At 40.3% G+C, this 72,089-nt stretch overlaps 1 protein-coding gene and 1 long non-coding RNA gene across 4 annotated transcripts; one reads left to right on the top strand and one right to left on the bottom strand.

The window, feature by feature from the left end:
- Positions 1-21,777: 21,777 nt before the first annotated feature.
- Positions 21,778-25,116, bottom strand: LOC144304636 (uncharacterized). Its single transcript, XR_013371561.1, has 3 exons — positions 24,715-25,116; positions 23,647-23,769; positions 21,778-22,620 (listed from the first exon to the last, which is right to left on the bottom strand). It is a non-coding gene; the product is annotated as an uncharacterized LOC144304636 (long non-coding RNA).
- Positions 25,117-27,113: 1,997 nt separating this feature from the next.
- On the top strand, positions 27,114-58,316 carry LOC144304624 (uncharacterized). Of its 3 annotated transcripts, none has more exons than XM_077883134.1 (3): positions 27,114-27,422; positions 50,124-50,211; positions 58,164-58,316. In XM_077883134.1, exons 1-3 carry the CDS (start codon positions 27,200-27,202, stop codon positions 58,180-58,182), a joined length of 330 nt encoding a protein of 109 aa, XP_077739260.1. In that variant the 5' UTR covers positions 27,114-27,199; the 3' UTR covers positions 58,183-58,316. The 3 variants fall into 3 exon arrangements, 2 of the variants coding, with proteins under 2 accessions (XP_077739260.1, XP_077739259.1); XM_077883133.1 differs by lacking the exon at positions 58,164-58,316 and adding an exon at positions 52,487-52,891 and having other exon boundaries at positions 27,146-27,422; XR_013371551.1 differs by lacking the exons at positions 27,114-27,422; positions 58,164-58,316 and adding exons at positions 34,489-34,674; positions 52,487-52,891.
- The last annotated feature ends 13,773 nt before the right edge of the window (positions 58,317-72,089 follow it).

Here is a 72,089-nt window from a genome sequence, read left to right as displayed (position 1 = left end):
GTTAACTGACAGCACATAACGCGGTGTATTCATCACCTATACTACCTGCAATGGAATATGGATTTTTCTCCAAAATTCCTAATTCATTTGTTGGTCAGATACATTCATCCTCTCTTATACCCCCACCAGGTCCCAATCCCCACAAGAATCACAGTGTAACATCACCGACATTAACTTGTAAAACCCACACTCATTATGGGGAACAATAATACTATTAATAAGGGTTTAATATTCTGCTTTTCTGTAGACATGGAGAATATGTAAAAAGAAGCATTTTTTTTCTTTAATGCTTTTAACTTCAACTTCTAAAAATCCCCCTCCCCACTTAAAAGGAAAGACAAAATACTCTCATTTTATTGTTTTCTTATAGGCTCATAAAATTTTAGCTTTGTGTTACTTTTTCAAAGACTCTATTAAACTTGATACATGAGACTGGTAGGCTGCCACAAACTCATAAAAATCTTTTCAAAGAATTGCTGCCTAGCAGTGGAAATTGAATGGCAATTTCTAAGAATCAAGCTAATGGCTTAAACTATAGAAAATGTGAAGCCCACTAATAGATAATTTAGGATTTCCCCTCTCCTCCCCCCCCCCCCACCACTGGAGAGAACAGAACATGAGCTTGAATAAAATTGCACCAAGATCTTATTAATCTTCAGTCTGTAAAAGCTCAATTTTCTTAAGCAATGGGCTGTGGTATACATACTACAGTAAAATCTATGCTTAAAATGTTCTCCATATTTTGGAGCTAAAAGTTCTGCACCTTTTGACTATGTGGACACTTGTATTATTGTCAGTTTCAAGAGTTAAATATTCCAGCAGGAATTTGTTACTACACAGCGGTACATAATGCCTGAAGCCCCCCTGCACCAATATTGCTCTCAAATTGGCAGCAAGTGAACAAGGGACATGAAGGATGCTTCAGCCCAGTAACCTATCCTTCCTTCTCTCCTGGGAGCCACTTGGCCAGCTTTCATCCTCATAATTATAATAAATTTGACATTTCATAGATAATATTGATTTCTGTATTTTAGCATTTCACCATAGGTGACAGTCTAGCGTCAAGAATGAAATTTCTATTGATCTCCTGCGCATTAATCTCTCATGTGTATGTGATCATTTTTATAAGACCTTTTACTGCACATAAATCAATATTTCATATTTCCAGCTATGCCAGAGGAGATGTCATATTTGTAAACTGTGAGTTGACACCTGCAATTCCTTCCTGTTCAGCTTCAACTGTTCAGTAACAGTCGATTCAGGGTTGGGAAAGGATCAAGCTCAAGAAACAAGGTAGATGAAAGGCATGAATGTAGACTACAGTAATTAGCTTAATGAACAAAGAAGCCAGGTAGTGAGATAAAGTGAAATTATGTTTCTTCTATAAAAACTGCTTCTGTGGATAGAGCATCTGAAAGACAGTTTGGCTTTCCATGCTTGCTAGGGAGCTGGTAATAGATTTAAATGTCTGTGTTAATAAGGAATGCCGAAGTAATTTTAAATAATTGCTTTAAAATAACTAACAAATCTTGTCAAATAAGAAAGTCACTACAATTTCATGAATGTTTGACACATAAGTACACAATTGTCTTACCCACAACTCCAATAAGGGGCCAATGCTGAGGTAGTAGTGTTCAGGACTGTGATCAGTTTCCTAATTTTGCAAGCATTTGAGAAAGGAAGTAAATCATTTTCATAGTTCCATATTTAATGGTTTTCATATTTCAAAAATCTGATCTTAGAATTATATATGAAGATTCTGATGAATCAAAATATAATAGTATTAAGGACAGAATGTGAGCTCTTTGTATGAATTTTAATGCAGAATGGAAACTAAAAGGTATTTTTAACAAGTAAATTCTTCACTCTAAAGAGCTACTGCTCTTATAACTACTTAGGGATCCAGCGAAGTATTTATTTTGCCAATTTCAATGGCAAGGAAAAAAATCACTGTGCATTTGTATATAATCTTGTTGAACCTGTCTAAGCTTTATTATTTTCAAAACTGTTTCATACCTATTACATAATTGGAGTTTGTCCATGACATATTTTAAGGGCTTTAGAAGTAAACCACTGGACAACAAGCTAATCTATGTGGATGTTTATGCTTCTAGTTATAAATTTTCCCTGCCTATTCCTACACTTGCCAATAGAGGTTATTAAATGCAAAAGTCAGTTTGGATATGGTCTAATATAAGTGAAAAAGTATTGAGAATAGAATGCTACCTTGTACAGCATTAACATTTATTCTTTTAAAAATTGCTGTTCCACATATTTAGAGAAGTTCTGAACTCCAAGCCTTGTACAATAAACATTTTCAGAATCTGATGGAGATGCTTTTCATTCTATAAAGCGTGTACTGGTTTTAAAAGAACTACTTTTCAAAAAATTTTTTAAGAAGAACTACTTTTTCCCAGATAAAAGTGGACTTGGAAATGTCCACTTTTGAGCAATTTCCTATAGTCACTATTGACACACTATTATTTTAAATTATATGTCGTTTCACTAGAAAGAAATGCTACTCTTGCTTATTTTTTAAAGGCCAATCCTTTTTGCTGGTTTCTGAAACATGTTCATGGCCATAAAATATGTCAGCAAATGACTGTTTTAACATGATGACAGACACATTATCGGAGTGTGACTGACTAGTGTATGAGTGACTGTATTTTGACAGTTGTGTCAGCTTTTGACTGAAGGAGCACAATTAAAAAAAAAAAAACACCTAGACTGAATGGTAAGGTATAACTGAAGAAGTCAGCAGGTGGAACGTATCTTTACAAATACTTTAGTTTCTCAAGTGTCAAAAGAATTAGTTGTGAGCTTTAGGCATTATAAAATTTATTTCATTTGAGAACCAATTAACATTACAAAGAGCTGGGCAGCCGAACTTTGTGTCCTCAAAACTTAAGAACTTTGACTTTTAATGTCCAACTTGACTGGATCTAATGCTCTCATTTTGTCTCAGTTAACTTTCACTGTACATTTTGGCATTTTATTTCTTTAAGGTGAAAATTTCTAGCCCTGAAATCCCAAGGCTGAAATGACCACCTACATTCCTTAGTAATATCTATTCCTTAAGCAAATTGAATAAAGAACTACAGATTCATTCTCTTAGGGAAAAATATTCCTCCAATTTTGTGAGCAGAAACTTCTGGCAATAATGGGGCATATGAGGTGATGCTCCCAAAATTACAGAGGACATTTTTAAAATGGTGTTTTAATTGGCACTGATGATTTGGCTACTTCTTTGTGTATCTTTCTTTCCTCACACTTGTCAGTTGCCTTTTATATTCCAGAATCCATCGAGATTTCTCCCCAACACAAAATATCATTACCTCTGTTCTCATGCCTTTCCCCTGCATCGCCTAAATCTAATATTTACTAATTTTTGGTAAGGCTGGAGTGCACATTTCCTCGATTTCTATAACTCCTATGGACATTTTGCCATTGTACTCAACTATACTATTATTTTAAGCATTTATATTTCTTTTCCACAAATTAAGAAATCTTTTCCTTTTTCCAGTCAATATTCCGATTGTCTTGTACATAATATATGTTTAGTATGTATCACTAGATGAATAAGCAAATCGTTATGAAATGAATTAATGAATGAGTAATACAATCAGTGGTGCATTTAAAATACAACGTTTTACAATGAGAGGGGTCATTAATTCAATGATCTGTATTACACAGAAGAATCTACTTTCTTATTTTAACAATACTATAAATTTAAGCTCCTTCATACCTTTTTTTTTTTAAGAATTCAAAGGGCACTTAGCCTCTGGTAGAAACTCAGTAAAAAACCTGCACAGTGTAGTAAGTTCTTAGCTTTTGGTTCATACAGAAATATTTTTTAATTTTTAGTTGCACAAAAAAGTCGTCCCATAGCTTCAGTATTTTAAAAATATGCATGCTGTTAGTGTTTTAATATGAGAAGAAATGAAGAGTCTAATAATTACATTTGGAGTAGATTTCTAAGATCTTTATAATAACAACAATTTTTTTCTAAATAGGATATGAAAAATTCTCTTTTCCTCATATTAACTTCCTAAACATAGATGTTGCCTGAACATTATACACTTTTAGGGAAAATTTGGCTTAATTTTTCAAATTAATTTTCCATTACTTAAAATATATCATTTATAAGACAAAATTTCAACTTCTAACTAAAAATTTTAAGAGGAACAATGCATACAGAAATTATTTGAAGTCATGTAAACCTCAAATTATGGTGAAATTTAGAAATGTCTAGAAAGTAAGCATTGATTACAGAATTTTAAAACTAGAATAATTTTGATTATTTGGAACCAATGTGTTGCTTCAGTATAAATTATACATTTGGAGTAACTGACAACAGACCAAAAGATCCAATTTTCAAAATAAATTTGATGTGCTAAAATTATGAATTTTCCAGTGACAACATAGGCACTGAGAGAAAGAATAATTCAAGCATGAAATCAGGAAGGATGGAATTAATATCATGGTAGGCTTCATAATATGTGAAAACAACTAAAGTATCTCAATGAAATTCAAGAATTTGATATGCTGCAGCAATAAAAACTCCCGGGATTAATATTAAAGGATAGATTCACACAAAAAGGAGTTTATTAAATATACCTAAGTTGAAATATTTGGAAATGTGCTGAATAAATAGTTTCACTAATGGATTCTTATGGGGTCCATTTACCCAAATATATCTTCATTGTTGAGTAATATCAACTACACATAGGAAATTAAATTCAGATTTCCATGAGTTTTTAAAAAATATTTTAAAATTAAAATGTTGGAGCATGTTAGGATTAAAAAAATACTTAAAGAGACAACCACATAAATTAAGAATTCAATGGATATATTTTTGTTGATGTTTTTACCAAGAATAATATGGAAATTTTTATAGTGCATAAAAATGGAGAAAAAGGAAATGATTCAGTTGCTTCAGTTGCTTCTTCAGAGCTAAAATTATAAGTAAAAGGAAGAGCATTTATTTTAATTATAATCAGAGCACAGTATGGAATATTTTTGTTCATGTCTTACTCATGGAATCTTTTAAGAAATTCTCGCGTTGATTCTGGTTTCCCAAAATTTAGAAGTTAAAAAGGAAAGGAAACCAAACATGGAGGATTTACCCATGAAAGGTTCAACTTAAAAAATACCAGGTCTAGAGAGAAACTGACAAAGTATGTATTGCTTTTTAAAATGTAAAAAGTGGTAGTCAAACCTAAAGAATAGAAGACTACCAAAAAGAATTATCATGTAATTAGACTTCCTTTCTTTAGCTTACCCTCCTTTTTACTTATAGTATTTTTTTTTTTTTTTTTACTTATACTATTTTCTTGGGAACATGTTAGTCATTGTTTCCCTTATAAAATCCTCTCTGCTAAACTTTTGAGTGAAGTCGGGGGTCTGTGGTGAAGAGGAAGGAAAGTTTTCCATTTTTATTTTTTCCTTTCTTGAAACATTTTAATTTTCTACACATATTCAACTACTTCTTTTATAATTTTTAAAGAAGAATTGATTATTTAAGCAAGATGATGATAGCTTTTCTTTTCCTTCCCTCTCAGAAAATCTGTGTCTAAAAGCTTTTTTAAAAAGCCAATATATGTTGGGGCACCCAGATGGCTCAGTGAGTTAAGCATCTGACTCTTGGTTTCATCTCAGGTCATGATCTCAGGATCATGGGGTGGAGCCCTATGTCAGGCTCTGTGCTCAGCAAAGAGTCATCTTTGTATTCTCTCTCTCTCTCTCTCTCTGCCCCTCTTCCTTGCATGTACATGTTCTCTTCCTCTCTCTAAAATAAATGAAATCCTAAAACTAAAGCTAATATATGCTATATACACACAAGATTAAATGAGAAACAAAAAGATCATATATATACACACAGAAACAAAAAGATCATATATATATATACACATATATATAATAAAACATTAAATTGAAGAAATCTTATGTATGTATGTATGATTTCATATGTGTGGGTGTGCATGCGTGTGTGTATATCCAATGTGTCTGGATCAACATGCACGAAAATGACAAAACACAGTCATCACAAAGTTCTCTATTTCTCCCACCAAAGAAGTGATTGTAATGACATATACTTTTTTATCCTGAGGCTCAAAATATGTCCACTTGTCTTTCAAGTTAATATATATTGAAGTTAACATATTTTCAAACCCCCATTACTCATATTGGAGAGACACAATAGAAATAGTGAGTTAAAAAAAGCAACTTCTGCCCCTTACTAGAGATGAGACTTCAGGCAAATCACTTAGCTTCTCAGTTGTTTTGGTTTCTCTTCTGTAAAGTGAAGAATATTTCCTACCTCTAGTTTTGGATGTTGTGAGGATACCATGAGTTAATATAAGTAAAGCCCTTAGAAGAGTAAACTGCTATACAAACATTAGCTAAGATTAGCATTCTCCCTCCAGATGTTCCCAAAGATTCCCAGGGTGGTTTGCTCAGTCCAGTTCAACCAGATTGTTATTATCTATGGAAAGTCTGGTCAGCCAGCTAAAAAAATGCATTTTCTCAGCTTTGCTGCTGTCACTATCACACAGTATCACCAACAAGTATGAGAGGTCTAGGCAATAGAAGAAAAATTCATTGATTTGATAAATATGTGTTGAGTGCTTTCTTTGTGCCAAGCATTCTCCTAAGCACTGAGAATACGATAGTGAACAAAACCAAGCCTCTGCTGTGGTGGGGTTCATATGTATTTTATTGACCTAGCTTATATTGAAACCTCCATAGTTTAGCAGTCTAAACCTGAGGTCACCAAATAAGTGGATTTTTCCCAAACTATTCTGAATTTTGAATGCTGTTGTAATGGGAAGCTAAACAGTTTTCTGAAAGTTCTTCCCCAACAATAATATTTTAAATTGCCTTAATGTGTATTGAAAATGCTTCATGTTGAGACGCCTGGGTGGCTCAGTGGTTGAGCGTCTGCTTTGGCTCAGGCCATGATCCTAGGGTTCTGAGATGGGGTTCCACATCCAGCTCCCCGCAGGGAGCCAGCTTCCCTCTCTGTCTATGCCTCCGCCTCTCTCTCTCTCTGTCTTTCATGAATAAATAAATAAAATCTTAAAAAAGACAAAGAAAGAAAATGCTTCATGTTACAAAACCAAAAAAAAGAATATTACATGTATAACTGTAATTTGCTTATGTGTAGATGAACAAGAGTGGGATCAGTGGTATATTTTAAATGAAATCACATCTGCAAGCAGCAAAGTGAAACAGACTTTCACTTAATTTGTCTTATTAGATTTAAACTTAAATCTTCAAATTCCAGATTTCTACTCACAGGAAACACCTTGAGAAACAAAAACACTTCAATGCATTCAGGTATCAATGGAAAATTTTAATCAAAGTAAATACTTTGTAATCGACACTAAAATCTTAAGCCTAAGTGCAAATATATACATATATAAGGTTTTTCCCCCAGGAAATGTAAACATATTGCACTCTTTGTCCATGGCAGCTATCCTTGAAAAACTGATTCTACATGCCTGGTGATGTAATTTCACAGAATTCAAGGAACAATGCTGATCAACAAACCTACCAATAAAATTCTAGCCCAGCCAAGTTGTTCCATAATTCCATCACCATGGAAAAAGGAAGAATACAGAATATCAGTGCATAGCTATCCTTAATCAAATTTACATTCCTTGGGAGGAAAAGATTCAGTTTTATAGGAGAAAATCCCAACCAATGGAAAAAGGAATATCTACCTATTTGCTAAACTGAAAATTCCTCATGAGCACAACCAGACGGAGATTACACACATGCTTATAGACTCCTGCAGTGTTTTCCCCAGTGAGATTACATTTCCCATTTGAAAAAGGGAGAAACATAGAACTGCATTCATCTGGAAAACGGTATGCTGTGATTCAGTACAACCTGCTGCCTCAAATGGAAGTTACTTCAGCATGCATTTGTTTATTCCACACATCTCAAAACAAGCCTTTCTCTTAATCCATACTCAATACTTTAGAAATCATTTGTTCTTATGGTGATAAATGTTAACAACTGAAAGTCAAATTCATGCAAGGTTTACTGTTTTTGAGCTCCACATTTATGTTTCTATATAATATATATTCTTTATACAAAATATACACTGATCACATGGTAGATAATACTATATAGCAGGGTATAAAACACATGTGAGCTTTATCCTCATGTAATCTGAAGTATTATAGGGTGGAAAGTAAATACACAACTAAATATCTAATTATAAACTCTGATGAATGCTTTGAAAATAAGGAAGAAGAAGGAGATCCACTCCAAACTGCGTAGTCAGGGCAATTTTCCAGAAAGAAGAGTGAAAATGAGACCAGAAAGATAAGAAGCTTTTTAGTGAACTGGGGACAGGAGCATGTGTGAAGGCTTTAACTAGGAAATTATTTGACTAATTTATGGAACTAAAAGAAACACAGTTAAAGCTTGGTAAGGAATGGGAAGAATAATTCCAGGAGAAAATGAAGAGAGAAGGAGGAGCCATCTGATGCAAATACCCAAGGCCAATTGTTTTAATTAAAGGAATGACATTTTCAGATTTATGGCATGAAACAATCATACCAGAGAGAGTTCTGAGGAAGGCAAGTATAGAAGAACAGAGACCAATGGAAACAAAGCCAGCAATGCACAAAAATGCTATGAAACAAGAGTGGGATGATGATAGCTTTTCTTTTCCTTCCCTCTCAGAAAATCTGTGGTTTTTTTCTGCTGACAACTTTAGACATCTGTCTTGGATTGGTTTCTCTACAATTAGTAGAAACAAAATTCACTTTCTTTTAAAACCTTGTTGTGAATTATTGTCAACAATAAACAAAAACCATTGTCTATCCATATTTCAAGCATGCTATGAGTTTATATGGGTTGTTATGGGAGATAACAGCGTGTAAAACACATGTGGGCCTTATCCTTCAGGACAGTTAAGAACTGACATCTGTAACACTTTCCATATGGGAGATGTGTCTCATGTGAATGCTGAGGATCAGTTAATGGGCATATGCTCCATTCCAGAGGGGAATCCACTCCTCAGCTCCACCTAATTTTTATTTTGTAAGAACTAGGGTTCAGTGTTGATAAATTTCTAGTTTTCCAAAATAAACTAGAAATCTGGATTTTGACGTGACACCTTCCAATGTTTTATGTTGGCTCAATTAAAAAAAAAATACATTTATCTTAACTCCCAGGCCTTGTGAACAATTGAGGCTTTGACCATTTTAAGGCTTGTCTGGCTTGTGTGATGAGGTGTAGATGATTTCACATATACAAGAAGCGAATCTGATTAAGAAACAAGATAATACACAAAGTATCTTTCTAAAAATAAATTAGTCTAAGGAGTCCTCAACGTTGAATAGTTTTCCCAAAATTTAAAAAAAAAAAAAAAGCCTTTTCTACAAGTGAATTCTATGAAAAATTTTGGCAAGCAAACATTCTCTAAAATGCCCACTGTACCCAATCCTTTAAAATAGAGATTAAATAATTTAAGATAATTGATCACTCAATCATTCAATAAATACAGGGGTCCAGCATTGTGTTTGGCACTGGCATGGATAGGACACAGAGATAAAACTCTTGTTCTCATAAAGCCCATAGTCTCGGGGGGGGGGAGGTAAGTAAATAAGTAGATCAACATATTGCAGTGTGTTGACTGCTTTAATACAGGAGAGTGCAGAATGACAACGAAATATATAAAAGGAGCACATAACCTACACTTGGAACTAGGAAGTGGGGGAATGGGCTAGAGAATGTTCCTCTTAGAAGTGCCTTATTGTAGAAGTGCCTTATAGCAGAAAGATAAGTATGCGTCACCTAGGTATGAGTAAAGAATGAGTATGTTTAAAGACCAAGCAACTGCAAAGACTAAACTACTTTCAACAAATTGTTGAATGGCAAACAGAAATTGGCCAACCATAAGAAAGAGGAATGTAGAGCACTAGTCACACACAAAAGTCTTAGCTTCAAGCAACAAGGCATTCGGTGAAATTTTGGAATGAGTAGCAGCACTAATACCCTAGAGAGAAATAGCCATGAGAAGCAGAGACTTCGAAACCAGCACTCTAGGCAACCACACATTTTAGTTAAAAGAGTGCACAACGGGTTCTTCAAAGATTCCTGAAACCAAGCACCAGCTTCTCATGTGTGCTGTGTAGTAAGGAATACCCACCTTTGCAGTGACACCTTGAAAAAAGCACAACATCTTCACTGGAAATAAACCAGAATTTACATCAGTGTGGAACAGCACTCGGTAATCCCCACCACCCCAAAGATACTCAGCGCCAGTAACCTACCATCCATCTTTTTTTTTTTTTTTTTTTTTTTAATTCATGAAAGACAGAGAGAGAGGCAGAGACACAGGCAGAGGGAGAAGCAGGCTCCACACAGGGAACCCAACGTGGAACTCGATCCGGGGTCTCCAGGATCAGGCCCTGGGCTGAAGGCAGCGCTAAACCGCTGAGCCACCCGGGCTGCCCCCTATCATCCATCCTTTTTTTTTTTTTTTTTTTTTTAAGATTTTATTTATTTATTCATAATAGTCGCACAGAGAGAGGCAGAGAGGCAGAGACACAGGCAGAGGGAGAAGCAGGCTCCATGCAGGGAGCCCGACGTGGGATTCGATCCCAGGTCTCCAAGATCTCGCCCCAGGCCAAAGGCAGGCGCCAAACCGCTGCGCCACCCAGGGATCCCTCATCCATCCTTTATTGCAGCTCTTGAGAACCTGGCTCTCCCCCACAGGAACTCCCATAACTACTGTAACCAGTTATACACTATTGTGCAATTTCTGTCTTCAAGTGTTCTAGGAAATTCTCTTCTAGTACTTACACTTGATTTCAGAGGGAAATGGCAGAAATAAATATTAAAAAGCTACTCATCCTTTGCTTATTTCTATTGGAGAGTGATGTCAGAAAAGTCAAGATACTATGGAGTATGGTTAGATACAGAATGAGAGGAGAACTGGGATCCCCCCTGCAGAACATTCTGGTGAGGCAGGGAATAAAGCAATGGCTAGCTAGCTCCTGGGGAAGACAGCCCAGGAATGCAATAAGTGGATAAACGAAGAGTAAGCCTACATAGAGCTGTGACATGAAGTTGATATATACACAGTGATTTCAATATCTACCAGGATGTATCCATTAAGAGTCTTTTTATTTATGAAACCCAATTTAAACTAGCTTACACAAAAATTATTTATTGGTTCATATAACTAAAAGGTCCAAGGAGTATGTTGGGCTTCAGATAGAGCAAGAGTTCAGAAGTTCAAATGATGTCATTGAAACCAGGTTTTTCTCTTTTCCCTGCCTTCTAGTTTGCTAGCTTCCATCACTAAGCACATGTTGACTTTTGACAGCTTCAGGTTTACCCTGGTGGTAACAAGGTGCTGAATTTGGTTTTCAATTTTATGCCTTTATTTTAGGACTTTATCATATGTTCTCATTTGACCTCTTTGCTTTCCAATTTTTGTATTGTGCTAAAATACACATAATATAAAATTTACCATTTGGACCGTTTTTAAGGGTACAGTTCAATGGTACTAAATACATTCATTATACTGTGCTACTGTCACCACCATCCACCTCCAAAACTCTTTTCATCTTATAAAACTGAAACTCTATACCCAATGAATATTAACTTCCCAATCCCTCCTTTCCCCCATCCCTGACAACCACCATTCTACTTTCTGTCTACATGATTTCAACTACTCTAAGTACCTCATATAACTAGAATCATACAGCCTTTGTTTTTCTGTGACTGGCTTATTTCACTTAGTGTAATGTCCTCAGTGTTCATTCATATTGTAGCAAATGTCAGAATTTCATTCATTTTAAGGCTAAATACTACTACATTGTATGCATATACCTCATTTTGCTTTATCCATTCATCCATCAATGGATACTTGGGCTGCTTCCACATTTTACTTCTTGTGAATAATGATGCAATGAACACAAGTATATAATTATATTTTCAAGACCTTGCTTTCAGTTCTCTTATATATATACCCAGAATCGGAAATGCTAGGTCAGAAGGTAATTCTATTTTGTTTTGTTTTGTTTGGGGGGGTTGGGTTTTTTCGTTTTTTAAGGAAATGCTCTACTCTTTTTCCACAGCAGCTGTACCATTTTATAATTTTACATTCCCACCAATGATGCACAAGAGTTCCAATTTTTCCACATTCTCACTGATACATTTTTTATTTGTTTGGTTTTGATAAAAGCCATCCTAAAGAGTGTTAGTTGGTATCTGACTGTAGTTTTGATATGAGCTTTTAATGATGAGTGATGTTGAGCCTTTTCATGTGCTTGTTGGCCACTTAAACAGCTTCCTTGAAAAATGTCTATTGAAGTCCTTTGCCCATTTTTGAATCAATTGTTTATTTTTGTTAAGTTTTAGGAGCTCCCTATATATTCTCAATATTAATCCCTTATCAGTGTGTGATTTGCAAATATTTTCCTCCATTCTATAGATTACCTTACCTTCTTACTCTGTTTATAGCATCATTTAATGCAATTTTTAAATTTTTCATGAAGTCCAGTTAGTCTCCTTTTTTCATTTTTTGTCTGTGCCTTTGGCATCACAAGATGTTTAATTGTGATTTTAAAAAAGGTAAGAGTCTCTTTTCCAGGATTTTCAAAAAAAAAAATTTCATTGTCTCCCTGACCCTGATTAGGTGCCACACACATACCTAAAGCAATCACTGTGACTAGACCTATGCTTAGAATGTATACAAAAATAAGAAGCATTAGGAAATGGAACATACTCGGGGAAAAGTTCTTTATCTGAAAAGTTCTGGAATGGCAATGCACAGTACGACCCACAAAACTTCACAAGCATATACCAGATCAGGAACTGTAAATATTTTAGCAAATGTTTAGCAAAAAGTCATCCCAAGAATGAAACCTTTCTCTGTAGTCACAATCCAAAACATACTCACTATGCTACATTTTGCTGAACAGATCAGTAGGCATCGAGAGGCACTGAAATAAAACATAAACACTTAAAAATAAGTTATATTGAATACTCTAGAATATTATCTTTTACCTCAAGAATAATGTTGTAGAACCAGAATAGTTTTGAAGACCCATTAATGCACAAATTGAAGTGGGAGAAGAAAAGATACCTATGGGTGGCTTATATGCAACAGAAATATATTTTTCACAATTTTAGAGGCTACAAATCCAAGATCAAGGTGCTGGCAGGTTAGGTGTATGGAGAGGCCCAGTTGTTGGTTCACAGATGGTCATCTTCTCCCCATGTCCTCACATGGCAGAAGCGGGAGGAAGCTCTCTGGGGTCTCTTTTAAAGGGATATTAGTCCCATTCATGAGGGCTCCACCTCTGTGACCCCATCACCTTACAAAGGCCCCACCTCCAAATACCATCACATTGGGATGGATTTCAACACATGAATTTGGGGAGCATACAAACATTCACTCTAAAGAAAAATCAAAGTAAAATAATTATACAATTTTTGTGTGGATAACAAGTAATTGAAAGAATGCTATAGTAAAACTTATTAACTCATTAAAGGTATAAAGCTATCAATTGAGTAAATAAAGTTTTAGTAGGTAGAAATCTTAGGATTTGTTGAAAAACAGCATCCATAGCATAAGAAAGGAGAAGTTATGAACAACCTTAACTTGAGAGATTTTGCATAATTCAGATATCAGGGATATCCATTGAAAATCAAGTCCATTAAATTTAGAGCAAACTAAAAAGAAATTGTACTTACTTCAGTAAATAATAAATATGAGGAACTCATTAGAAACTCAAGAAGTGGTAAATCTGAAAATCTAAATGAATCCAAAAATATTTTCTTTAATTATGAATTATAGAACCATTAAGTGAAGCTGGCATGAATAGAACTTTAAGGATTTCATAGATGGTAATTATATGCTCTCTTAATTTCATGTCCACCAATGTCTTGGTCATTATTTCACAAGGCAACATATTCCATTATAGAAAAATTCTTACTATTAGAAAGTCTTCTTTGATTTGAATTAAAGCTACTAGTTACTTCCATTCTACCTCAGAATCACTTAGGAGAAAAAAAATATTTATATTCTGAATTAAAATTGTTGATCTCTATGTGATTTGACTGATAAAAACTAGAACAGAAATATGGCCTCCTTTGTTCAGGACACATATACTCTATTAATGCCCCAAAATAAAAATTCATTAACTTTATTGACAATTTACTGTTACTAAATTCTGTGCTGTATATTGATTATTTTATAGCCAGATTTCATTTTCAGTTCCTTGTATGCTCTCCTCTATACTGCTGAATAATCCCCCTTCCACCCCTCACCCCCCTCACCTCCAGATATCCGGCTCCTAATCCCTGGACCCTGAGGGTGTTACCTAGTCTGACAACAGGGACCTTGCAGATGTTATTAAATTAAGAATACTGAGATGGGGAGATAATCCTGGATTATCCAGGTTGACCCTAAATGTAATTGTGCATGTCCTTATAAGAAGAAGGCAGAGGGATATTTGAAACACAAGAAGTCAGTATGATGAAAGGAAATAGGAAGAAGAGGGGCACCTGGGTGGCTCAGCGGTTGAGCATCTGCCTTTGGCTCAGGTCATGACCCTGGAGTCCTGGGATCAGGATCGAGTCCCGCATCAGGCTCCCTGTGGGGAATATCCCCGTGGGGATAAATGAAATCCTAAAAACAAAACAAACAAACAAACAAACAAAAAAGGAAACAGAAAGAGGAAAAAGGTAGTGTGATACAGGGCCATGAACCAAGGAACAGGGTTGCTGCCCAGAAGCTTGACAACAGTCAAGAAAATGGATCTGTCCCTAGAATCTCTGAAGGGAGTATGGCCCTCTCAATACTTTGATTTTGGCCCCACGAAACTCATGTCAGACTTCTGACTTCCAGAACTATGAAAGAATAATATATGTTGTTTTAAAGCACCAAGTGTGAGAGTCTGTTACATCCACAGGAAACAAAAACACCCTTTCTTTGTGAGGGGGCAATCACATGAAATTGGGACAAAGAAGGGAATCCAAGCCATCATTATCTTTCTAGCAGTAATATCCAGGCACAGAGGATTTGGCTGTGGCTTCCAGGACCTGCTCTATAGCTCAGCTTTTCATGCTGAAGGCAGTGAGGTCCATCGGCAGTGGACATCTGCAATTCCCACATATTTCTGATTTCCTGAAACCTAGCAACAGCTTTCCATGACTTCCACTACATCCTCAGCAGTCTCAAATGATTTTAGGCTCCTGAATTTAAACCCTTCCTAAAAATATAAAATAAAATAAATCCTTCCTGTTTGAAACACCTACAGTGTTCTTTTCCTGACCAAACCTTGACTAATAACATCCACGCTCTGAATGTCCTATAGCTTAATTAGAATAAACATAAAATACTTTGCTTCCAAAAATTTTCCAAGGTTCTTATTTCTATAATTAGCAGTCATGGGAACAGTTAAATATTTTCCGAAGCAATATAAATAAATGTGCATAAAGAGAAAAGTATAACATTTAATATTTACTTATTCCCTCATTCATTTGACAAATATTTATTGAGCACCAACCCTGTTGGAGATGCCATACACAATATTAGAGATGCAACGATGAGCAAGCTAGGTGTTCTTCCTACCAGCAGAGTTGATAGTGAGAGGAGAAAAAAGCGAATATATAGGTAATTGAGTAGAGAATAGCATTTCTGTGAAAAGGTAAGTACAAGGTGCTACCGAAGAATACAAACTTAGCAGGATCAAGGAATGCCTCTTGGATGAATTTACATCTAAGCCAAGATCAAAAGTGTAAAGGGCATTACGAAGTTGTGATGTAAATGGAAGAAGAAATAATCCTTCTCTTCCCAGCTTGCCACATCTGCCATTTGTGCCTCCTCCTCCATCTATGAATCTCCACAGAACACAAACCATCTTCCCACTTCTTTCCAACCACACTGACACTAGAAAATTATACAGCAAGTGAAAGAAGATATTATTGAAAGGCAATGAGGATATCCTCCAATTATGAGTTTCTGAAATAAAAAATCTAGAAAACAGGGAAATCGTTTGCAGGCAGTTTAGCAGAAAGGAGAGGACATCTCGAGTGTAGACAATGGCTCCCACAACTGCTGCTCCCTCCTGCTCCCATTCTGGTGACTTCTACAGTTATATTGATTTGATTATTGGCCAGCACAGGATTTTCAAAATTTCTGAACCAAATATCTTTATTCAGAATTCTCCAATTTACTGCAGTTGTATTACTTGGGTTGAGTACTCACACACCTATTTCACTTCCCATGTCTCTCCAAGCCTTTACTCATGAATCCTACTTTATTTTTTATTTTTTTTTAATTTATTTTTTATTGGTGTTCAATTTACTAACATACAGAATAACCCCCAGTGCCCGTCACCCATTCACTCCCACCCTGAATCCTACTTTAAAAAAAAATAAAAGTAAGTACATTGAAGTTAGTCAAACCTGGGTTTAGAGCTCACTTCGGCACTTACTCATGTGTAGTCTGGGGCAAACTACTTAAATCACCTAGTCAGTCTTCACGAATTTGTGAAGTGAATGCAGTGATATCTAACATTGCATAGAAATAATACCTGTGAAATGCCCAGCTCAATGGCTAACCTGCTCCTCGATGCTCTCCCTTCCCTTGATGTCCTCCCTACCTTCCTTCTTTCTTTTAAGATAGTGCAGCATGTAATCATATTGCAATAATTATGTATTAGCATCTTAGATATAAATTAAAGCATTTTTCCCAGCTTGGTGTCAGCTTATCATCAGCAAAGTCTCAAGGAAGTTTTCAAAGTTTAGATTTGAAACTGTCAAATGGATCAAATAGGTGGAGACACTCAGGCCCTGACTTGCCCTTCTTCCACCCTCAGAGGAATGTCTTAGTTAATGTGGTCGTCTTTTTTGAATTATTAATGGCAACAGAAAAAAAATGCTTCCTGGTTAGATCAGTAAATCCGATTTTCTAGTGCCCACTTTAAGCATTAAGTCAAGCTCCAAATAATGGTAGCATTATATCAAAGTAATGGACAAAATAGCCTCTATTATGCAAAATTAAAATGTGAATTAATTTCCAAAGAAAAAAATATTTTCAGTGGCATTAGTTCTTTCATTCTCATTGCCTACTGAGAATGAAGAGAACTGCTCCCAAATCATGTGATGGATTGGTCCCAGAACAAGCAGTAAGAACTAATTCACCAATTAAGTTTTAAAAAATCCAGGGAACTGAGCACATGTCTAATAAAAGGACAGGGATCCCTGAAGGGAAGAAGAAGAAAGAGAAGAAGGAGGAGGAAGAGCAGGAGCGGGAAGGCACTAGATCACAAAAACAAGGCTATGTGGTCTAATGAATGAAACATTGCATTGAGTACAGGAGGAAGTGCGCTCCGTTACAACGTGACATGGAAGCAACCATGTGCCGCTCATGCTCCAAGGTCTGAAAAGTATAATGGAATATAAATGACTCATCAAGAGATACTTGAGTACTCTGATATTTTGTTGATACTATAAAAATGGCACGATCTGTATTTTTTTAATCTACTTTGTTTTAGAAGGACTTACCATTATCACTCACAGATTATGAGAACCCAGCAGGCAAGAACTACCTCTTTGCCAATTCTTTGCCCTAACAAATTCCTAGAAAAATGTTTTAAATAAAGAGTACATATGTCACATGTGATGGAATCAAAAGCCAGAGACAATTTCATGACTCTTAGCATATCATTAAGTGATACAAGGTTTTGCCAATTGTCTATGTATCTGGACAATGTATTTGTTCAGGAAATGTTTTTAAGGCTGGAAAATATTTATTTTCTTTAAACAAGGTTACTAAGTAACAAAGAAGCAAAGTAGGTTCCATACTCTGGACTATGCAGGAGATCTGGGATAGGAAGTTGTTGTTGGCAAGTTGGAGGGGGCCACACGTCACCTAAGAAAGCCACAGAAAAGATGGGCTTTAGCCAATTGCCCTTGGAAATGGTGCATCTGGGCAGTGGAGGAGGGGAGGGCACAGTGCTGTGACGAGGGACGGTGAATGAGGAAAGATGCTGGAGGAGGGCCGTACTGTTGTTATGAAGAGCCACATGGAAACCACAAATGGCAGACGATATGATGAACATGAAATATAAACACTACAGCTCTTCAGTATTAGGAACATTTCCTCCCATGTTAGGCTGGGGAAACCAGCAACCTGTTGGATTCTTTAGAAGCCACTGTTCTATGCAGGTTACCATGAGACACTCATTTCCCAAAGTCAGCTAACAAGCCTGGATGAGCAATTAGCATCCTTCTCTCCACGTTAGTATCATTCAGTATTTCAGAGTCAGGAAAGGAGGTATATGTACCAGGTTTCAGACAAGTTTGAAAAAGGAACTATTTTTAAGATACATAAGAACACAGCCTTAGCTGGGAGTGGGGGTCATTTGGTTGTTTGGGTTTGGTTTAGTTTTTTATGCGACTATCTCCTTCACTATAGCAAGGAAGCCACTATACTTCCTCGAAAGTAGTGGCTTTGCTACTACTTTGTTTTTGCAGCTCTGACCATGGTACCTGGCGGATAGAAGAGATTCAATGTATGTGAGATGGGTGGGTGGGTAGGAAGATGAATGGATAAGTAAATATTCATGGATGAGTTGTAGCAATGACAAGTACTCAGAAATATCCTTTAATTAAGAGAAATTATGTACATTCTTAAGTTTCCAGGCAAGCTTGAAGCGTGGAAATTCCTAAGACATTTTCCCTATTGGAAGATGGAGAGATTTCTGATATCCAGAGTCAGCCACAGAATACCTTAGAGTCAGAGTATTAACCTAAATACCAGAACCTAAAGAAAGTGCTGAAATGAAGGGACTAGAATATAGTGAGTGTGTAGAATCTGTGAAAGTGAACTAAAAAACAGCAGAGTAGTTTTATCAAGGTTAAGTGCAAAGTAATTCAATTACAAATCCTAAGTATAAATAGAAAATGCTTCTTGTGCCCCTCCCATCACCAAGAGCCTTCAAGTCCTTCTCCCTCCCATGAGAAAACCGGACTATTTAGGTTTAGTAATTATCCTTACTTGGAAAATACATGGTTTCAGTTTCCTATCCTAAAAGATTTAGTCTCATTTCAGCTTGGAAAAATTCCTTGCTAAAAAAATAAAGTTAACGGGAAACTAAATGTTCAATGTCTCTTGTGAAAAGAGAAAAATATATAAATTCATTTGTTCCTTAATTCTGATTAATTGAAGGGGAATAACATTAAACTTTATGCTTTTTAAAGCTCAAAATCACCAAATTTCACGAAAGGGGAGACTGGGTCTTCACACACGCACATTTAAGTATTCACTGTCACGTGGTCACTACCCCTAACCACACTGCATGTGTCACTTAGATCCATCTTGCTTAACCCTGCCAACTAATTATGGTTACACACCAGAGACAATGAAGGAAAGAAATTATTCTAAAGAGCTAATCAAAATATAAAAGCCACATGTCATTAAAAATGCAAAATTAACACACAAATAGCTATTCTTAGAGGTGCAAAAAAATTGTTCTAAAATAGTCATTTGCTTCACATTTTAAAGAAATATTACCGTGACCATAGGAATGTCAGTAAAGGGAGGCCTGTGACTGCAACACAAAGCAAAACCATGCTTTTCTTAGATGTAATGAATTATGGATTAATCTGTAAGATAACTATTTGAATGGATTTATTCCTTGTCAACAGAAAGTGGCTCTTCTTCCTTTAGAATACTGCCATTCCGTCCAGAAACTTTTTCAGGAGCTCACCGTTGTTTGGGTTTTTACTTGTTTGTCACAGAGACACATTTTTAAGAATTATTTTCTCCTAATAGTGAGCATAATCATTTTTCCTCTTATTTCAATGGTTGAAATATGTTCTCCTGTTGGTAAATGTGGCTCAGGAAAATGACTGACCTTTTCAAACGAAATTTATAATTTTAGAAATGTAAAACTTAACATTCTTTAGCAATCCAATATTAAAATACAGTTAGGTTGATCTATAAAATGCTCTGATTTCAACTATTCTTTTTTTGAGTGTGCAATAGAGAAACATTAACAATGCGTGTGGTTTAGAAAAATTCACTTATATAGCTGTTTGCCATGTCATGATGTATTTTAAACAAAAGAGGTACAGACAAAGGTATTGATTTTAGGGACTTAACTAAATAAACAGTATGTAAATTGGGTCTTTTTCTATAAAATTAGATCAGGACACACATATTACACTGCCTTTTTCTATAAGAATGACAGCTATTGAATTTGGCAGACATTGGAATTTGGTTAAAGAGTTACAGACCTTTGATCTTTGGATTACAATTAAATGAAAGGATTGTAAAAGGACAGTGGTGGGCCAGCCAATTCCTCAAGCCCACCACAGCAGCCAGGAGGCGTTGCCGCTTAGTGCTGCCAAGACGGGGCCGGCACCCGGTTCTCAGCCCCATGCCTGCTGGTGGATGAGGAGGATGCCCACGGTATCCTCATCCGAACACACAGCAATACCTTGAGAACACAATTTGGTGTTTTTCCTCCTCTTCAGTTTCGACCTAGACTCATGCCATGAGCCAGTATTCTTCAGTAATGAGAGAAGACCCGGGGGACCAGTTGGCTCATTTATATATTTTTTTCTTAAGACTCTACATGGGGTTATATTCAGAGCGAGTAGAGAGAACCACAGAATCTCGGGTTCAAATGCACTGGAGTTTTAAGGAAAACGAACGCAGGTCATGAACTTAAGTTTAATGTTGCTCTCATTACTTCCTCATTTGTAGGCATGTGTGATCTGTTTTGGTTTTTTCCCTCTCTCTGTTCTTTTCTTTTTTTTCTTTCTTTTTTTTTTTTTTTTTAATAACACTTTCCTAATCAACCTGGCTGTTAATAAATTAACTTTCACAGTCATACCCAAGGGAGTCATTCTGTTCAGGTCTTTGCTTTTTAAGCTAAATTCTGCAAGTTTCAAATAATGCCATTAAGCCCTAATGACAACATTTGACCACCATTTTTAAAAAGAGATATATTAATAACCTTTTGAATAAGAGGAATGCTCTGTCCCCAAGTTCCCTATTAATTCACATTCTTCTTCTATAATTATTACTAATTCTAGTGAGAAGTACCCTAATACACTGACAATAAACAGTGACTTAGCAAGTTTCCTTAATCTGAAATTATATATTCATAGCAACAAATAGGCAAGTTAGCTCTCTCTTAGGTCTTTTTTATCCAGCCCACCAGATCTGTGTTCTCTTTTCTTTTTTTTTTTTTTTTTTTTAAACCTTCTTTGTTATGTCATTCCGCAGACAGAGCTCAGGCTGTTTCCTGTCACCCACTAGAGCAAACTGCTCAACAGAAAGCACAGTTGGACAGCCCTTAATTAGTGCTACTTGGGATAGTCAGTGTGTGAGCTTGTGTCAGCATCTCACTTAAACAGGAATAGAGCAGTGAGAATCAGCTGACAGTTTGAGATGCAAGACACCAGGTCTTCCACTTCCACCTACAGTCATACATTGCACGCTGCACGCCTGTGAGCGTTATGAAAAATGTTAGGAATAATGTTCTGTATGTAAATTGGAGTCAAATTATTCCATCACATTTTACAGGGTGTTTATTTCTTTAAGTTATCCGGTACATGTTCTCCAATCAAAATCTAAGATGCAAAAATAAATAAAATAAATTTTGAAGTCGCTTGCTGACGATTAATGTCTAAAAGTTAACCAGACAGACCTGGCACAATTTTTAATATTAAAAAAAAAAAAAACAGAGAATAGCACCTTATAACTAGTGAAACGGAGCGATAGATTGCAATTAACTTAAAAGCCACTGAACAATAGCCTTAGGATTTGTCTTTTATTTTGCATTAGTATCAGATGTGCTAAAATGATCATTGATTATTATGATATCATCTGTGTAACTTAAAGAGAAATCAAATTATATCCAAGTAGACCACATAACTAACATACATCTTCTTTATACATTTAAACTTTAAATACCTGTGAACATAAAGATTTACGGCTTGACGAACCTCTTGCAGGATAAAAACCCGAACACAGAACTCTACCATCCACTTGCACCCCTAAAGTTAAGATGACTAGCTATTCAGATATTTTATTACGGTTGCATCTCTACAGCCAAACCCAAAATTCAATACAGAATTTGGTGCAGTTCTGTGATGGTGGGAGCTCCTTTGTTGTAGAACGGACACCGTTTAGTCTGGGTGAAAAATGAGATCAATATATTCTAAACCTGTAACTTATTATAAACATAACTCCCCCCCAAAGTGTTTTAAATTAATATTTTTTTTCTAGTGGCTAATAGAGTCCCTTTAGGTTAAATGTGAAGGGAGTCCACCATGCATGTTTTCAGAGGGTAAACAGCCATTCCTTCCTTTTTCTTTTTTATTTTAATCTCTCTGCAAAGTAGCTATTGTACTTTACACGGTAGACATTTTTAGAAACTGTTTTTGCTCTTTGTTGTTGCAGTTCAGAGGTAGGATGGCGTTTCGGGGCCGGTGGCAGTACAGCCTTCTTTATAAGGATGAATGAAGATGAAAAGCAAGACAAATAGAAGCGAATGAGACACTGCTTTATGTGATTCATGATAGCTTGCCGTAAGCCTGTTAGCCTCTGCCTGGCTCTCCTCCCTGAGAAAATAATGGATAGTTACAATGTGTATGGTGACACTGTCAAACCATCAGGAATTGCTGATTATAGTGCTAAATATTGATCTCTGCTTCACATGTGTCAAAATTCTTTCTTCCCTTAATTAGAACTTCCCTAAGCACCATACAAGAACAAACTGAATATATCAGATCTCTGTGAAAGGGAGTGTGATACCAGCATATAATTGTGACCTCTTGTCTTCTCCTTTTCTCTTGAGTTCTGAGATGACTCCGGCTGTCTCTCCTGCCCTTCCCAGCCCATGTGATCATCATGCTCATTTTTCCCAATCTAACCATAGGAAGATTTCTCCCAGCCTCTGCTTTTCATCATTCTGAACCACTAGGGTAGTAGTCAGATGGCAGCGAGACTTAAAGTGCCAGAAGGTGCCTTTTTCTATTTGTTTGTTTCATGGTACACCGCACCAGGCAATGACCTGTGGCAACAATGTCATACAAAACGGAGACAGGTTCACCCAATCAAAGGGAGCTTTAAAATTAATACAGATCCCTTCATTTCTTCATGTGAGATCTAGGAAGGGCAATTTCAGGGTGCCATAGTCTTCCTGATTATCAGTCACATTCACTTTAAAAATATTTTTAAGAAACTTTTGTTATGGAAATAATCCCTTTTTAGCTCCAAATTCTGCCCTCAACTGAAGCAGGGTAAAGCTCCCTACTAATTTGATATTACTATTCCATCAACTTCCATATTCTGTACTCCAGCAGTAATGCAATATAATGAAAGGTTGTGATATATGGTTTCAATTTGCACTGCAAACTGAACACTTAACTCATTTATCTTAGTTTACCTGTAATATATTGTTATTTTTTAATCATGACACCATGGTACATTTGCCTTTAGTTTGATGTGCTTGATAAAATCAATATTTCATTAAAAGATTTTCAAAAATTGTTTGTTTCAAACGCAGAGCCAGACCAGTTTGGCAGCCAGTTTCTTGGAAGCCGCGTCCGGCCTGACTCTGCGAGCTCCACTTGCCCCACAAATACCTCGTGTGGAGGGCCTTCGTCTGCAGGTGCCTTCCTGCTAAGTTGGCAAGGTCCTTAGTCACCACATGTGCTGTACGGGGGCCGTAAATGGCAAGTTCCAATTTTGACTTTTTCCTGATAAACCTAGAAGAAGAGGACGATGAAGGGAAGATTATTGAGCCTCCCCACTTTTCTTCTTTAACAACTCAGACAGAAATCTCTGTCCCATACAGAGAAACCCCCAAGTGTCCCGCGTGAACGCAGGTCCCTTCCCACTGCTGCCCAAGTCACCTGGCTACTTCTCACGGCAGGTGCTCTGCGTCACCGGTAATGATCAGGTTAGCAAAGTGCAGGGAACTTAACTTTAAATTGGGCTGAAGAGCTCCAGCTGCAATGGAGAGGTGCCAGCATTTCCAGTATGCTGGTGCACAGCGATGACACCGAATGCTTGTTTTAATGGGGCATAGTTTGCAAGAAGAGCCACTTACATGAGAAATGTTAACTAATGGCAACTGTCGACTTTGTCTCCTTAGCTTAGGGATGTGGGAAGAAAAATGATCATTGGGCTGTCTGGTTAAAACACACATCACCCATTTTCTTGAAGCCATTCGGCTCACAGAAATCACACTTTTGCCTGTTTTCCCCTCCGCGTTACATATAAAATATAAATTTATCACTATAAATCAATATCCAGTTATCTTCACAGGCCGCATTTATGCCCTTCGGAGATAAATGCAGAATATGATAACTGAAGCCAATATAACATCTCTGAACAGATACTTGGCTATTCTATAAGTACAAGGAATGTGGCGAAATATAGGCTGATATTGGGAGATCTAAACAAGTTTGTCCCGTAAGATCAGAAAAGTAGAGAGCAGTCATTGATAAAAGTACGCATATTTGTTGAATTGTGCTCATTCTACTTGAAGGTGACAACCATCTTGTAAAGACCAAAAACTGAGGAGCACGTTGACAATTACACGTAGAGCCCTCCATCAGAAGCAATCACAGGTTGAAATGACTAAATCACCTTCTCCTTTGGCAATAATAGGATGGAACAGGATTTGCAAGGGCAGGTGTGCATAATACCTTACAGCCAATAGCATCTAAGGACGACCGGCTTTTCTTTAATATCATCACAACTGTGTATCACGCAAAATCTGGAATAAATTAGCCATCCTTCTATCAGCAAGAAATATTCATGACAATTCACAGCTGAGGCCGAGAGGAGACGGTCAATAAAGAGTCTACTAGTCTTTAGTACTCAGGTCCTTCCCGTGCATCTGAACTGAAAGAAGTAATAAATAAGTGGCACATACGAATAGTACCTTTAAATAAGCAAGTGAGCCTTCTTCAGCAACAAGCAACATTCTCTGGATATCAAAAATAATAACTGGTTTTGCAGCAATGCTGTATGGAAACACGAGGGGTATAAGATATACTGTACTTTAAGCTCTGTTTGATGAATCTGAGCACAGTTCCTGGGGGATAGATTACTTTAAACCATGCTCTTTTACTTTCTAATCCTGACTTGATTTGATTTGTACTTTAATACAGCTGCCTGGCAATTCAACAGCAAATAGAGACTATTTATGTAATCAGATTGTAAGTAGTGGGACAAGAAGAAACTCTCTAGAACCTTTTTGGAAAATAGTTTGTTGTACTTTTTATTTATTGAACAGCAGGGCTCCAGGCTTTCCAGTGCTCATTATAATTGGTTTTCTGCTTGAACTTTCAAAAACTGTCATGTCAATACTCAAACAGAATTTTTTTGCTTACTATATGGCTGTGGGCTCTGTTTTCTCATGTGCAACTTGACAAAGTTTCTTGTAATACCTTAGAGGCAAAGTTCTAGAGTTTCTTTTGCTATTTAAGAAAACTAGGTATCGGAGGGCTTTCGTGTTTTGCACACTTGGGTTCTTATTTTGCAATTAAATGCCTTAGTCTAGTATCTGCTGCCTCTCGTGTCTACCCCTGCCTATTCCCGCCTCTCCATTGTTCTGTAAAGGAGTCCCTCCGCCTTTTGTTTTGCCGCCGACAGTCAGCCCGGAGCCCTACCGCCTGGAGGCACCCCCACGTGCCAGTGGTGCCCTCACGTGTAGCTAAGGTTGTTTTTCCATTGATGTGTTCAGAATCACACTTCATAGGCTAATTGCCATCTGATAAAAAATTTGCCCTTTCCCTTAAGTGTCATTTCCTGTGCCACCACCAAAAGTGCAAATGAATTTTAGATTCCCCCAACCCGTTGCCTTTGGAAGCTCTATAAACTCACCCGACCACTTATGCACAACAAGAACCTCACACGAATTTCAGACGATAAAACATTTATCCAAATTGAACATGAAAAAAAAAAAAAATTGAACATGAATGTCTAAACTCCGTCCCTGGAAATAGGCTCTTCGTATAAATATGCACATGAATGTCTTCAGAGGCCGGCCCCATCACACTCCACGTCTTAACTAGCGTGAGGTCACCTGAGTATCTACAGCAACTCTTCGGGGCGGGCGGAGAGCAACGCAGGACCGGGGGCGGCGGGGCCCGGGGCCCGGGGCCCGCCCCCCGCTGCCCCCCGCCGCCCCCGCCGCCCCCGCCGCCCCCGCCGCGCCCACCCCCGCGGCGACGCGCAGGGCCTTTCTCCGCACGTGCAAACGCGGCCGCGACGTTCAAGACCCGAAGGCCCTTGAGTGAAGGCCCCCGGGAGGGGGACCTCGTGCCCGGAGCTGGAGGCCCGGCGGCCGCCACCCGACCCGCGGGGGGGCTCCGGGCCACCTCGGGCAGCGCCACCCGCCCGTCAGGGGCCATCGCCGCAGCCCCGCGCCGCGCACCTGCCCCCTAGCCCTGGCCCGTAGCCCCTGGCACCTGGCCCCTGCCCCCTGGCCCTGGCCCCTGCCCCCTGGCCCCTGCCCCCGGGCCCCTGGCACCTGCCCCCTGTCCCCTGCCCCCGGGCCCCTGGCACCTGCCCCCTGGCCCTGGCCCCTGCCCCGTGGCCCCTGCTCCCGGGACCCTGGACCTAGCACCTGCCCCCTGGCCCCTGCCCCCGGGCCCCTGGCACCTGCCCCCTGGCCCTGGCCCCGGCCCCGTGGCCCCTGCCCCCGGGCCCCTGGCACCTGCCCCCTGGCCCTGGCCCCTGCCCCGTGGCCCCTGGCACCTGTCTTCTGGCCCTGGCCCCTGCCCCGTGGCCCCTGGCACCTGCCCCCTGGACCTGGCACCTGCCCCCTGGCCCCTGCCCCCGGGCCCCTGGCACCTGCCCCCTGGCCCTGGCCCCTGCCCCGTGGCCCCTGACACCTGCCCCGTGGTCCCTGGCACCTGCCCCCTGGCCCTGGCCCCTGCCCCGTGGCCCCTGCCCCCGGGAGCCTGGACCTGGCACCTGCCCCTGGCCCCTGCTCCCGGGCCCCTGGCACCTGCCCCCTGGCCCTGGCACCTGCCCCCGGGCCCCTGCGGACGCCCTGCGCACCCCGTCGGCGCTGCCCCGACCCGGGCCCGGAGGGGGTTCGAGGGTCTCCGCCGCGGGGCTGGGCTGCGGCCCGCGACCAAGAATTAAAACATAGGCCGGGGTGACCGGGGGCGACGGAGAATGAGACACGTTCCAGAAGTTCACGGGATGGAAGAAGGGCCCGACGAGGCGGCCGGGCAACAGCGGTCGCCGCGAGGCTCTTACGGGACTGACCGTTTATTTCAGGTGCCTGGCCCTGGCCGGTGGTCGAGCGTCTACGCAGCCGCGTCTTGCCGGGAGCCGCGGGGAAGCGGAGCGGGACCTGCGGCCGCGTCCTGGGAGCCCAGGCGGCCGCTCACCGCAGGTGACGGGGACCCTCGGGGTCAAGGCCATTGCGGTCTTGGGGGGAGCTCGCCCTCGGGACCTGCAGCAGGAAATCGCTTGCGCGGGGCAGCGCTCTACCTTCATAATCTTATGTCCACTGGTTCCCTATACGAGTGAATCTGTGATTTCTGTTACACGCAAACTGGAAAAAAAAATCTAAATTCTTTGAAAAACTGTCTTGGAAGATATATACACGTTCATCCACACACATAGATACATATGAATTTGTACGTACGTATGAACTGACCCATCTGGTCTGCCGATGGTTAGCAAAGAATTCACTCTGTATTTCCGTGTGGAATATGCTGGGCTCTCCTAAGGACCTGTGTGGCTGCGTTATCTATTCCATTATCTGTTTCACCATCAGACGGGGGGATGGACTCGTGCGTTTGCTTCTCGCACACAACAACTGGCCGAGGTCTGCTGCCCTGTACACTGAACTCGGAGGGCGGATCTGATTCTCTGTCTCTAGCTCCCAAAACTACATCAAGGCTACTCTTTTAGTCAACTTGGAAATTTATATACTATACACTAACCCTCCTTTAATATCCTCTCCCTCTTTCCTCTGGGCATTTATTGCTGTTCTTTCTAGTTCAGTAACCAGTGAGCAGAAGGTTCATTAAAACTAATTGAATTGGAAACTTGTCTGCCCTGGGAAATATTAACTCTTTGTTGTTATCTGTAGGAAATTCCTTTTGTTATGTTCCTTTGAATTGAATTATTGGATCTTCGTGTTACAAATGCCGTGTTAAAAGTGATTTCCATCTTTTTGATGGTCTAGACAGCAAGTTTCTGAAAAATGTCCTTATATCAGATTGGATTTTACAAAAGAAAGCAGCATTTTATTCAATGGTGTAAACAAACAGCAGTACTGCACACTGTTCAGACCCAGAACGATGTTGCCCTGTTAACTCTTGTAGTTCTCCCAGTCGTCAGAAATTTAAAAAAAAAAAAAAAAGAGGTTTCTCTTATGGCTCATTCTCACTTGGTAAAACAAATAACACAACTGCAGGTTAGCAAGTCAATGTCAGCAGAACATAGATTATCAAAGAACATTCATCCCACAACTGCCGCCGTTCTATTCATTTGAAAAAATGTCAAGATGAAAAGATTATAATTATTCTTAATGATATGGGGAAACTCACTTTAACTTGTCATTTGTGATCATTTGGAAACGATATTGAAAAAAATACATTTGAAATAAGGGCTTAGGAGGCTAGGTGTGTTCTGGAATTGTATAGAGCAGAGAAATATTGACAAAATTGGGAACATTTGATAATAGTCACAGTGGTAGGTTTTTGCCAGCTTTAAAAATCAATTGAAAATAACAGGCAACCCACTGTTGCTAATAAAAGTAAATATTTATGACTGATTTGACTGTGCTTCAATACCAGTCAATCACTTTCTAAAGAATCTTTGCAATTCATTAACCTCTTTTTACTGGTCTTGTCCCTGTTGGTATTAGCCATTAAAAAAGAATAAGGGAGGGGGTTTTGATTTTTCTGTTCTCATCATTCATAGCTTATTTGTTCCTTCCCTTCATTCCCATACATTGCGGCTAAATTGATTGTCTGTTTAGTCATATGAATGATAAAGTAGCAGTGCCAGCAAGATTGAAAGCCTCCATTAATTTCTGAGGAAGGTGAGTTCCTCTGCTTCAACCACAACTGAAAACAAACCTACTTCCCCTAGCATCTTCTACCACTAGGAATTCCTGGGGTGATAGAGTCCATGTAACTGCCAGACTTCCTTTTTTGGACTGCTCCCTGGGCAAACTTAAAAAACAAAACAAAACAGAACAGGTATTTATTAACATCATCTCAACATTGCCTGTCCTTCTATGTTTTCACCCCGGCTCTAATCTTTATGTACAAAAAGCAAGCACCTGCAAATTTTTATTTAAACGTTAAAAACAATCCTCAATATGTATTTTTTGAAGATGCTACAAAATTCCATTCATTCAGTAATCAGCACACTCAAAGGGAAATCTTTCACACGGTGAGACATCTTCCTTTATTAAAAGAGCTTTTTAGAGCTCTTCCCATGACACAGTTTTAGATTTCTGAGACCTGTGTGTAAAAATAATAGCACTACACCTTACTGGTGTTTTTTTTTTTTTTACTTCTTAAAATATTCATAAAATCATAACCATCTAAAATTATCTATAGCAACTGTGTTTCCTTACAGAGGTATTCTGTGATGTATTACAGTGCTACTTTAAGTTGCTTTAATTGCCGTTGTAAGTACATATTTTGTCACTGAATTAACAGACTGAGCAGACGTGTAAAACCTGCATAACTTACCGGTATGTGTAAGGTAAAGCCACCTCTAGGTAGCCTTAAATTATAATCCTCTATGGAGATAGATTTTTTTTTAACTCTTTCAATGGTACGTGGGTCTTATCTCCCCTCATATTTCCAGGAGACTTTGTTTATACTGACAGCTCACAGGTACTGAGCTCTAAGGCTTGTGTGGCAGGTACTGTGTTTTAAAAAGGGAACTTTAATGTCATTTTTCGTATTTAATCCTCCCAATGACTCCATGAGGAAGAGCTCATTTTAACTACAATTTCTCAGATGAGAAAACTAAGGCTGCTAAAAAGTAAATAATCTTTCCCAAGTCACATGCATGTTAAGCAATAAAAACTGAATTTGCGGGGCGCCTGGGTGGCTCAGTAGTTTAGAGTGTCTGCTTTCGGCTCAGGTCATGATCTCAGGGTCCTGGGATCGAGCCCCAGGTTGGGTCCATGCTCAGCAGGAAATCTGTTTCTCCCTCTGTCCCTCTGCCTGACCCCCCAGCTCCAGTTCTCTCTCTCTTTCTTAAATAGATAAATAAACAAACAAACAAGCAAACTTTTTTCAAAAAAAAATGAATTTGCACAACATTCTGAAGCCAGAGCCCATGTTCTAAATGCCATCCCTCACCTCTCTTGGACTGCTCAGCATGGGCCACCCTGCACAAGAAATACTTGTAGATCTGCCTGTTTCTCCATCCCAGAGACAGTATCTCTCAAGCACTGGGATATCTCATTCCTCTGTGAGCCCCAACTCTGTCTCAGCTTGGTACTTTGCAAATAGTGGGTGCTTTTGAATCACCAGAATGTGCATACCATACAGGAACGAAATCTAGTTATTTAGAATTCTTAGTTTTCTTCCTTCGTCAGGGTTATAGGCACTACATGAAAAATACTAACACAGAGGCTAATTTCAGAGAAAGGAATAGAAATACACAAACACACACACACACACATGCACACATACACACAAGATGGATGTAATGAGTGTGGCACAGCCAGCAATACAGAAATAGGATTTCAAAGCCCTGTCCCCAAGCCTACCGAGGTACCTTCATAGAGTTCTGAGTGTGGCCTGTAGCTTAAGAGCTGATAAGGTACTGTTGTTCCTGAAAAAGCCTGAGTTACCAATTTCCTCCACACTGGCACTTTAGTGTCCCAATATGAGCCAAGATTTCTGAAAGCCTCGTCATCAGTCTTTCGATGGAGAGTCAGCACCATTGAAGTCAATTATTAATGGAGCACGTCCAGATTTTCTGGCCTTAGATGGTAGAATTTGGACCATGACAGTCCCAAGTTTGGAAACTTCCTGTCCATAGATTGACATGTAAGTCCCCTTCCGTAGAGAAGACAAACCTTCCACTTTTTCTCAATAATGGATGCACACAGGACACTATCTTCTCATGCTTCCACTAGAGTACAGCAAGGCCTTCTGTGCAGCAGTGAAACCCAGCATGGGCACCACGTGCATTCTAGGCAACTGGATGAAAAGTTGACTTCAAGGAGAGTAATACAATGACAAGTAACACAAGCACATCCCATTTGTGGCAAGAATGGAAAGAAGGGAGGGCAATTTTCTCACACATATGGACCAAAAACAAAGTCCACATTTGTACTTGATAGGTTTTACTTGTCTTTTCAAATATCATCCACTCCATAAAAAAAAAAAAAAAAAAAAAAAAAAAAAAAAAAAAAAAAAAAAAAAAAAAGGATTTCCTCAAAGATGGCTTCTGAAAATGGGTACCAGATTACTCCAAGGATGTAAATGGCAGGTGGGGGCAAAACAACCAGGAAAAGTTTCTACTGTGAAGCCACAATTTCTAACCCACTGTGCTTAGGAAAAGAAAAGTGCTCTAGGGAGCAGATATGGTAAAGGCGAGAGGCCTGAGTGTTCTGGTATTCCATTCAGAGTTAGAATATTAGCCAACAATTTCCATACCGGCTTTTTAAAAAGGAATATTAAAAATGAGTATAAAATAATCTTTAAATTCAAAAAATCACATACAGTGTTAATGTTTAATAGCATCTTTAGTGTTATTTTCTCTCGTTACTTTAAGGATTTTTTTTTTTTTTACTTTAAGCATCTTATAGAAGATGTTTTAATATTTATGTTAAGGAATTAATAATATTTGACATCTTGAGGGAAATGCACAAAAGTTACACTATTTCATTTATTTTCACACTGAAAGATTTGCCAGGGAATATATCTATAGACACGTCATTTACCTAAAGACTAATACTTTTTTTCCCCACACTAAAAATCTAGCATAACTATCTTTGACAATGTTGACAAAATACCCTTGAGAAGAGCAACACAGCACATAGGTAAATTTTTACATTGGGAATAAGGACAAAGGAAAGAAAGCCCAAAGCAGTGAGGCCAGTATGTTGATGACAAAAGGTCCCATGAGTATTGCCTACTCATAAGATGTTCCATGTTAGCGATTCTACAAAGAAGTTGGCCTTCATTTGGCAAGCACGGGCCTCCAGGGGACCATTTTTGCATCGAGCAGGATTACAAAAATGTGAAGGCCCTGGTAATAGCTATCTTGAGCAAGATTTATAACACTTTAGAAATCCTAGGTCAGATGCCTCCACCTTCCAGTCCATTCATCCCTGCATGCTAGCCCCGGGAAGACTACCTACACGCTTACTCCGAAAAGCAAATAACCATGATTTTCAGAGTTCCACCCGACACTTGTCTTCCTACTTTATGGTATTCAAATCACTGAAGTCACTCATTAATGTGGGCTCGAAAACTGCTCGTGTATTTCCCCCTTCTTTTTTAGATGCGATGCTCTTTAAGTGGAAACCAGTTTTTAATTTCATAGTTTACACTTCTTTTCAAAATAGTAAATAGTAGCAAAGAACACTTCTATCCCAAAAGGATTTTGCTCAGAAGTCTTAAAAATGAATGAGAGGAGATGACATATATTTAAAGATATTTAAATCATTTTGAAACACTCCTGCTTTGACGCTTGAATATCTAGAAATGATAGGCAGTACCAGATGAAAATGTTTGTGACCTACACGGCAGACCAATTAATAATGATTCCCCCAATATCGGTAACGAACTTGGACACCTTATATTGAAACCCTGAAGAGGATTTAAAAACACATCTTTAGGGAAGTTACCTAACATCTCCGGATCTTAGTTATCTCTTCTGAAAATGAAATGACTGAATGACTTGATCTCTTTAAATCCCTAACAATCCCAAACACTTTGACGTTAAATTTCCACAGAGAAGAAAGGAGGAAGACTTGAGCTACCAAGTGGGCAGGTGAAAAGGGAAGATTGGAAAGGTCACTGATGACAAAATTTATAATTTGGTGCTAAGACTTGGCCTGGTAAGCAGTGCTGAAAACTGGCAAGTGTTCCAAGCTTATCTTCAAGATTAGGAGCCAGAGTCAATCAAAAGGATTAATTTTTGTAAGTTTGAAGGCCCCTAAAAAGAGGCTAGAAATTCAACCCACTGATCTTGAGACCTCCTGGTGCCCTGTGATGGTATCTGTCTCAGAGGAGGGGCCAACGCCCGACCTTTTGTGGAGGAATCTTCCTTGTGAGCTTCTCTCCCCTAGCCAGAGTCTAACCTTTGAATTTCAGGAGAAACGGAACCTCTGGCCTTAAATGAGCCATCCTGAGCCCAGCCACGGATTTGTGCAGCATGCAGCAACTTCTCACACAGAGTAAGCCCCGCGCTAATACCTCTTTGTACATGGCGGGAGCAAACTTGGTTTGAAATATTTACAAAAGGGTAACTTTTTCTTAATCCCCCTTATCCCTTTCAACTCCTAATATGGAAGTAAAGGACCTGAAGTTTGTGAGGTTCACTCAGGAGGTAATAGAAATACGGTAGCACATCAATCCATTCATAGATCTATTGGAGAAATTTGTATGACCTTTAACTCCTGGGAAGATTTTTGCCAGAGCCAAAGTCCTCTAGAGTTTCTCTCTTAAATGCGTTTCATAAAGGTAATCTTGTTTTCCCCTCTCCTTCTCTTAACCTGCCTGAGACTTTGCCGTTTGGATCATCTTTCTCAAATGTTGGGTGCTCCTCTGATTTCCTTGAGAGGACAGATGGATATTGCAATGAAAAGTCATGTTCAGGAGATTTCTTCTTTAATAATAGTTTGGTGGGTTCTAGATAAATTTCTCTTTTTAAATATATTTATTACCTATTGCCCTACTAATGAATAGATGGAATTATTGCATTATTATAAGAGAATTTTAAAAAGTTCATTCCTTCATAGTCTCTGTTATTGGGAATAATTATCAACATTCACTAAATGTTAAGGTTGGAAAAGTCCTAAGACATCATAAATCACAACCCTTAACTTTCAGAGGAAGAAACTGTACCTCAGAGAAATTAACAGACATTCAAGAATTTTAAGATTTATTTATTTATTTTGAGAGAGACAGAGAGGGGGAGAGAAAGCACAAGTGAGAGAGGCAGAGGAAGAGAGAGAATCCTGAGTATACACCACGCTGAGCGGGGAGCCTGATGCGGGGCTCAATCTCATGACCCAGTGATCACAACCTGAGTAGAAACCAAGAGTCAGACGCTTAATCAACTGTGCCACCCAGGCACCTCCCAAGATTGCTTATGACAAAGGACTTTTGACCCATTTTAGGTAAAATCATGGATTGCCAAAACTCATAGGGACCTTGGAGATGAACACAAGAAAACACCTTAGTGTTTTTCAGGGCCCCTTTGCTCAACACCAGGAAAAATCCATCTGACTGGATGAGGAGATACAGACCTTGATGAGAAGATGGCACATAAACACAAGATGACCAAAGGAGACCTGTTTCATAATCCATATTAAGCCCAACACTCCCATAATGCATCTCTTCCTAGTATTCTCACTTTAAAGGAAAATTCCATTGAGTTGTGGAATTTCTAGCACAATAAGGACAAAGGAGATAGAGATCTTTAAGGTAAGTGGTGCCTTGAGATGCTTCAGCCCATGACATGTAAACCATAGCTCAATCCGCCTCTATGAAAGACCTACCTGGGTATCATCATAACTTCCTTCCCAACCCTATACCATGCCAATAGATAGAAAGATAGATAAATAGATGATAGATGGATACATAGATAAGATAGATAAATGATAGATAGATAGATAGACAATAGATAAAACAATCAAAGTCAATATGTTTTTGGTTTTTTTTTTTTTTTCAAAGTCAATATGTTAATACTGATATAGGAATTGTGATTGCCTATAGCTAAATGGCTAGAGACAAAACTTAACTGACTTGTTATTAGGCCATTATAATATTCCCAAAGTGCAGGTGGTTTATAGTATACAAATGATTTCTATTGATAGTATGAATTCTACTTTCTCATTCTTCCTTTTGTGACTATAGTAACTTTCTTTCATTTGCCGAGACAAAGAATGTACGTTAATTACCCAAACACCAGGAAGCCCAGTAGTGGATCCTGGGGAGCAACCTTGAACCAGACAGGCATGATCCTTGACATACTTGTTTTTAACAGTAGAAATAGTAGGATAGTAGAATTTCAGTGTGGCAAGAAAGTGTATCTTATGAAGGACAAAACTACTAGAGACTTAAGGAAGACCTCCCTAAAGAAGCAACATTTAAACTAAACTTTGGGAGAATTAATATGAGTTGGTGAGTCACTGAGCAGGAAGAGGTATTCGGAGCAAATGGAACAGCATACATAGAAGCCCAGAAACAAATGGAGGTGTGGTGTACTTGAGGAACTTGAAAAGATCAATACAATTGGAACAGCAGGAATGATAATGAAACATCTCTGGGCTACGATTACCTAGGAGAAATAGTTTTAAAAGACGAAAGAACCTAGACGTGCAATTGGAATCAACTCTGCTGATTCTGGTACATGAAGACTTCCCAGTGGCCCGTGCACAAATGCTGGCACTCCATGTGGGACAGGTGCAGTTGATCCCCACTTCAACAGCCACCTGATATGGGACACTTCCCTGGGTCCACCTCTTCAAACCTAAGGCGTAGGCTTCCTCCCTGCTTCTTGCACAGGAGCATTCATCCAGTCCTCTTAGGTGTGTCTTCAGCCAATTGGATCAGGTGTGGCCACTCTGTACAGACCAGGGACCCAGAGGAGCAAACGCCATCTGTGTCACGCCCACTCTGGGCTGTTCATCTCGCTCTGCCTGACATTTCTCTCCAACTGTCTTTTCCTCCTACCCAAGTAGTACAGAGATCGCATCAACAGAAGTCTAAAGAGGACCAGGATGTCAATCTTTGTTTCTCTTAGGCACCTCCAATCACTACGAGTAAGTATATTGAAGGTCCCTCACTTAACTTGGATGAAGAAAACGTCCCTTCCCTTTCCCATGAGAAGAGAAAAAGAATGGAACCCGCAATTCTCTCTCCTCCTCAGATTAATGAATGACTCTACTTCCCCAGATTTCAGCCATCAGCTTGGTCCCCTTCCTTCTCTATCTTTCTGCTCCCCCCTACTCCTCAGCTTAGAAATTGGGAAAGGGAAGGAGAAGTTCTGCCTACATAAGCCATGAAGTGTGAAGAAAGTTCTGATTATAGAAATAGATGTCTTTCCTGTCACCATCTCCCACTGGTCTATTGCCAAAAGGTAAATTTATCAAATGTGTATCTTTAAATCCTTAACTCTGCAGGAGGCAGCACTTGACAATAGGCTGTTCCTTTAAGATCTCTTGCCTCAAGGACCACAGGGATCCATGCTCAGCCATTTTAAAGCAATCTTAATTCCAGAAGATGTTGACCCCTGGAATTAGTTTCCTTTTTAACTCCCCTTCTGCCCCCTCATTTGCCTCTGATGTTTCCTGACTTTGATGTGTCTTCAGGATTCCAATTCTGGTGTCCACGCCATTCTGCTCCTGGAGCCTTCTGTCCTGACACCCTGTAATTGAACTTGGCTTAACCCTCCAACTTTTCCCCTGCCGGGGCATCATGTTGCTCTTCTCTCTTTCCCTGGTACTGGCCCCCAGGATAGCTCCTTTATGTCTTAGTGGTATAAAATCTTGATCTTAATCTTCAATACTAGGACACAAAAAATTCTCTGGGATTCCCCCAAATCATATCATTATGTATTTTTCATGACATTTTATGTATCTTTAATTTAAAAAGAATGACCATAATAACAAATAGCGAATCATTTTTTCTGATTACGATTTTCTATACACTTTGGGAGGTTTTTCTGTTAACAAAACATGCTGTAGCAAATGCATGCCTTGCTCATATTATGCAACAATATATATTATAAAATTCAGTAACATATAAAAATGATAGTTAAAAGCATTAGAAGAAGTCAGTAGTACAAAAATACCAATAAAGAATCATTTTAAAAAATTAAAAAACATTACCATGAAGATTTAATATTTAAGAGCTGCTACTCTTAAAATGAAATTTTAAGCATACAAAGCATTAATTACCCTATCCAATAGTCTTGACCTTTGTTCCATGACAAATATTAAAGATGTAGAAAAGCTTCTTTCATTTTGCAATGCTAAGAGTACATCCAAAAGTACATTCAAGCTGGGTGTCAGAGTGCAAATTAACTCTATATGAACTGATTCCTTTTTGAATGATGAAAATATTTTGTCTGCTTGCTCTGATTTTGGTTTTGCTATTAAAATTGACATTGCTTTTGTTACCTTAGATTTCAGATCGGTCTTTGACTGCATCCTGAGTACTGAATTCATTTCTTTTCCATGTATTTTTTCTGAGAAAGTACTTACAAAGAGCTGTAGCCTCCAGCAAATATTCAGATGCTGGAAAACTATAGTGAACAGTATTGGATAATATTCAAATAAGGAAACACTTGAATTACCTTGCAAAGTTAACAGCACTACACAGACTCCACGTCGAAATTTCGAATTTAAAGAGTTATTTTCTTCCAAAGCTTGTTATCTCATGGAAGACCACTCATAGGATTTGTTTAAAACTTATTATGTGTGTGGACTTATTAATAATTGTTTCATTTGCAAGAATAGCTGTGTCAGCAGCAGACCAGGCCATAAACACACTACAACCAGGCAACAACTTCAAGACTGACTCATTAGTTGGTGACCACTTCTCTCCTCCTTCCTCCCATTTCAGTTTCTAGAAACTCCAATTCCCTTGTCAGTGCTTTCTGCTCTTGCTTTTCATCTAACATCAGTGGATTCCTTCAAACCAGTAGCTTCTCGATTATTAAGGCTTAATTCTCACAGGAGAATCATAATGCCTCTTTCCGTTTTCCCGAATTTTCAACTGATTTTTCTGAGAATTGAAGATCCAAAAAAGATAAATTACCTGAGAAATGTCTGGAAGAAATTCCTTCATGGAAATTAGGTCTCATTATGGCCCAAAACATAATCAATACATATCAAGGTTTAAGTGATATAATAAAATATAGAGTTTTGTTTTCTAGTAAATGGAATTCACTGAGTAGATATAATATCATATATATACATATATATATATGATGATATATATATATATTCTTAAATTTAAAAAATCCAGTTTTGGACATGAAAACATACATCTCCCAAATTCTTTCATGCCATAGGACACCTAGTGATCGTATTTGCAGTACATATTGAAGCACTCAGAGGAGGCCGCCCTGTGGCATCTGCCACACAGAGCCCAGCCAGCCTCCTGGAGGGTTGAGAGGATCAAAATCTCAGCAGCGCCTTCAGTCACCCCTACCACGTGACCTGGGTGTTTACCCATATGTGGAGGGACGTGTGCACTGACAGGTCCCTGCGACCAGACCAAGGCAGGCAGGCCCCCCATGCTCAGAACCAGGATGGAGTCATCGAGAAGGAAATCAACAGTATGGGAAGGGGGAAAGGTGGTGATCTCTCAGGGGGTGGCCAACACACATACTATCCATTTGCGTACTTACCCAGATCATGTTACTCAGGTAGTAATGGATCACTAGGTTGGGTTTTTTATGGTTTTCGTTTTTTGTATGTAAATATATTATACTGTCGTTAATACTTTATGATGTTAGCTTACCATATCTGTATCTTCAGCTGGCCAGTAGATGTTAATCAGACTTAACTGCCAAAGGAGTTGGGCAATTGAATGGCCTGGCCCCTGGGGTTTTAGAGAGAGGTGTCTCCAAGTATGTGAATGAAGGGGGCAGCTCACCCACAGATTCTTTTTTCTCAACTCTATTCAGACACTAAAGCCTGTGGGAGTCCAAACTGATTTCCCTCCATTCCTGGGAGCCTAAAGTTCAGAGGACATTTCCCATGGGGTAATCACAGGCTTCTGTTTGCCCGTGGATTGGCTTCTACCCAGCTGGTCAGGTCAGCTCTTTGGCAGCACACACATGGATCATCTCATACCACAAGGTGTGCCTTGTGAAATGTAAGTCCCGGTATCCACAGCAATTCCTGAGGAGATGACCCATAAGCAGAAAAATCAAACTAACTTTCACTCATAAAGAAAATCATCAGAAATGATGATTTCACCAACAAATGGCCCACAAACTAACCAGTGGCTGTACATTAGAATTTCTGGAGAGGTTTAATGCCCGGGCCCCATATCCTCCTGCCCCTCAAAGATTCTGATTTAATTAGCTTGGGATGGGACCAGGGCATCACAAGTCTTTTTGTTGTTGTTTTGTTTTTTGTTTTTGTTTTTGGTGTTATTATTCAAAGGGGAAAAAAATCACCTGGGCACAAAAATCTCAGTTCTCTCTGTGATGTCCCCTGGGGCAAGAACCTGAAGGTTTAGCCAGAATTGAAATCCCCACAAATTCTTTTTTTCCCCAAACTTTATTTAAATTCAAGTTAGCTAACACGTAGAGTAGTATTGGCTTCAGGAATAGAATTTAGTGATTCATACGTTACATATAACACCCAGGGCTCACCCCAACAAGTGCCCTCCTTGATATCCACCACCTATTTAGCCCAACCCCACCCACTTCCTTTCCAGCAACCCTCAGTTTGTTCTCTATTGTTAAAAGTCTCTTATGGGGCACCTGGGTGGCTCAATGGGTTAAGTGTCTGCCTTTGGCTCAGGTCACGATCCTGGAGTTCCAGGATCAAGTCCCACATCAGGCTCCCTGCTCAGTGGAAGTCTGCTTCTAACTCTGCCCCTCACCCCACTCCTGCTCTCTCTCTCTCTCTTTCTCTCTCTGTGTCTCTCAAATAAATAAATAAAATCTTTAAAAATAAGAGTCTCTTATGGTTTGTCTTCCTCTCTGTTTTTATCATATTTTATTTTTCCTTTTCATCTGCTATGCTTATCTGTTTTGTTTCTTAAAGTCTACATATGAGTGAAATCATATGGTACTTATCTTTTTCTGACTGACCTAATTTCACTTAGTATAATACACTCTAGTTCCAACCATGTCGTTGCAAATGGCAAGATCTCATTCTTTTTGATGGCTGAGTAATATTCTGTGTGTGTGTGTGTGTGTGTGTGTGTGTGTACCACCATTTCTTTATTCATTCATCAGTCAATGGACATTTGGGCTCTTCCCATAATTTGGCTATTGTTGAAAGTGCCGCTATAAACATTAGGGTGCATGCGCTCCTTTGAATCAGTATTTTGATGCCTGGGTGGCTCAGCGGTTGAGCATCTGCCTTTGGCTCAGGGCGTGGTCCTGGAGTTCTGAGATCAAGTCCCATGTCAGGCTCCCTGCATGGAGCCTGCTTCTCCTTCCTCCTGTGTCTCTGCCTCTCTCTCTCTCTCTCTCTCTCTCTCTCTCTCTCTCTGTCTATCATAAAATAAAAATAAATAAATCTTAAAAAAAAAAGAATAAATCAGTATTTTGTATCCTTTGGGTAAATACCTAGGAGTGCAATTGCTGGGTCATAGTAGTTCTACTTCTAACTTTTTGAGGAAACTCCATACTGTTTTCCAGAGTGGCTGCACCCATTTACATTCCCACCAGCAGCACAAAAGGGTTTCCCTTTCTCTGCATCCTCACCAGCATCTGTTGTTTCCTGTGTTGTAAATTTTAGCCATTCTGACAGGTATGAAGTCATATCTCATTGTGGTTTTGATTTGTATTTGTCTGATGCCAAGTGATGTAGAGCATTTTTTCATGTGTCTGTTGGCCATCTGGATGTCTTCTTTGGGGAAATGTCTGCTCATGTCTTCTGGCCATTTCTTAACTGGATTATTTATTTTTTGGGTGTTGAGTTTGATAAGTTCTTTATAGATTTTGTATACTAGCCCTTTATCTGATATGTCATTTGCAAATAGCTTCTCCCATCCTGTCATTTGTCTTTTAGTTTTGTTGATTGTTTCTTTCCCTATATAAAGCTTTTTATCTTGATGAAGTCCCAATCATTCATTTTTGCTTTTATTTCCCTTGCCTCTGGAGATGTGTCTAATAAGAAGTTGCTATGGCCGAGATCAAAGAGGTTGCTGCCTGTGTTCTCCACTAGGATTTTGATGAATTCCTGTCTCACACTCAGGTCTTTCATACATTTTGAGTGTATTTTTGTGTATGGTGTGAGGAAATGGTCCAGTTTCATTTTTCTGCATGCTGACTCTATTTTTTCCATTATTATTTTTTAAATTTATTTATTCAAAAGAGACACAGAGAGAGAGAGAGAGAGGCAGAGACACAGGCAAAGGGAGAAACAGGCTCCTTGTGGAGAGCCCAATGCAGGACTCGATCCCAGGACCCGGCGATCATGCCCTGAGCCAAAGGCAGATGCTCAACTGTTGAGTCACCCAGGTGTCCCTTATATTGGATATTCTTTCCTCCTTTGTCAAAAATCAGTTGACCATATAGTTGTGGGGCATCACAAATTTTTAAGATCACTCCAAGTGATTCTATGATATAGCCAGGATTAAGAATTCTCATGTTAAGGCATAGGGTCTTTATAAAGAGATACCTGCCTTTACCCTCACCCAGGTAGTAGCTACCTACCTATATAATACGAGTATTCTACTTTTGATTTGGTTCACACCAGTGCATTTGATAGAAGTACTAATTTTACTCAAATATTAATGTATGTCAACATGTCACATAGTCACACAAAAATATTCCTCTTCCTTCAAGAAATTAACAATTTATAACAGCATTTAATCAACAGCAAATTGGAGTCAACAGTAGGTCCAAAACAGAGGATGCTTAGATTAGATATTAGAATTCCTGGTCAGTAAATTTTCATAGAAGCTGAACTATTTTACAAAAAGAGCCCATGGGAACTTCTCTCCCCAAATGGTGGAAAATAAGCTGTGGAGAAACTTTTTTTCCTAATTAAAGTTTGAGGGCAAGTCCACCTAAAAAACAAAGACTTCAAATAATGCAACAATTTCTACAACGATTTGGCCATGGAAGCTTTTTTTCCCCATGGAATATCCCAAGAGCTGACCTATAGAGATTCAGAGAAAGGTGTCAAGTCTATGACTGTGAATAAATTATGAGGCATACTTCTCCAAATAAGAGGTCCTCACCCTTCAAATAACAGAGGCTCCAGAATTATTGTTCTATGTGGAACATCAGAAATTGTTGAGATGCTAAATTTCGAATGACTCGTGGAATTTTGTGCAAAATCAGACCTTGTCTCACACAAATTCAAGCAAGAGCAGCTGATACAAGTTTAAGGAATATTTATAGAAAAAAAACCCTTAAAATTGAAAAAGGCTATATTTATCACTTTTCTGTGTACATTTTTGTGGGAGAAAAGTCTGGAGGTTTATTGAGCATACAGCAGAAGGATGCTGGAAACCTTAAGGTAGATATAAGAACTTTAGGAAAAGAATATACAAGTGCTCTGGGATGAACCACAGGCTCAAGGAATAAAGGACATAATTCCATGCCAAAATGAAGCTAAAATAGCACCCCAGGTGTATTTCTGGCATTATACTCTCACTGAAAAAAAAATAACGCCTTATTGACATATCTAAGAACAAGTCAAATTTATACAAATGATTTATTGAGAGAGCCTCGAGGAACTGAATATCAGTGCTGTGGGGATAGGGTCAATCCATAGATACTTTATAAGGCAGCTTGGTGAACAAAAGTAAGAGGAAGACTTTGGAAGTACAAAAGTCTAATATTCCTAATGGGGAAAAGTGTGCCTCCTTCAAAAAAACCCAAGCAGAATCTACAAGCATGATGAGGTAGACGGAAGCAAGCAGTCAATCTAGGGCCCGTGGGTCTGGCGAAGTCTGATCAGGAGGGATGGGCCGAGGAAGATGAGCCTGAAATGTTCTCAAGTCATTCCAGACTCAGCAGAGTCCTAAGGACTGTGATCAGTGACCAAAGCCCCACGAACAATCTCAGATTTTAAGCAAAATATCGCCTTAGAATTATAGAAAGAAAGGAAAGCTACACAAATTGAAAACTTCCTGCCTCCAACATGAATTTACTGAAGAGCTTATTTATGAACTTTGGTGTTAAAATGAAGAAAGAATCATTGCTGTGATTGAAATAACTGAATTGAATTATTTTGTCTCATGGATGATAATTCTCATTAATCCACCCTTTGGTGTGTGTGTATTACACAGTCAAGCTATTAATGCCTTTTTCTGGAACCCAGCAGAATTGTGATGAAAGGCAAAAATTCAAGATATTTGGACTTGTTAATACAATTTTCCTCAATTACAGGAAATATCTGTAGAGTCAAATGGAAATTGGAAATCAGCATGTGTCAGATCTATTCCTGAAGCTGAAAAAGCCACTCAAATTTGGGTTTCTTAAGATCTTAATCTGTAAAACTGTAATAATAACATATGCCTTCCTCTTCCATTGCCTGGGAGAGTGAAAATTAATGAGTTATGTCTACAGTGCTCTATAAGGTTTTTAAAAATAATTATTAAAAAGTAAAACCTAGAGAAAGTTTAAGAGCAGTATTCAATAATTCTTTTCTAACTAAAAACAAACTTCTCTATTTCTAAAACAGAAACACACACACATCCATGCCAATATACACACATATACAAATACGCTTATCATTACGTATTTCTACTGGTTGAGAGACAGTAGAAAGAGGAAGAACAGAGCCAATTTTCCTCCCAGAAACTCTTCTCCAAAGGTTAGCAGTGGGGATGATCAGTTCAGTTATGAAAGCCTTCATAAAACGATGGGTCTCAATGTTCCAATCGTCACCTTATCAATCTGTCTGAAAGGGTGTGGAGCTACGGAATTTAGAAGTTCAGAGAATGCTGGATCTTTTGCTCATCTGGTTCAAACTTACTTTGACAAATAAGAAGTATAAGCATCTTACAGAGGACCCAAGATCACAATAAGGGGAGAAGTCTGTTTAACCGAAGCCTCTTTCTCTCTCCACCACCAACCTGTTCACAGTTCTGATGGAACTATGATTACCAAAATACGTCGCCCATCTTAGAGTAAATTAAGCCCATATTGCAAATACTTTATTGCATATTTCCCTCTCAAACATTAGCCTGAAAAATTATGCTAGAGCAAAGTGATATTAGGAGACTAGAAATGCACTGGTGTCACATTTCTGAATGACTATTTTAAAAGGTGCCCTTTAATTTTATTTTGTCCATCATTAATTTTTATGGTACTTCTCATCTAAGGGGTAAAAGTTTTCAATATTATATCTTTTAGCCTTATTACACAACCCATCAGTATCATGATCCCACTTCTTTAAAATAATGAAATATGCTTAATTCAGCTTTGTCTTCTACACTGAGCCCAAGAAAGTGCTTTGCACATAACAGGTAATAAACATAATCTTTCAAACAACTATTATTAATGAGCACCTGTATTAGTGTGGGTTCTCCAAGGAGCAGACACCAAGGTGCAAGGGTTTTGTTAGGAGAAACATCTGTGAGAAAACATGAGGAAGGAGCTGGGGAAGGCTGGGAGAGCCTTCAGACCACCACGCAAGTGAAAGAGAAGGAACATTAGGTGGAAGTGTCCCCAGCTGCCCTGCAGTGTGAGGAAGGTCCAGCAAGACCAAGGCCATGAAGGTGTCCTTGAGCCAAAGCAACCCACGCTAAGCAGGCCCTGGTCTTCCAGGAATGAACCTACCTCACTATCCCTGAGGCACCCAGTCTTTGGCTGTGAGAAACCTACACAGGACTTCACTGCCAGTGCGTTGGTGAAGTTCAGATCACAGAAGCTGCAGTTCTTGATCAGAAATGTTTCCTATGGCTGCAGCTCTGCAGGTTGCTCTCCCACGGCCACTCTGGCACTGGTCATCTGGTAGACCCTGGATCTGGAAGTGTATGCACACATGTCCTTCTGCATCGCAGCAACCTTGTAAGGTAGTAATGATCATCCCGTGTTCACCCATGAAGAAATTCGTAGTCGGCAAGGTTCACTACCTTTCCCAAATGAAAGCCAGTATGAAGTGTAACCAGGATTAAATTGCAGGTCTGTCCGATTCCAAAGCGTATGCATTTATTGAATGAATTAATTAATGCATTAATAATGAATAAATGAAAGGGAGTAACCTAGATGTATGGGAGGCTTAAAAAGACAAAGACAAGCGCGGTTAGAGGTTTAAAGCTGATGCACTGAGAAGTAAACGGTAAAGTCACTCAGCTAATAGGTAGTAAAAATGTATTTGAAAACGCAGATTTCCCAGCTGATTTTTCTCTAAGTTCTAACATTTTTGTGTAGTGCGAGTTTTTATTGTATCTATACATACATATTTTATGAGGGAAAATGAAGGTCGACCCCACAAGAAGCTCAACTTTGTTCACGGTTTCAGTCCCACTTATAAAACTGAATAATTAAAATTATATGCAAATTCACCTGTGTACTTCAAGAGAGGAAGAGTTCCTTACACTATGACCTATATTTGTTCAGCTCCATGGAAACCATTTCATTCCATTATCCACACACAATTTACATAAAACTAAGGGGAAAAAAGGTAAGAGATATGGAGTGGCACAACCTGAAAGGGAACAATAGGACAGCATTCATTACTGAGAAGTGGAGGGGAGCCCAGAGGTATTTGCTGAGCCTGCGCACGGAAAAGACGCGTGCGGTGGTCATTGTGACGCTGTCTGATGGCATGAGGTTGAAGGAAAAGAAATAGTCACACTTCTCCATTCCCAAACAGGCAGCCAGACAATTGAGATCCCCTTGATCAAGTCGCAGGATCTTGTTTACACACCAATAAGCCATGTTAAACTGCAAAATAGGAACAGCAACAATTACACACACACACACACACACATACACACACTGCACATCATTGCTCAGCTACTGACTGATTTCATCAAAAAAAAATAGGAAAGGAAGGAATAATCCAAATGACCCCGGCCCTGTTGCTGCTTGAACCGCTGAAACCAAACAGTCGTGGCGTGTTGCCAGAATTACAGTTACTTGCTGGATCGCTCACTTCCTTAGGCCGCAGAAACCTGGCCACCCCATGGGCCGCAGAAACCTGGCCACCCCATAGGCCACAGAATCCTGGCCACCCCACAAACATTCAACTGTGCGCTCAGGAAGGAAAACCGGGCTGCCACCTGCCTCTGTATTTGATCATCCCATAAATACTGATGACCTAATATCTTCTCTTTAAAAAGAAAGTGATCCTTCCTCCTCTTGCTCTTTTTTTTTTTATTTTTCTCATGGAGTTTACTGTTCTGTAGCATGAATGGGGTCTCTGCCTCTTTCTGAGCAAGGAAAATGGCTCTTGCGGTGGAAAAGCAAGAGCACACACATCCGACCTTGGGAATGTTTGCTCTGTGTGTGTGTCTTCCACTTGAAGTAAACCGGGCCTGGATTTGGATGTCACGGAGTTGAGAAAGAGGCGTGCTGTGCCCGTGGAGGAGAAGCCGACTGAGCGGCGACACTTCCCTATTTGCCAAGCCAAAGCTGCTGCACAAATCCCACACTGTAAAGGGGAAGGGGGGGAAAACGGCCTCATCCAGTTCTGCCGCCCCAGGGCTGAATCAGATACACCTGGGCTTCAACAGCAAACCTCTCCCAGGATGTGAACTCCTAAGCGTGACATCAGCAACCCAGTGCGGCCCAGTACATTTGCAAGGTGTGACAGCTTGAGGCCAAGGTTATGACCCACTTACCAAGAAGCGAACTGAATTAAAGACTTCATCTGATTTGATTTAGAAAGGACTTCCTTTCCAGGTTATATTTTTTAGTTTTGTTGGTTAGGACATTTGGTGCGTAAGAGGGTGCAAGAGCTGTTGAGGTGACAGTGATCACTGTCTTCTCGAATTGACCTCCAATAGCTCTTGCTTTTGAAATAAACAGGCAATGAAGGTTGTAGGCGTCCATAAACATTTTCTCATTTTCAGATTAGTGGATTTCTAAATGCCAAAATGGCAGTTACCAAAACCATAATTCATTCTAACTGGTAGAAAAATCATGTGATCAAAATCTGTGTATCATTTATTGCTTTCATCATTGTTAATTCTCCCAGAAAGACAATGATCATCTCAGCTGTGGTTTTCATTTCAAATGAAGACAGCCATCCTAATTAGAGCAGATAATGTTTTGTTTTTCTATTTTAAAAGGAACTTAAATAGGTACTGGAGCAATAAAATGCAATTCTGGTTCGGGGCAAATAGTAAGAAAACTTGTCGATATAAACTGATGCACACTGAAGATCTGTACCAAACTGACATCAATTTCAAGTGAATTGTATAACCAATAGTTTTAAAAAGTCTTTCAAAGCTGAATTACAACACTCCACATGAACAAGAAGAGCAAATAGTCTTAGTCAACTCAAATTTTGTTTTCCTGATTTCACGGAGGGTCAGTTAATCTCCTAAGGACACTTAAGAAGTATTATTCTTTTCCACTGTAGCACAAAGGGACAACTTCAATGCCAAGCTAAGAGGTTTTGAATTACACTCAGTGTGTAGGAAAGGTCCATTGAAAGTTCTGATGTGAAACAACGACTTAGAATCTAATTTGATGACAGTAAAAAAATAAATGCAAAGAAAAAACTATAGAGGACATAGAGATTATTTTAAAAACCAGTAAAATAAATAGTACTGATTTTAATCAAGAAGGTGCCAAGAGAAAGGAAGAGGCTGACCGGAGAGGTAGTGGAAGTAAACTTTTGAGAACTTAGCGATTGATTGCATATAAGAATTGGGACAGTCGGGTGTGCCTGGGTGGCTCAGGGGACTAAGCGTCTGCCTTCAGCTCAGGTCATGATCCCCGGGGTCCTGGGATGGAGCCCCTCCTCCGGCTCCTGCTCAGTGGGGAGCCTGCTTCTCCCTCTGCCTGCCACTCCCCCTGCGTGTGCTCGTGGTGCTCTTTCTGTGTGTCAAATAAATAAATAAAATCAAAAAGAAAGAAAGAAGGAGAGAAAGAAAGAAAGAAAAAGAGAAAGAAAGAAAGAAAGAAATCTCCAAAGATTTTTCAGTCTCCTTTGATGAGACTATTTCCCTTTCCTGTAATCTTTCTGTTGTTTTCTTCTAAGTTAAAATTGTTTCCCCTACGTATCTGCAAAATGCTATAGTTAAAACCGGACTTATTGAAAGAAAGAAAGAAAGAAAGAAAGAAAGAAAGAAAGAAAGAAAGAAAGAAAGAAAAAGAAAAAAGAAAGAAGGAGGAGGAAGGAAGGAGAGAATGGTGACAGTGGGAAATGTGAGGCAGTTTGGGGAGGCGGAGAGCAAGTTGCATTCTCATTATTTCGGAACATGCCGCCTTGAGACTTGCAGGGCAGTGGACAGTGCAGAGCAGAAGCTCCGCCGAGACAGAAGCATGGCAACAACCACGCGGATTATCCGCCTCGAGTGGAGGTAAGAGCGCGTGAGCGTGATATCGCCAACGTGGACCAGAAGTAAGGAGACTGACGAGGACCAGGACCTGAAGCTCAGAAAACACCCACTCTGGGGAACGTAGAAGAGGAAAAGGAAAAGGTCGGGAAGAGTGGTTGCAGGTGCACGGACAACGTCGGAGGCCCGTCTAGAGGTTCATTGGCAAAGCGACGGAGCGAGGGAGCGCGGAGGCCCTGGAGGCTGCACCCCGCGAGTGGTGGGGGGGGGGTCGCTGGGCAAGGGCGCCTCGAGAAGTCGGGGTGGCCGCCCGCAGCCCACCCCGAAGGAGGGCGAGGCCTTTGAAAAGCGAAGTCAAGGGCGCTGTTGTCCGGGCAGGTGCGCACAATGTAACACGGAAGACACAAAGAAGGGGCGGGGGGGATGCTTGATGCTCAGAACCAAGGAGGAGGCACAAACTGAATTTCGAGGGTGTAAGAATTTTGAGCTTGAGCTGGGACAGGAGAGCCTGGGGCCGGGAAGGCGCCGCGCAGGCTGCGGCCTGGAGGGGAGACTCTGGGGGCCCAGGAGCGAAGGACCCGGCGCGGCCCGGCCCGGGGCTGCGGCTTCCCCACCGCTCGGGGGTAGTGCCCCCGTGTGTTTCCTACCCCCATTTCAGATCCCGATTTGCCTTCAAAATCATTAGATAAACAACCTCCTGGATAATAAGCTAACCTGAAGTTTATCCTCTGCAAGGAGGAGCTAACCTGTATCCATTCTTCTACAAATTGAGAGGTTCCAAACTCTCACCAATTACCACTTTTGAAAGAAAAAACTAAAGTGTTTGTTTCTTGCTTTAATTAAACATGCTACCAGCGAATCAGGAAAATCAGTGCTGACTCCGTGGAGAACAAGAGTCTTGGCAAGCTACATCTGGCCCGTTCAAATTGCTTCTGTCATTGTCAGACCCTGTTGTAGGACAATATATACCATTGTTTTCTCATCCTACATTGTCACATCCTGTTGCTCTGCCTGAGTCTGCAGGTGCCAAGTTACGCCCTAAAGAGGGATGTTTTCCAATGGTGGGTCTGTAGCACAGCTTCATAATAAGAACCTTAGTTCCAGATGAAAGAGCAGATCTGGGAAGTAGGCTTCTAGAGCAAGCACACTGCCAAAGAGAACATGCTAAATCAAAAGTGGAATAGAGGTGGATTTTGAAGGTGGGCATATGACCAGATGAACATACGTGATATGAAATCTTTCTTTGGAAATGTACAATGAAACCACCTTTGCTGGAATCTCTATTTTTATCATTAAAAAGACACCAAATGTTTAGTTAAGAGTGTGTCCCATGGCCTACCTGACAAAAGCATTATAAAATTCTGTTAATATAAAAATATATATATCTGGAGAGAACTTTCTTAAAGGGAAAGTCTAACTCCAAGAAATCTGATTGGGAAGCACAGGAACTATGCCAAATCCCTCAGGACAGTCTATTTTTCTCAAAGGAACCAACTTCCTGGCATGATCACAAAGACCAGCCTGGAGATACTAGTCTAACTCAGTTTCCAGTCACCGTACGTGTGTCCTATTTAAACTAGGAAGGTAGAAAGGAATACTGGAGAATGATCTCAGTCCCACCCTATGAATAGCCAAACACACCATCAAAGGGGACACTCTCCCCCTCCTTTCCTTCCTCCTCCTCCTCCTCCTCCTCCTCCTCCTCCTCCTCCTCCTCTTCCTCTTCCTGCTTCTGCTAATTCTGCTTTCTCTTTCTCTGTTCTCAGAGATGATCCACACTAGTATTTTATTGCCACGATGTTTAAATTCTTCATTCAAACCCAACCAAGAAATTTTACTTACTCCAATATTTGTGTAAGTATTCTACTTTAGTTTTCCATGAGGAATAGTTTTACATCTTCAGCTTTTAAAAAAACTTAACTCCTTTATATAACAGAAGATATCTACTACCTAACTCTCCAAAGATTTTTCAGTCTCCTTTGATGAGACTATTTCCCTTTCCTGTAATCTTTCTGTTGTTTTCTTCTAAGTTAAAATTGTTTCCCCTACGTATCTGCAAAATGCAATAGTTAAAACCGGACTTATTCAAAGTAAAATTGTAATCAGTGTGAGAGTGCCACCGCACACACTCGAGAGCTCCCTCAGGATTGCGGTGACTTCCACTCAGCCTGTATGTAGCTTGCATGGGATTTCGTTCACTAACACTGTGAAGCAATAAGAATGATGGGGGATCCCAGGACAGGGTTGTTCTTCCATTATGTACAACACAAACATGTCACAAGCGCAACAAGCTGATAAAGATAGTTAACAGATTCCCAAGCTATGGGATAACTATAGCTTTTAATTTTTCAAAATGTGAGGCAAAGGCCACTAGTACCACTGGTAGCCCCCCCAAATTTGGGGTTGTATCCTTTCATAATAATAGCAAGAGTGTAGCTGAACACATGATTGACCATATTTCCCAGTCCCCCCTTTAAGTTAGAGGTGGCTGTGTGACTTAGGTCTCTCCAAAGGAATATGAGAGGAAGAGATATCTCCCATTTCTGGATCTGAGCTTGAAAGAGAATGGGCATGTCTTTTCTGTGTTCTTTCACCTTCCATCTGCTGAATGCAGATGATAACGAGGCCTTAGGGCAGTGGACACTTTGTCCCATTGGGGACGTCTGGAAATGGCTGGAGACATTTTGACTGCCACGAAGGGGCAGTGGGAAGAGCTATTGGCTTCTGGTGAGTAGAGGCCAGGGATGCTGCTAAACAGCCTACAGTGAACAGGACAGCCCCCTGTAACAAAGTCAGTACTGCCAAAGTTGAGAAACCTGACTTTTGGGGATGACAGAGCTTTAATACTGAAAGATCTGTGCAGTCCTTTGGGTGATTGCACAGAGCAGAGCTACCGCCCGCCTAAGCACTCTCCAGGACCATCGCCAGAGCTAGACATAAAGTTCTATTGTGTTAAGCCTAAGACATAGTAGCCGATTTATCATCACAAACCAGCTTCCCCTAAGAAGGACGCTGAAGAACGTGTAAATGTCCATATACCAATGACCTTGAGCACTTACACTATAGGTCCCCATCAAACCTTTCCTCGTTGTTTTTTGGTTCCTTCACAGACATACTGGCATTTTAAAATTATCTTACGTCCTCACATGTTTGCTTCCACGGGGCGCTGTTATTATCTGTTTTCAGGTTTCTTTGAGTTCATTGCTCCTAGTGAAACACAAGCTCCGTGGGGGCAGGGCCCACGCCCCTCTTGTGCAACAAGATATATAGAGAGAAAGGTCTTAGAATTATGCTCATTATGGAGTTGGCCTTACAAATATTGCTTAAGTTAATAAATGAATTTCAGAAAAGAAGATTCGAGAAAGAAAAACAGTCTGTAAGATGAGTCTGTGAGAAGCTGCTTCGAGCAAATTAGCTGAAAGTTATCAAGGGCTCTTCTTCTCAACACTCATGAAACTATGTCTCAATGAGTCAGTCCAGAATTTTGCGTAGGAGTAACCTCATAGTCACCAGATTATAACCTGTAGGATCCATCACCTTGTTTTTGAAAAAAAATCAGACCTTAAATAATGAGATCATCTGGTCCCGACCATTAGCAAAACACTGATCTTCCTATTTTAAGGAGATGTATTGCAAGCTCGTACAAATGGAATTGTAATCCTGAAAAGCACTGACAATTCTTGATTCTTTCAAGTTAGGAGGCAACTCTAGAAAGAATGTAATAGTCCCTATTCAGCATCCCTTTCTGACTCTAAACAAGGATTTTCACCTGTGAAGAAGAGAGAAAAATAACATAAATAAGTCACATTCAGAAGACCTTTAAATGGCAATTAAGAGACACACCTATGACTGGTGATTGATGGCGGGTGCAATATGCAGTTAACTGTGGGATAAAACAAACACCTCAACCAGCGCTATGTACACAAGAGACCTCGGTGAATGGAGTGGTGTGTTTAGACAACGATTGCTAGAGAACAGTGTACCCATAGTTAGCTCGTTCCTGGGAAGGATACGCTATCAAGTGTTTTAGATTAGGAAAAAGCAATTTCGTTGTTATTTCTTGCTGACATGGAATCCTGACTTCATTTAACTTAGCAAGTTTTGTACTTTCTCTGGGTCTCTATTCCAGGGCCCAGAAGAGACACTGCAATGCATAAGGCTGCCGACAGAAGGACACCAGCAAGGCACAGGAAATCTGAATAATCTTCAGTGGCTCAGAATTGAATGGAAGCTAAGCTGCAAACTCATCATTCAAGGTCTCCTATAGTCAGAGTCCAGTCTACCTTGGCTGAATGAGCTTCACAGATTTTTCCCCTCAGTTGAACTCCTTCCGTCACTGTCTTCCAACCACATGGCGCGATGGCATTTGCACAAGCTGTTCTAAAACAGAAAGGTCACAGGTGTGCCCAGCTGGCTCCGACGGGGAAGGCTGCGACTCTCAATCTTGGGGTCATGAGTTCAAGCCCCATGTTGGGTGTAGAAACTACTTTTTAAATAAATACATAAAATATTCTTTTAAAAATGGAAACAGAAAGGCCACCATTCACTACTTTGCCTATTGAAGAATGCCTACACATTCTTCAAAAGTAAATTCTAATTATACCTTCTCACACCAAAGACATCTCTAGCTGAGGATAGAGAAGCCTAGAGTTCTCTCTCCCTCTCCATCCCCTGAGATCCTATGGCTACTAAGCCTGTTTTACTTCGCCTCGTTTCTTGCAGTGTCATCTTAACTGCTGTTACCTTAAAGAGTACAGGAAAGTGCTGCCTTATTTAGCTCCTCACGGGGTATGTTCTGGTTACTTGGGAAGTTGGGAGAGAGCAAGTTCCATGTGCTGCCGTGGTCTGTGTAGCATATATAGGTCAGGAGCACTCGAGAAAGACGTAAAGAATTTACTGATTTGTACATTAAAGAAGAGATGTCATAAAAGCTTTCCTTACATGGGTGTCATTTAAGAATAATGAAACTTGAAAGAATGTGTTCTTAAAGCAATAGGAAGCCCAACTAAGGACCCTGAGTACTACTATTAGTGCTACAACTTGATTATATTAGTATGCTCTTAGTACACTACTTTCACTGATGTAAATTAGACATCCAAAGGTCATGTTCTGACCTTAAGTGGATAATTTGGTGTGGCTCCCATTGCATTTGTTTAACCAACTTGGTGCACTGCCCAGTAGAACAACCAGGACAACGTGGAACGTTAATACCTGTTACTTGGCACCGATGCAGCTATAACCTGAAATAGCCTTTGCTCCCAAGTGCTTCCCCACCTGCCAAAGGTAGATCGAGCTCTCTCCAGGGCCCCAATGTTGTCCTGAGCTAAAGTCACTTTTAAACACAAAAGTCTCCTCAAATATTCTGAACCATGGCCCTTATAATGAAAAGCTGTGTTAAGGGTCTTTAAAAAGATATTTAGGTTAAAAGAAAGATTGCATCCAAATTCTCTTGCTGATGGCCACATGTAACTCTCACGTTAGATCGCTAAATTAATGTGGTACTTGATCTTCCAATATTCTGAGAAGAAACTTCCTCAAAAAGATATCGAGGAAATATAATACTGTACGAGCACCAGCGTTCAGTATCTATATTTTTTAAATTTCTGCATAGATCAAACATGGTAAATCCATGATTTACAATCAGAAACTAATATGAAGAAATAAAATCTCAAGAGTTTAGCACTGAATAAATATGCCTCTCTACAATGATAATATGGCTCATAGTAGAAAGCGTCCGTTTCAAAATACAATGGTTTAGAGCCCTTCCATAGTCAGTCTGTTTTAAAATGTTCTCCACCTTTCATTATTCTGTTGACCAGAGTTTACCTGTTTATGAGTCTAGGAGCCCTCCCTGAATTGTGACTATACAAACTTAAATCACATAATCCTCTCCCAAGAACACAGAATGTCGAAGGTAGGAAAATACTATATTAATAACACAGCAGTCCCTTCGGCCTCCCCCTTCCCCCGTGCAAGCAGTCTAGGGAGCGCGTTCAAACTGTTCAAACTGCACAAGAATACGGAGCCAGACACACCAGCAACTTCTAAAGAAAGGGCACCTGCAGATTAATGCCTGTCTGGTTATTGTGTGATCATCTTCTAAGAGAAAGAAAATTTGCATGTTCCCGAAGTAACCGAGGGGAGCCCGGGTCGGCCAGCCCCGTGCCCCCTGCAGCCTGAGCCCCGCCGAGGAGGCCGCGCCCCGGGCTCCGAACCAGCTTTCCTGGCCTTTCAGGAACATGTAAATGAGCCCGAGGCCATCAGTGTCACGACGACCAGACCAGAATTCCCTGGGAGGAAAAATACGTGAAGTCACGCTGCTCTTCCTTATCATGAGTTTGTTTTCATACAATTTATGTATTAAAGGACCCTCTAGTCAATGCCAAGGGATGCTGCAGCGCCCTGCGAGCCGGGTGTTCAGACGAAGGCAGGGCGGGGCGCAGCCGCGGACAAGTCCCGAGGCCCCCCGAGGCCCCCCGAGGCCCCCCGAGGTCACCTGTGGGTAGGCGCGCTGACCTCGGCCCTTCCGTAGCAAGGGCTTGAAGAGGACTGAGCACCTGCGCTAGGGCCTGGGCCGCCGCCGCGCACCTTAGCGATGGAGCAGCTCCGCCTTGCACGTTCCCCACCTGCTCCTAAAGCCGCGCAAATACAGAAAAATTCCCTTTACGGGAGGGTATGGGCGTTTCTCGAAGAGCCCGTCACAAACTTTTTCAAGTCACGATCTTTTTGAAATTCTGGTAAAGTTGGGAACAGCTCTCTTCAGGAAAATTCTTAAATTTACGTACGCACAACAAGCTCATTTCCAGTGATTCCGAAACCCCCTGAAATTCCACGTGTGGTTATGTAGGTGCGTGGAACCAGGCCAAGAGCCAGGGCCTTCCTTCATGTGGGGTGGAAGTGGAGAGTGAAGAGCCGCAACAGGATCACTGGGCCTGGGCAGGATAAACTACTCTCTTGAAAGGGACTGAAGAATTCCGAGCCTCTGAATTTTTCTCTATTTCGCACTCCCTTTCTTTAGCTTCCTCATTCCTTCAGATGAGGGTCAAAGACTCAGATATTGAACTTTCCAGAAACCACCTGGAGAAACCACTGCACATTTCATTTGCCAGAGGGGGTCACTATGCAGCTAACTGTTCACTTACAAAATAAAGCACACCTTTGTTCTTTTCCATAACTGTGCCCAGAAGAATTACTTTAAAATGCATTTTCCACACTATAAAGTGTGTCCTAACAAAACACAATATACTCAACAGCAATGTGATTACTGTGCTTGTAAAACAGTTGGTGTTTTAGCAATACGCCCTTAAAAAAAAAAGTATGCTTGGAAAAATGGATTCTGTTTCAACAGTTAAAAGGACATAATTATTTTTCTGCTGCATAACAATTTTTAAATGTTAATGAGTTAAAATACGGCACCAAAACAGCTCCCATGTAATAATACAGTGTATCTTTTGGCTGCCTGGTCCCCTTCCTTTGTTTTTCCCTCAATGATCAAATAATATGCAGCCACCAGAGAAGACCACAGGTATCAAGCAACTATAGCATGACCATCACATGGGAGGGCTTGGTCTTCGTAAATTTTCCGTGGGTTCATATAGACTAGAGTCTCTCAATGTCGGCCTCATAAACAATTTGGGTCTAATGAGTCTTTGCTGTGGAGGCTACCCTGTGCAATGCTGAATGCTCAGCATTCCCTGACCTCCACCCACTAGAGTCCAGCAGCACCTCCACCGCCAACCTCAAGCCATGACCATCAAAATGTCTCCAGATAATGTCAAATGTCATTGTCCCCATTTTAGAATCACTGATATAGACCATAGTTATAGAAAGGGAATCACAGGTAATGAAGAATGCACTGGATTCTATACCTAAAAGATCCACCTACCAGACAGGGGGCTAATTTTCTACAATTATATTTATCTAATATTGTCAGCATGGTCAATGGCAGGATTCCTGTCCATTAAATGAGTTACCAGGCTCATCAAGTAAAAAGTAATTGATTTGCAAATTCAACAGTATCATACAGCAAATAAAGAAAACCCTAAAATCTCTTAAATGCCCCCCCATACGTGTCTGTTAAGAGCCTAGAATATGCCAGCAGGTGGGTTCCTGCTGTAAAATGACGGAAGCATTCTTACTTTCAAGGGCTCTCAATGCCAATGGCAATATCGGGTAAGGAAATGGGCAACCCTGGTATACAGTTGTGCCACATCTAGTACAACTATATACAGTGCTGTATAAGGTACGTGCTATGGTGAGGGAAGTAGCTGGGGCTCTTTCACTGGATTTAAGAGATTTAAAGAGATTCCCGGAAGACATTCTGTCTCAGCTGAGACCTAAGGAATAAACAGAAATGAGGAAAAGACACTGAGAACGTGACTAAGAAGCTGGGATGGCATGAGAGGTGACCCAAAGTGGTCATAAAGCATGGAGTGTTTAAATATTATAGTAACCGATTGATTTGTAAAGAAGTGAGGCTGGAGAGGAAAACAGGGGCTAAATCATGGAGGAAACCATGGAAATGGAAAGTTTGAGGTTTCTTGCAAGGCAAAGGGAACTCACTGAATAATTTCAAAGGAGAAAGCAGAATTAATAGATTTTTGCAGGTACATCACTCTAGCTACAGTAGTTGTGTTAGTCAGGGTTCTGCAGGGAAACCGAACCAATACGAGATACGTGTGTGTGTACTTATATGAAGAGAGACAGACAGAGGGACAGACTTATTCTAAGGAATTGGCTTATGAGATTCTGAAAGCTAAGTCCCATGATCCACGCTCTGCGAGCCTACAACCTGGGAATCCAGTGACGCAGTTCTAGCCCAATTCCAAAGGCCTGAGAAGCAGGAGAGCCGATGGTGTAGCTCCAAGCCAAAGGTAGTTAAGCAGGAGAAAGGCTCTTACCCACAGGTGGTGAACGATGGTGAGCCAATTTGTGACCTCAGCTGATTGGATGAAGCCGACCCGTGCAGGAAGAGCAATCTGCTTTGCTCAACCGATTTACTCTCATCCGAAAACACCCCCACAGAAACCAGAATAACATTTAACCAAATATCTGGGCACCCTACGGCCAAGTCAAATTGACACACAGAAATAACCGTCACAGTGGCAAATGTTAAAAACCAAAGAACGAATCCAGGGAGTACACAAGAAAAGCAGGCACAGTAAACTAGGCCGGACATTATAGTGACCTAAGCAGCGAGCAAATTTCACCACCCGTGTTTTTATTAGAGGTCATAGCCTGGCACGTAGTAGGGGCGTACTGAATATGTGAACTTAGTATTTGTCAGATTAGTGAGTGAATGTGAGTGAATGAAATCAAAAACATTTTTTGAAGTTTTTTTTCATTGAATCGCTTGGGAGGTAGTCCCATGTGCCTGTGATAACATGTCTACCTCTTAATCATTTCATCAGTCCTGCTCAAATCAGAAAGCATTTAATGTTATTCCAAAGCTTGAGGGCTGTCAACAGTAAGGCTGGTAAAGGTGTGATGAAAAAGACAGTCCCAGGCGCTGTAGGTGGAGCTCTGGAGAGCAATCCGGCGCCCAGGAGCCTTGGACGCGTTCCTACCCTTCGGTTTAGCAACTCTCCTTCTAAGTTTCTATTCTAAGGACTGTTCATTACAGGGGAAAATGAAAGCAACTTAATCTCTAACATGGAGAACAGCACTAATTAGTAGCCACCCAGTAAAAATCTTGTTTTCAATGTCAGTTTGGTGAAATAGACAATGCGTTAAGAATTATGTTAACAAATTAAAATACAAACCTCTCTATATAATATAATCCTAACTGCTCATTCATTTCTTCCCAGGCTTATCTACGATAACTGAGACAGGAGCTCAGCTATGACTAGTGAGGAAAATAATCTTAATTCATAAAATATATATGTACACATAATGGTGAGGGCTTAGAAATGTTTAGTCATTCACTTTTTTACTGAAGTTAGACTCTGCCAGCTAAAGAGCCATCCAAAAAAAAAAGTTTTAAAAGAAAATGAATAGAAGAATGGATGAGTGAACGGCTATTCCGAACTGCAAGGACCAGCCCTGCGCGCAGGGACCCTCAGGGCTGCGTGGCCGCATAGACGAGGACCGGCTCCCGAGGGCCAGCCGCCCCGTGGTGATGGGCACGTGCTGCCCGGGGGGGGGGGGGGCGGGTGAGACCCTGGGACGGGAAAGGCAGAGTTCAGTTGAGCAGCACGTTCTGTGCACCGAGTCACTTAACCCAATCGAGGTAGTTGTCACATTTCTGTCGAACCGTGAAGCGGCCTCAAGAGGTCTGGTGCTCAAGGCCGGGGTGCGAGGCTACAGCGCAGAACGTCCTCTCAGGGGTGGCGCCGGGACTCGACCTTCGTCCCCCGTCACCCCTCCTGACTCGCGGTCCGCTCCTTCTTGCCGCCCTCGGAGAGGCCGGGCGCTGCGGCCGCGTGGGCCGAGGTCGCGGGTCCCTTGAGCCAGGCGTCCCCGCGGGCCCAGCGGCTGCGCGCCCTCCTCGGCCCCGCTCCGGCGTCCTGGTGCGGTGCACGCCCCACTCCCCGGTGCAGTGCACGCCCCACTCCCCGGCGCTCCGCTCCCCGGTGCAGTGCACGCCCGCTCCCTGGCGTCCTGGTGCAGTGCACAGCCCGCTCTCCCACTCCCCGGTGCACCAGTGCAGTGCACACCCCACTCCCCGGCGCCCCGTTCCCCGGTGCAGTGCACGCCTGCTCCCTGGCGTCCTGGTGCAGTGCTCTCCCCACTCCCCGGGGTCCTGGTGCAGTGCTCCCCCGCTCCCTGGTGCAGTGCATGCCCTGCTCCTGGGTTCCCCGGTTCAGTGCTCCCCCATTCCCCGGCTCCCCAGAGCAGTGCATGCCCTGCTCCCCGGCATCCCGCTCCCTGGTGCAGTGCACGCCCCACTCCCCAGCTCCCCGGCACCCCAGTGCAGTGCACACCCCACTCCCCGGCGCCCCGTTCCCCGGTGCAGTGTACACTTGCTCCCTGGCGTCCTGGTGCAGTGCACGCCCCGCTCCCTGGTGCAGTGCATGCCCTGCTCCCGGGTTCCCCGGTTCAGTGCTCCTCCATTCCCCCGCTCCCCGGAGCAGTGCACGCCCCGCTCCCCAGCATCCCGCTCCCTGGTGCAGTGCACGCCCCACTCCCCAGCTCCCTGGCGCCCCAGTACAGTGCACGCCCCACTTCCCAGCTCCCCGGCACCCCAGTGCAGTGCACACCCCACTCCCCGGCGCCCCGTTCCCTGGTGCAGTGCACGCCTGCTCCCTGGCGTCCTGGTGCAGTGCACGCCCCACTCCCTGGTGCACTGCTTGCCCTGCTCCCGGGTTCCCCGGTTCAGTGCTCCCCCATTCTCCAGCTCCCCGGTGCAGTGCACGCACCGCTCCCCCGCGCCAGGCCCTCCTGACGCCTCGCCCATCTCAAGGCTCCGGGCACCCACTGCGCGCCCGAGTTGCCCGGAGGGAGTCAGTCCTTGGAGGCCCCCCGGCACTGGGCGGGGACCCCGCGGGGGCCGCTGCGAGGCCACCCTCCACCGGGAAGGGGCAGGATGCCTGCAGCGCGTGCGCTCGTGGGCCTGACACGCCGCTTACACGGAGTCGGCATGAGAAGGTGTTTTGAGGTTGTGTTCACTATTTTTTTTAATAAATCACTGCTTTGTTACCCTGAACAAAGCTTATTCGTAAACTAAAAAATTTACAATTTACAGAACTTCCCACTTTTCTCTCATGAGTGGATCGCCCGCTGGAAGGTTCTAGCTCGCTGAGCGGCCTCCTCTGGTCAAAAAATGTGTGGAGGGGACATACCTTACTCAGAACAGAAATTACTTAATGGCTGTCTTTTATGTTATTGATATTTTTAAAGTATGCTTAAAATGTATGGCTTATTCAGTAACAGAAAAATAAAGGAAAAGTTCCAGGGGAGGGGGAGACAAAGACCCCTGCTGTGGGTACAGAGTAGGTTACAAAAGCACCCGAATAGTCCTAAAGATACAGACAAGAAGCTACTTCTGTGAACTGCCGCGTGGTTCTGATGTTGGAATACATCTTCATGAAAATAAGGAGCACAGGTCTTCCTCTGGATTTCACTGTGGGGGTTTCTTCTGTGTCATCCCCGATGACTGGACTGAAGTGCTATGCAAAAAGCAACTGACAAGAATAGTTTCATCTTCTTTCGCTCTCAGTCTCTCTCTCTCTCTCTCTCTCTCTCTCTGTCTCCTGCACACACACAAATCTCAAGATGAAATTACTGTGGGGTTGCTCTTTGCACCAAACCCAAGCCAGTTAAAAAGCTTAACCATCGTTGCCAACACAGCTTGTCTTCAAACCTGCAGCAAAAAATCAAAGAAAACCTTAAATCCTTTGTATTATTACTTGAAAATGATTAAAATAAAAAAAAATCCTTGGCAGTGGAAATCCTGTCCATGTGATTCATTCGTTAATTAAACGTGTGTTTATAATCAATTGCTAAGAAGTCCTCCAGATAAATAAATATTAGCCTACGTGTTCTTTAACATCATTAATAAAAATTACCAAAAAAAAAAAAGTTAACCACAACAATTAGGTAGGTCTCTGCTTTCCAAATGGATCCAAACACTGAACCTATTTTTTTAGATTAGATATTAGAACTGTATTTTGTCAGTGTTCTAGAACATTACTCATATAGCTCACACACCCAAGTACGTTTGATTTCACTCATTTTCATTTCACGACATTTCACTAATCATGAAACCGAGCTGACTATATGACATTTTCAAGCATATTTTTTCTACTATTGTCAACATAGCATCATCTTGGAAGCATACCATTCTATAAAATACGATATTCACCTGCTAGCGAACACCAAAAGTATTTTGTGAGAATTGGAAAGCTAAGAGCTAGAAGACACTCTAGAGCTACCAGGGGGTGAAGTCTCTAGATGGGACACTGGAAAAAAAGTAAAAGTCAATGGCTTTTTCCATGAAATGTGGTTACTCAAAAGCTCTCGGTCCACCGCACTCATAAGGAGGGATCAATACAGACTTGTTACCCGCAGAATTCCCGATGCTCATGCCACTGGTATATTTTACTATACCTGGTTGGCTAAAAAAAGATGAGGGACTTCTATTTTTTAATCAAGATTATAAAATCATCTTTAAAATCTGGGTTAAATAGACATTTCTGTGACCCTCTTTGGATAAAGATTTCCTTTTTCCATCTTGTCTTTTTTTTTTCCTTTTGACAGCTACAGTCCCCAAAGGGACAAGTGAGAATAGCATTTCATAGATGAGAAATCATAGCCCCTTCATCAAACGTCTCACCTCTTGACATTACTTGCAATTGGATAAACATGGGGGATAGTCCTATTGAACTGATTCTGACTTTGGCCGGACTATTACAATTCACCTGCTACATTTCCAAAGCAAAGTGATTCGGTCATAAGGAGAGTCTTTAAAATGCTGAGCATGGCTGAGGGATACTCTTATGAAATGGGACATTACAGTTCAATAAATATTTATTGAAGCCCAAGCTCTTCGCAGGGTAATATTTCCTTTCTTTGAACAAATGATTTAAACTTAAAAGAGAGTGATACAACATTTTAATCAGCTTAATTGCATTAAATTTTTCCCAGTTCTTTCACTTTTACTCACTCCAAATGAGACACGCACCAACACCTTTTAAATTGTGCACCTATTATCAGGTTGTTGAGTCTCAAGCGAAATATCTTTGTCCAGACCATTTCCTTGCACGTGCTAGTAACCGCAAAACAATTTATTACTTAAAATTAAAAGGTTAATGCTGCTGCAAACATATTTACATTTTCAAGATTTCATTTATCACATGTGGTACTGGTTAAAAAAAAGTCAAAAAAACCATGTTGTGGTTTTGTTTTAAAAGAGTAAATGAATACCTAATCTTATGGAAGAAAGAGAAAAAACATACTGGGTTGTGTTTGTAGCACATTCCAACCAAGATGCTGTAGCCACACTTCCTTTTTTTTTTTTTTAAGATTTTTAAAAATTCACTGAAGGGGGCACTTGATGAGATGAGCACTTGGTGTTACTCTATATGTTGGCAAATTGAACACCAATAAAAAATAAATTTATATAAAAAATATTTTTTTAATTTATTTATTCATGAGAAACACAGGGAGAGAGGCAGAGATACATGCAGAGGAAGAAGCAGGCTCCCCACGGGACTCGATCCCAGGACCCTGGGATCACACTCTAAGCTGAAGGCAGACACTCAACCACTGAACCACCCAGGTGGCTGTAGCCACACTTCCAACTACACTTCTCACTCGAGGAGTTTGCCCTCAAGAAAGGCAGCATATCTGAATTTTTGAAAACATAAAGAAGACTCCCTACAATGGCAGGAGGGGGGGAAGTATGAGAACCATTGTGTTGCCTCTCTACTCAGGTGGTATGGGGGGGACAGGGAGGCCCTGATGTAGCCACAGCATGTCAGGTCACTTTGGTCATGGCCATAGTCACAGCTACAACAACATTGGAGTGTTGCTGACGTTATTTCAACATTTTAAATAGAAGACTTTGATTAGAAGACAGTATTACAGGCAAATGAATCCTTCTTAACTGACTCACAAATTCTCTTGTTTTCCACTTCATCTGATTTAGGAAGTACTCAAATCATATTCATAAATCATACCCATAACATGACATCTTATTAGGTGGGGCTTGGGTGAGGAGAAATTGCTGTAAGTAGATTACAATGACTGGCATGAGGAAAGAAAAACCCTCCTACCAGTTCTAACAGGTCTTCGCTCCACATCAACAAGCAAAGCCACATCTGCACTTCATCTGCAAAACGTAGGGTGTAGAGTCTCGTGTTCTGGGCACAGATAGGACCTGCCTGACCCATTCCTTACACTTGGAGGAGCCATCACAATGCCATCAACAAAACCTTTTAAAAGTTTATATTTCAAAGATGTAATTTGAAATGCCTAAGCGTCTTTTAAGTGAAAGCATGAATAAGTCACATGATAATGTACCATATTCTTTAACCATTCCCCCAGCATTTCCAAGGTCTAGCCCTCAGCCGTCCCAAAGTCCTCTCCCTTATTAATGACCCTAAACGTGGCAAGAGGTCCAGTATACTCAACTGTGCAGTGTCTTTAGTGATTATTCACTATGAATTGAGTAAACTTTTTCAAAATAAATGAAAATAATAGTCGCAAATGTACATACAAATTATCCATTTAAAATATTTGAGTATCTTGCCAATCACTCCCTCAACATCATGATCTGGGTGCCCAAGACCACTCAATGACAACACACTGAGGAATATTATGGACAGTTCATCTCTAGATAATTCACAAAACAAGACCAAGCACCTCTCGTGAGGATGTCTGGCCCGGCATAATTACTGAATAATCTATTCCTTTTTTAATCACAAATTTGATCCAAAGCCAACAGGGCACTACCTAAGGAGTTAATTAGTGTAAATGCAAGGGTACACCCTGGGACTTCTTCTCCAGGGTTAGTTCTACGCTGAAAGAAACCGAAATTGCACACACCCTTTATTCAAAAAATGCTTCACTTCTATTCAATTTGAAACATTCTTATTTTGAAACTACCTAGGACTGACTAGTTATGTTATTTGGGCTTCTCAGATATGCAGGATAAAATGATTGTTTGTGTTCTAAAGAAATTCACTTAGTAAGTTTCATAGTAATTATAGATCTAAAAATTGTGCTTTGTTAAATGATTCTAGGGCCACAAGGAGCAATAATATTTTATACTCTGCTTTTTCCTTACTTTATTACTTGCTATTCTAGTACTGTGGAATTCAAGCAGAAAAGCCAGACTGAAATAAGAATGAAATAATCATATTGATACATAGAATCTCAGTCATATGAAAACTAATTCAGAAAATTTATTTTAGGTTAAACACAGTAATAGAGTTGACTGGACAGTAAGTCATAATGATAGCCGAGAGATAAGTGGATTTCAACAAAAGCGGACATACTATGCTACAGGCCTATGGTCCTATTTTAGCCGATTAAGTCCAAGAAAGTAACCTGTTGAGTTATACAAAAAGGCAACCTGGGCCCAACCCAAGATCCAAAGCAGTAGATTGGGAAAATGGTGTTGCCTCTTTTCTCTTAGAAAAAAGAAGGAAGGGGAAGGGAGGGAGAGAGTAGAAAAGAAAGAAAGAAGAAGAGAAGTAAAATTATAGCTGTTCATTGTCATTGTACACTTTACTCAGGCTAAAAAATGCTTTGTGGACAGAGCGCCTGGGTGGCTCAGTCGGTTCAGCATCTGCCTTCAGCTCAGGTCATGATCCCAGGGTCCTGGGATGTGGAGCCTTGCATCTGGCTTCCTGCTCAGTGGGGAGCCTGCTTCCCTCGCCCTCTGCCATTCCCCCTACTTGTGCTCTCTCTCAAGGTGCTCTCTCTCTCTCTCTCTGCCAAATAAATAAATGTTTTAAAAAAATACTATGTGGGCAATGCAGTTTTAAAAGAAAACTTGTCCTCATCAGAGTTGCATGTGTGTTTCTCTACTCTGTCCTTACATCTGGCCTACAGAAGGGTCCACTTCATTCAAGGCAGAGGGTTGCCTCTACTCCAACCCTGGACTACAGACCAAGATATGCCTTCTTCTTTTAATATGTTACAGAACACTGCAGCTACTGAATCTGTGTGTGAAAACTATATTTAGCTCAACTCGCCATTATAATCTGCTAAATAAGATAGTTGCTCACTGCTTGCTGATAAATTCCCATAAAAGGACATTCTCTGAACATTAGCGCTGAGCATCAATCTCAGCTGGACCCCACCATCTGCAGCCATCAGAAAAGTGGTTCCAAAAGATAAGTATTAGGTCTGTTGTTTGGAACTCAAAACTTGTTTAGCCAGAAAAGAGGAACACTTTCATGATGGCTTGGCCCACAGTTCTTCCATCATAATCTACTTTGCCTGTGATGTAATTTAACGTATAGTACCTTTGAATCCTAAAAGAGTAGAAAATGATAATACAAGTGAAATGCAAGAAGTACGAGAAGGAATAGAAAAGAGGCTTCCTTCTAATGTGGATCAAAGTCTCATGCAGGGCAAAAATGTGAAATAAGCAAAACTCCCCTGCGTACAATTTCTTTGAGCGCTTCTTTTCCATCTAATTTCTCCAGCCCAGTTCCTCCATTGCTTAGAGTCCTGCTCAGCCTTCACGAAGTACCTCACCCTAATGCTCCCTGTAAGCCAGTTCTCTGTCTCCAAGTGGCCTCGGTTCCAAACCTACCTACTGCCTGTCTCACTTCCAGTAAAATTCTCACATGGTGTATGCAGCACTCTTTAACTGTTTGGGTTTTGTTTTGTTTTGTTTTGTTTTGGGGTTTTTTTTTTAGATTTTATTTATTTATTCATGAGAAATACACAGAGAGAGAGAGAGAGAGAGAAAGAGAGAGAGAGGCAGAGGGAAAAGCAGACTCCAAGCAGGGATCCCAATGTGGGGCACTATCCCGAGACTCCAGGATCATGCCCTAGGCTAAAGGCAGGTGCTAAACTGCTGAGCACCCAGGGATCCCTTTTTAACTGGGTTTTAGGAAGAAGCAATATAACTGACTAATCATTTCCATTATGTGTGAATTGTTGTTATCTTCTTAAACATTCCTTGAATAATTTTCACTGGTTCTCTGTATTTATTTGCTTTGTGTTTGAACCTTTTCCAGAATTCTATCTTGATTTATCTACAGTGCTTTTGGGGTATGTCTCTACACACAGCTTTTTAGTAGTTGCTATAGGTAATACATACTTTCATGTACATAACTTTCATAATTTTTTGTGTTAATACTTTAACAGTACAAGTGACAAGGAGAAACCTGAACTCCCTTTAATTCTCTTTGCTCTCCCCCCTTCCTAGTGGAATTGTCTTAAATATATCCTCTACATACAAGGAGAGACACATTAAACATTGAAAAGTACCAAACATAATGTAGGAAAGTCAAGAGAAGAAGGAATATAAATTGTAAAGACCATATTTTCACTCTTCCCATTGTCCATTTTCATTGTTCCATGGTACCTTCTTGTATGATTTCCCTTCTGTTTAGAAAACTTCTTGAAGTCATTATTTTATGGTAGTTCTGCTGGCAACAGATTCTGTTTTCCTTCATCTGAAAAATGGCTTAATTTCCCTTCATTCCTGAAGGATATTTTCAATAGATATAGAATCCTGAATTGACAGTAACTTTCTTTCAGCACTTGAAAATGTTGTGGCACATTCTCTGGCCTCTATGATTTCTGATAAGAAATTCTCTTGTCGTTCAAATTACTTTTCCCAATAAGTAAGGTACCATCTCTCACTGCTTTTAAAGTTTTCCCCTGGTATTTAGCTTTCAGGACTTTGATCATGATGTGTCTTGGCCAAGATTTCTCTGGGTTACACTGGGGAAGGTTTCTTCAGCTTCTTGAATCTCTAGGTTTATATCTCCTGTCAAATTTGGGGAATTTCCAGCCACTATTTCTTCTAATACTCTCCCAGCCCTACGTTCTCTCATCTCTCTTTCTGGGAGCTGACAACATAAATGTTAGCTCTTTTGTTATAGTCTCAAATGTAGCTAAAGCCTTTTCTCTCTCATGTGCAGGTTAGATAACTTCTATTGTTTTTATCTTAAAGCTTATTGATTCCTTCCTTTGTTCTCTTTGTATTCCTTTTGAGCCCATTCAGTAAAAGTTTTGCTTATTTTTGTTTTGTTTTGTTTTGTCATGGTTTTTTGATACTTTATTTTTAAGTTTTAAAATTTCAGTTTGCCTCTAAATCTTTTATTTCTCTGCTGAGGCTTTTCTATTTTTTCATTTGTATCAATTATTTTATAATTGCTCCTGGAAGCATTGTTATTTATGATGACCATTTTAAAATCTTCATCAGATAATTCTAACATCTTTGTCATCTCAGTGTTGGCATCTGTTGATAATTTTTTCTAATTTAAGTTAACCAGGTTTTCCTGGTTCTCGATATGGCAAGTAACCTTATCACCTCTGGGAGCTGGTGAAACTCCTGAATTCCCATCAGGCAGGGCAGGAGGTGCTCCTTCTGACGGAATGGGGCTGCGGGTCCAGGATCCTGCTCAGCCTTCTCTGATACTGCTACGTCCTAAGGTAGGGTCATCCATGCTTTACTTCTTTCTTTCCACACTTTTCGTCTTTTTTACTTTCTGAACCCATAGATTTTTCTTAGGATCTAAGATTTTGTGCAAAGAATTGTAGACTCAGATGGAAGATGATCAGCCTAAGCCATTGGTTTTTCCCTGTGTGATAAGATTGTTTTTCAGATAAGCAACTTCCCATAAGATTGTTTTTCAGATAAGCAACTTTCCATAAATACAAAGTATCTACAGAGTAAATTAGGGAAATAGATGTTTTGTTTTGTTTTGTTTGTTTTGTTTTGTTTTGTTTCCAAAGGCAGATTCCCATTTCAGAGAGGTGTATGGGGGAAATATATTGTTTAGCTTAATGGCAGCAAAAAGAAAATTTTTAAGAGACCATGTAAAAGAGGGAGGAAGGAGCCCCCCAAAAGGGAAATATTTTCTGACTATTACTCTAGTATTCCTTATCTCTAATTTGGGTTTCTGGGTGTGTTGGGCTTTTGTTTATTTGACTCTTAGACTTTATTGTCCCCACCTATAATTTCTCCAATGACCTGAATTTATTAAGTGTCCAAAGATTAAGGAAATTAAACAGGAAAAAATAAACTTGCTTACACAGTAGGTGTGCAGTGTCTCAATCCAAACCAAATGCCGAGATGCTTTTTTTAACTCATGATTTTTTTCCTAAAATATGGAGTGATTAATTTAATCAATTAAATGTGTCTACTGCAGGAAATTTACAGTATTAATGTGAGTCTGTAAAATCCACAGTTACTTCATTTCATATCATTGGAAGATAGGGAAAATTAAATGATTACCTGCCCACACTTTTCTGCAAATACTTCTCATAAACAGAATTCCAAAATTAAGAAGACCAAGCAAAAGAGAATCATCTCTTTTACTTTTACTTCTTTTTCAAAACTAGTACTTACTTTTTAAGCTCAAAATTTTAAAAATATATAAATAAAATTGGGCTGGGGACAAAGCAGAAACAGTATTTGCAAAATCTGGGGAAGCATAGCTGTACTTTGCACAACTTACTTGGTAACCCTTTCTTGAAACATTCAAAAGAACCAGTCACACAATTATCAGCATGTTATGTTAAAGCACATATGCCATGACAAATTAAATGCCTGCTGTATAAATGCATATCATCTACAGCCACACCATTTAAAGTATGCTATGATACCCAGACAACTGAGACAACCAAATACTTCTTCTCTCTAAGTCACCCTTCTTGGGTGTGCACCCACTTAATATGCCTAGTACAGGGAAATAATATAATCCGAAAGGAAAAAAATTATACTTCATCGCCAAGAAAGACAGAAATGTCATGTGTTACCAATCTGGAAGATACGTAGTCTTTTACCTTCACATGTTAAACTAAAAAGAAGAATTTTCCAAAATAAAAAAACTCCGAAACTTTTCAGCCAGTTAATGAACTTATTTATGTTTAAAATATAACTCTGAAAGATAATCTAGTCCGAAGGTTTGTTTTACAGATGGGGAGGCAGAGATGACCTTACATTATAAATCTCCAGAGGTCTTTCTTTTCATGTTTTAAAATCAACAAAATATGCATGTATGTAGGTCTACATGTACGTGTGTGTATGTCCATGTATACACCTGCTTTCTCTGTACCCCTAAGGAATAGAGAAGAAAGGACAGAATTTTCCACATCAGGAATGTCCTGAGTTGGCTTCTTGATTCTGACAGGTCTCAGGACTTACTGGTTCCAAAGACAGTTTCTTCCACCTCTTTAAGACAAAGAGAAGACGATGTTGGAAAAGGCTCTGATTCAGAGCTTGTGGGATCTCAGCCAGATTACCAAGCCGCCCAAGCCTCAAGTTTCTCATCTCATCTTAGAAAAATAATACAAACTTTAGAGAAATGTTGTGACGATAAAATTACAATGATGACTTATACATACATTTTGTATGAGGTCCACTTCACAGGCATCACTGTTGTTGGTGTGACCACTGTAGAGAGTAGCACACTCAACAATTCCACTTCTAGGAATTTATCCCATATATATAATGACATCTGTATATGGATCTTCACCGCAGTGTGCTTTATAATAGCCCAAGATTAGAAACAAATCAAGCACCCATCATAATAAATTTAATAAATTCCACACAATGACATTTCTAATCTAATCTTTACAAGAAATACAAATGTTTTACAGGATGTATAGATGAATAGATGATAGATAGAAAAGCTGATATTTATGCTTGTGTATGTGCAGAAGGCTTATGGAAGAAAAAAGAACTAAAAAATCGACCCTCTGAGGAAGGGACTGAGTCACCAGAGGCAGGTCTAGAAGGAAAATTTACTTCTTACTCTATACCTTCTTATATTTCACAAACTTTGTTTTGTATCCCTGTATTCAAAGACAAATGAATAAAATCTTAATTATGGAGGAAGCTGATAAAGAGTGTAAGATTTAGCGGTGTTTTTCTTTAAGTTTTTTTTTATACTTTCTAAATGGATTTAAAGGATAAAAGTAATCAGTTAGGGGCACACTTACCAATAGAAATGAAAGATATTAAAATAAGAATCAATAATGATACTACTATTTTGCACCAAAATTGCCAAATAGATTCACTGAACATAATTACAAAAGAAGTTTGTAACTCGCACATAGCTAGCCATTGTGTAATGCTTGATGACAGTAGTTTTCCTTAGTAGGATTGGGAGAGACAGTGTATTAAATGTGGCTAGCTGGGACAGGTTGGAAGGAGACTTTTTCCAAATGTACACATACATGAAAGTGCGTGTGTGCATGTACATATATGACATATGCACGCATATTCATCTATACTTGAGATTCTGAATTCCAGCTTGCTCACACATTGGGAATCGTTGACTTCGAAGCGGTGTGTGCCAAGTTTAATTGGTATTTGGAAGCTAAATGCGAATACCAATTAAATAAGTCTATGGTTTAGTTACATGAAATAAAAATCTTATTCAGTGATTTTTAATCTGGCATTTTGTTACTAATTTTTTTAAAGATTTTAGTTATTTATTCATGAGAGACACACAGAGAGAGGCAGAGACACAGGCAGAGGGAGAAGCAGGCTCCATGCAGGGAGCCCGATGCGGGACTCAATCCCAGGCCCCCAGGATCACAACCTGAGCCGAAGGCAGGAGCTCAACCACTGAGCTACCCAGGCGTCCCTCGTTGCTAATTTTTTATTCCACAAAACATTTATGGTCATTGCGTTTTTCTGATTCTGTTCTTGGCACTAACAGGTGGTAGAAGGCATCACCTTCTACAGGTTGTCAATCACAATGCAATTGAGGAGAGCGGCATGGGGGCAAACTCTTCAGTGGAAGAGAAGACTGTCTACTTAGACGAGGGCAGCCTGTCTGATTAGTGATATCGATAAATTGTGAAGAGTGAATGGCTAAGATTCCTAAGTGACACTTTATGTTCGTCTATTTGAAACAGGGGAAAAGAGAACCCACGGAAATCACTTAGGTTTCCAGAGACTACGCATAATCTCTCTGTGTAGTAGACGGCCTTTTGTGTAGCAAAACACCCTGACAGGCCACTTCAGTTTCAATGCTGAGGCCCCCAGGGCCTAGTTTGGAAAAAGACAGAGCCAGATCTCAGTTGCTCTCTGTAAAAAAAATGAAAGGAATAGGGCCACTGGTTGCAAGCAGCTGCAAGTGGGAGGAGATTCTTCACAGAAGCCCAGGGGGAAAACGAATTCAGAAGCCAGAGAAAGACGAGAGAGACAGACAAGGTACAAGGTACAAGGTACAAGGTAATGAGTAGGAAATGCTTTACAGCCAAATTTTCAGTGAAGTCTGGCACAAAAACATGTGTGAATAATTGATACTCTTAAAGAAAACAAAGGGCCAATCAGTGGCCCACAGAAGAGGTGAGGGAAACAGGAAGAGTGGCACCAGAGATAGTCATCTGGGGTGTGAACAAGAAAACTGCCTTTCCCTTTGATGATGCCAGAGATAGTTAAACTTTGGTGGATGTGGAGGGGTATGCAGTGAGAATGAAAAAAGCTAACATCTGGATAAAATATATGCTATAATTATCAATAATATTTCACTGCAGTCACCCACCGCCCCCCAAAAAATGACAAATTGCCCTGTCCATCCTTCATCTATTTGATCATCAGTAAAAATGAATATAAAAAGTTTTCATGCATATTTGAATGCTCTAGATGCATGAAAGAAAATCAGAGTCTTTGAAGACCCCATCTGGGTTGTAGTTTGATTCTGGAATTTTATTTTGCATGAATATGTAGATCACAAATGCTTTTCTCTAATTACCACCTGTATCACTTTTTTAATGGTTACACAAAAATCATATTTAAAATTATACTACGCTGTTACTTCTATCTAGGTAAATAAACCTGGTTTCTAAATCTAACAGCCTTACCTAATATTTGAAATTAATTTTTAAAAATGCACAGTTATGCATCTCATATTCTCGTGAAACGTTTCATCAAAAGGAAAGACAAAACCAAGGGCATATCAGCCTAGTGGCAGTGACAGATACTAGATATTAGAAAGGCATATAGAAAATCTTTTTCATTGCAAACACTCTGAATGACATCCAAATCAAGATAAATATCAGATGGATCTGAATATTTTTAAAAGGTCTGAAATCCATTAAGTGAACAGAAATGTTTTCTTGCAGTGGATAAAAAAGAGAGACAG

The sequence above is a fragment of the Canis aureus genome, chromosome 34 (genome assembly GCF_053574225.1).
Source record: "Canis aureus isolate CA01 chromosome 34, VMU_Caureus_v.1.0, whole genome shotgun sequence".
Lineage (NCBI taxonomy): Eukaryota > Metazoa > Chordata > Mammalia > Carnivora > Canidae > Canis > Canis aureus.
Note: the sequence above shows the minus strand (reverse complement) of the source record. Positions and strands in the feature narration are given on the sequence as shown.

Bases quoted from the DNA above. Each gene is read 5' to 3' on its own strand.
- LOC144304624 (XM_077883133.1), top strand. From the start codon at position 27,200: ATGAGACACGTTCCAGAAGTTCACGGGATGGAAGAAGGGCCCGACGAG. The intron at 27,423-50,123 runs GTGACGGGGACC...CTCTGTTCTCAG, and splicing joins CAGGCGGCCGCTCACCGCAG to AGATGATCCACACTAGTATT. The intron at 50,212-52,486 runs GTAAGTATTCTA...TCTCTATTCCAG, and splicing joins TTACTTACTCCAATATTTGT to GGCCCAGAAGAGACACTGCA.